Below are 72089 nucleotides of genomic sequence, written 5' to 3'. Positions count from 1 at the left end.
CCAGTACCTCACACGTGCGAGGCAAGCCCTCTACTACTGAACCACAATCCCAGCCCTCTCCTAAAAATCTTTTACTACCCCTCTAAAATCACTTACCCCACATTTGCCTTTCCCTTTTCCACTGTAGAGAGGGTATTTAAGATTCAACATCTAACTTTTTTCCTCCCTCCCTTCCTTCCTCCCTCCCTCCCTCCCTCTCCTCCTCTTCCTCCTCCTCCTCCTCCTTTTTGTGGTGCTGGGATTGAATCCAGGACTCACACAGCATGTGTCCTACCACTGAACCACGCCCCTAGCTAACCCCTCCTTTGAGTTTTATATTTTGCATGGCTCTCATGCACATGCGCATGTTAATAAATTTGTATACCTTTTTTCCGTTTAATCTGTCTTCTGTGAGGTTATTTCCTCAGGCTCAATCACAGAACTTTCAGAGGGAAAATTTAAACTTCCCTTCACCTTCATTATCACTGGATCCTTTTGAATGCTCACCTAGTCATGACCCTCACCAGATTGCTGTTTTCTTAAGTAATTTCTTCATTTAATTTTTGTATTGGTGGTTTGAATAGCATAGACTAAAGGATTAAAGAACTTACAAATGCAATTGCTTTTGGCTTTAAAGAGACAAGGCTGTGAGCAAATAAACTTCTTAATCGTTTTGAAGAGCTGGTTCTTACATAAGGCTATAACTGGTATTTGCATAAAGTATATAACCACATACAAAAGTTAATGCTTTTGTTTATTTGTTTTGGGTGGTCCTGGGGATATAAAGGCAAGTGTTCTACCACTGTTCTACACCCTCAGCCCTGATAAAGTTCCTTTTGAAACAAGTATATAGTACACTCAAGAACTTATACACAAACTTTGTAACAGCATTATTCATAATAGCAAAAAGTGGAAATGACCAAAATGTCCAGCAACTGATGAATGGATACACAAAGTGTGGCATATCCATACAAGGGAATATTTGACAATAAAAGGAAATTAAGAGTAGATACATGCAATGACATTATGGAACCATTTCGAAAACATTATGTTGAGTAAATGAAGCCAGTCACAAAAGGTCACATATTGTATGATTCCATTTACACGAAACATGCATAACAGGAAAATCCATAGAGACAGAGAATTGACTAGTGGAGGCCAGGGGCTGGCAGAGAGGAGGGGGGAGGGACCGCTAGGTGAGTAGATAGAGGTGATGGCTGGACAACATAACATAGTAAATATCACTGAGTTGTATGCTTTAAAATGGTTAATTTCATGAATTTTACTCCAATAAAAAAATACTGTGGATGAACTTTGAAAATATGCTCAGTGAAAGAATCCAGATACAAAAGACCACATAGTCTCTCTCTATAACAGGCAAATCTATAGAGGCAGAAAGGAGTTTGTGGTCACCTCCAGCTGGAAGGGTCAGGAGGAAATGGGGAGTGCTTGTTCCTTGGTAGAGATTGTCTTGTGAGGTCATGGAAATGTCCTGTTAAAGAGCACATTTCAAAAAATTTGGTTTCAAAGGTCATGTGAGTGTGTGCACACCCGTGTATGTGTGTGTGTGTGTGTGTGTGTTGCTGGGAATCAAATCCAGGGTTGTACACATGCTAGGCAAGGCTCTACCACTGAGTTACATTCCCAGCCCTAGTTTCAAAGATCAAATTGTTTTTATTAGTGATTCATAAACAGGGCAGCATTTAAAGATACAGGGGAGCTCTGATGAGCTAGGAAGAATTGGCGAGTTTTACTAGTAGAGTAATATAGAGGAGCTGGCACCATGGCCCTCACCTCTAATCCCAGCGATTTAGAAGCCTGAGGCAGGAAGATTGCAAGTTTATGACCAGCCTCAGAAATTTAGTGAGGCTCTAAACAATTTACTGAGACTCTGTCTCAAAATAAAAAATAAAAAGGGCTGGGGATGTGGCTCAGTGATAGAGCGCCCCTGGATTCAATTCCCAGCACTATTTAAAAAAAAATGAGGTGGAGGAAAGCAATGAAGGAATAGAGAAAACACCACGCCCAAAGACCCCCCAAACCATGCTTGCTTTCATGTGCTTATTACATTAAATTGAGGACTTTGGGGGAAGAGGGGTACAGGCTTTCTCTGAGCCCCCTTTATCTGCCAAAAGATACATCCTCCAAAAGGAACTCAGGTGCCATGAATCCTCTTCCCAGAAATCTCATCAACCAGGAAAGACTAACTCAATCACAGGAGAGAGACTGGAGGTTGACTCCATATCCATCATCCTCTGTGGGCTGCTCTGAGACAACTTTAATTACCTGAGAGATTTTTCTGCAGAACAAGACAACTGTTACTCACCATGCTTCCCTCTCCTCACCATCCCATAATTTTTGTCACCATCCCCATACATGAACATAAATAAACTCTAACCATCTGACCTTCTTTAAAAGTCTCACTTTTGGGGAAATATATATATATATATATATATATATATATATATATATATGAAATTTCATATATATATGAAATTAGATTTTTTTCTCCTGTTAATTTGTCTCATTCCATTTAATTTGTAGACCAAAGAACCTAGTAAGGAAGAAGCCTGGGGGTGTAACTCAGTGGTAGAGTATTTGTGTAATTTGCACAAAGCTCTGGGTTTAATCCCCAGCACAAAATAAATAAACAAACAAAAACCTAGAAAGGTAGAAGGACGCTTCTCCCCTCACTCCCCTACAGCAGGAACAATGAACAACTGGGTTGTGTCAAGAATATTTTCCTTATAGTAGTGTGAAAAAAATCTGTTGGCTCAATGGGATTTGGTAATCATCTCTCTCCTGCGTTTTTGGAAGGTCAGATTTCACAAATAAACAATTCAGGTTTTGGTTTGGTGGCAAGAAACATAAATGATACCATGTTGCACCTGCTGTCTTTTCTATCACAGTTCTAAAATTGATTGTAGTAAATGTTGCACAATGGAGAATATATTGAAAGCCATCAAATCAAACATTTTAAATGGGTGAATTATATGGTGTGGAAATTATGTCAATAAAGCTGTAATAATAGAAAGAATATGAAAACATTAAAGTTTTTTAAAAATTGATCTGGCCAGGCATGGTGGTGCAAGCCTGCAATCCCAGCGGCTCGAGAGACTAAGGCAGGAGGATCGTGAGTTCAAAGCCAACCTCAGCAATTTAGCCAGGCCCTATGCAATCCAGAGAGACTCTGTCTCTAAATATTTTGAAAAGGGCAGGGGATGTGACTCAGTGGTTACGTGCTCCTGGGTTCAATCCCCAGTACCAAATAAATACATAAATTGAACTGGGCTGGGGGTGAAGCGCTTACCTAGCATGTGCAAGGCCCTGGGTTTGATCTGCAGCACCACCACCACCACCACAACCAAAAAGTGTGTGTATATGCATAAAAAAACATCTGGACATAAAAAAAATCTTGGAAATATTAAAGGTGTTTATATTTTAATAGTGGAATTTCAGTCGGTTTTATTTTCTTTTTCATTACGACCAGCTGTGTTTTCTAATTTTTCTATAATCAGTATTGGTTACTTGGAGGCCTACTGCTAGCTCCTGTGGAGACTGCGCAGAATAGGAATGGACAGTCTCTCTTGCTAAGGGTGCAGCACTATACCAGGGGAAATGTCTGGCCACTGGGGTGCCAGCTGGAATTCTTCTATTTGCCCCTTCAGGTGGATACTTTTGTACCAGAACAATACGCACAGTGTTCATGATGGCTCCAAAGCTTGTGTAATAAGTATTTAGAATGGAATAAGATAAAAATAAAGAAAAATAAAAAAACAGTATAAATAAATAAAAATAAATTTTGAAACAATGATAGAAAAGTGCATGGCTCCCCCTCATTCCCCAGTATTGGGAATTGACCCAGGATTGTTCTACCTCTGAATTACATTTCCAGCCCTTTTTCATTCTTTTGATTTTTGAATCAGAGTCTTGTCCTGTTGCCCAGGTGGCCTTGAGCTTAGGGTCACACTGCCTTAGCTTCCCAGGTGGGATTACATGTGTGCAGCACCGTCCCTAGCCATGAGGTAGCCTTTTTTTATTATTATTAATTTTACTTTTTACACACATGGAGCACAACTTTTCATTTCTCTGGTTGTACATGAGGCAGAGTCCCACCATTTGTGCAGTCTTACCCATCTATAGGGGTAATAATGTCTATCTCATACTATCATCTTCTCCCCCCATTTTTATTTAGGTTCTGCTCCATTCAAAGTTCCGCCATTCTTCCCTTGCCCCCCAACCCGTTATGTATCAGTATCTATTTATCAGAGAAAACATTCGGCCTTTGGTTTTTTGGGATTGGCTTACATCGCTTAGCATGATATTCTCCAACTCTGTCCATTTACCTGAAATGTCATAATTTCATTCTTCTTTAAGCCTGAGTAGTATTTCATTGTGTATATATATCACAGTATCTTTATCCGTTCATAATATGGTCTTTTAAAGCATCCACTCTGCCAGATATAGTGGTGCATGCCTGTAATCCCAGTGACTCAGGAGGCTGATACAGGAGGATTACAAGTTTGAGGTCAGCCTCAGCAATTTAGCAAGAACCTGTCTCAAAATACAAAAATAAGAAAATGGGGATGTAGCTCAGTGGTACAGCACCCCTGAGTAGTAGTCCTCACTACCAAAACAAAAACAGAAACATCCATTCAGGGGCAGGTTACCCCCTTTTTTGACTCTGATGGGCCATAGCAGGGCACTGAACTCATTCTTCCTCCCTTTTCTTCCCTATTTACTCATTCTACCCAAATATGATCAAAGCCTACGGGGCTGGGCTAAAATTGCCCTCTCCCATGGCTTCTTTTGTAGTCGCTTCAGCACATAGGGCCATATTTTTCCTTTCCTGAACTTCTGTTGGTGGTTGGGTTGATTGTAGTTTACCTGCCTACTCCAGATGACTGGCAGTGGCCACTCAGAGCACAATGATGAGCAGGTTCTTGTCAGCATCTGACTTTATCGAGAGCATCATGATTGATTGCTGACGTCTGTCATGAGTGTGGGAACTAGGAATCACTTGCATTTTCCCTGCCAGGATTGGGCATTGACATTTCATGTACCCACCGTCACTTGAGTGAGATGACAAGACGTCTTATATGGCTTGTTCATCTTTTGGTTTGGTTGTTTTTGTCAACCAAGCAAGAAGCGCTGATCATGTTCTTCTTAATGATATATATTATTTCTTTCATGTTCCTTCATATTCTGGCATAAGCTAGGCATAGAAGTACTCAATAAATACTGTAAAAATGCCATACAAAAATTATAAACCGTAGGATGGCCTTGTGAAAATAGTACTTTCTATAGCATGATGGTTTCCAGAAATAGAAAATATCCCCAAAGGGACCTCTGGTTTATAGTCAGGGTAACAAAAATGGCAAGGAGTGGACGCAGTGGTAATAGGCACATTTTTACCTTTTGTATGTAAACAAAACCTGCTTATCTTCAAACTATACTCCCTGTATGTGGGCAGCAAGTGGAGGCATTTTTTTTAAACAGAGAAAGCTGCCTGTGGTGTAAGAATTAAATATCTGTTAGAAGAGTGAATGCGTGAATAAAAGAATTGAAAACATTTCTAACAGGACAAGATTCCACGGAAATCAAGCACCGCCTGGCTCTGGCAAGTATCCAGCAGACCAGTCTTTGTATGAAGACCAACTCCAGGCTGGTGCGGCGACCGAATCCATTGCCAGATCATCCCAGACGGAGCAAAAACCTTTCCCTGTCTGCCCAACTCTGTTGGCTTGCTCAAAACTCGATTTTATCTGGCATAAACCCAGCCTCATGCCTGCTTTCTGCAGTGGTTCTAATCTCAGCACAGCACACAAAAATGTTACCCTCAAACAGCCTGGGACAGAAAGTCTCCCTGGGTTGTTTGGCTGGAAAACCTGGAGGTATCCACTAGTGAAGTCCCTCCCACCCACTGAGATTTTGAAGAGGCAGGAAATGTGAGCAGAGTGTGTGCTAGGTTCTGGTATCTGCAGATTACAAAGCACTTTTACATACATTGTCCCATTTAGATGCTCTTCAGGAGGGGTAAGAGGAGGCCAGAGACTCACACCTCTCCTCTTCCTTGAAGTCATCTTGCTTTAGAGAAAGCCATTTTTGCCAAAGTTCCTAGAAAAAGTCTTTTCTCCCTGGCAGGAGACATTCTTCTCTCTTCCACAGGAAGGTAACCCAGTCTCCAGGTAGAGGAAAGCACGCTCCCTGGAGTGGGAAGGAGAACACACACACAAGACTGTGTTTTGCATCTTTTTTTTTTAATTTTAGGTACTGGGGATTGAACCCAAGGGAATTCTACCCAGTAGCTGTATTCACAGGCCCCGCTTTTTACATTTGATTTCTGAGACAGGGTCTTGCTAAGTTGCTGAGGCTGGTCTTGAACTTGCAATCCTCTTGTCTCAGTCTCCAGAGTCTGCTGGGGTTACAGGTTTGCGCCACCACGCCCGGCACAAAGGCTGTGTTTTGGAAGGAGTGACATTTTTAGGTAACAAGCCTCTTCTGGGAAAGCTGGGGACCCACATATTTTTAGATATGTTTCCTGAGGCTGGTGAGGAATTCAAAAGATAACCAAGCACCAGGCAGGTCCTGAGGGGAGGGGATTAAGGGGAAGAGTTGCCTATTTTGACTTTACTCCAAGTTACCAATCTGATACAGAGAAAACACACCACCATTTTTTTTTTTTTTTAAGTCATAACTTGGTTGTACCAACACACCTGAGGATGGTACAAATCCTCAAATCATGACAGGCTAGGGCACAGACTCACAGAGAACAGGAGGCCATGGTGATATATGTTAACCCAAAGCCAGTTCTTGGCTGTGTGATCATGAACACGTGGCTTAACCTCTCTGAGCTCAGTTTCCTCATCAACAAAATTAAATCTCAAACTAATTGATTTATGAATTTCTTTTAGCCCTAATCTCTCTTTCTTTCACACACGTACACACATGCACACAGTAATTAACCTCCATATTACTTGTTCCCTCATCTATAAAAATGAGATATTGACTCTACCTCTTGTGTGTATTGTGAGTGGTGAAAAAGATAATAAATTTAAATTGCCCAGCAGCCTGTGGTGTAAAGAAAGGGCGCCTTGCACATGTTGTTTTTAAAGCAGTGTTCTTGGGGCCAGCGATATCACCTTTGGTTAGGACATTGGACAATTAGAAATAGGTCATAAACTTTATGGTGGAATAAAGGGGGAATTTGGCATCAAAGGGATCGTGTCCTTATCTGTGGGCTTTGTTATTAAAGATGCGGGATGAAGGATAGTCCCTCCTGTTAAAAAAGAAGTCCTGGGGCTGGGGTTGTAGCTCAATGGTTGAAAGCTTGCCTAGCATGTGCGAGGCCCTGGGTTTGATGCTCAGCACCACATAGAAATAAATAAATAAAATAAAAGGTATTGTGTTCAACTACAACTAAAAAATAAATACTAAAAAATAAAAAATAAAAAAATAGTATGAACTCAGGAAATTATTAGTAGATTTATGGAAGTTGCCTATAAAAAAAAAGGATTTCGATCTTCCTTTAAAACTATGGTCTTGTTCCCTGGCTCTAGGGTAATCTTATTTAGACTGGAGATCTGCTTTTACATGTTGCCTGAGACCTGTTCTAAGTCACCTGGGCAGAATTGGCTACAGACCTGTGTGAACCAACCTGCATGCCCACAGGCTCTGCTGTTTCCACCAGCCAGCACCAGCTTCTTCCAGTGGGGGCCCCTGCAGGTGACTTCTCTTGTGTGTCATAATTAGCACATATTGCTTCTCCCTTGCCACACCCCAGGCAGTACAGAGCTCCAAGTTTAGCATTTCCCTTGTGTAATTTCGTTTCTTATGATGCTCCCTAAACAGTGAAAAAATTGTCACCTTGGGAAATTCGAGAAGCCCTTGATTCACCTCATGGATGAGCTGGAGGGTTGGAGGAGTTGAGCATTTTCCCTACTTCTCTTTACTTTATTCAAGGAGCTTAGTTAACTGATTGGAACATTGCATCCAAAGATGAGGCACAGAGACTTGATTTCCTTGTGGATGGACATTTTTGCTATTCCTCATTTCTTGGCCACCCAGAGCATCTTGGAGGGAAGGGAAAAACAATTTCCCCTTCACTCTTCTAAATTCTTGGCTAAGCACCTGTAACAAAAGACAGATTAACAAGAGAAAAACAAACAGAAGCTTGCTGACATACAACTCATATACCTATGGTAGACACCGAGGGAAATCAGTAACTCTCAAAGAGGTGATTTAGGATTTGGGCTTAACTACCATCTTCAGCTGTAGAAAGAGAGGATTAGGGAGGTAAATTATGGAAAGGGAACCAGAAAAAGTAAAGTCAGCATGCAGATGTGTATGTGTGTAGGTGTGTGTGTGTATGTGTATGTGTGTAGGTGTGTGTGTGTGTGTGTTATTGAAGGTAGAATCCATTATGGCTCTACCTCTGAGCTCCATCCCCACCCAGCTCCTCCCACTTATTAAAAAATTCGAGGCGTGGTGGTCTTTTTTGATCTCCCTTCACAGTGGTGCTAACTTAATACTTGTTGAATGAATGAATCAGTTGGATTCTAGTGGTAGAAAGGTAAGACAAAGAATTCAGAGTCCCATGTTGGAGTTCTATTTGATTTCTTTCATGTTTTTTTTTTTTTTCCCCAGAAACCATTTATCTGCCTGTTTTAGGATCTTTTATTTATTCTTATTCTCCTCTCTTATCCCCTTCCCTTTCCAATAGGTCTTCTACATTACTCTCTGGTTTAAACTTCCTTCTCAAACTCTTAGCAAATAATTTCCTTTGTCTTGCTACTAAGCTAGGAGTTGGCAAACTATGGGGGCGGGGGTGGACAGATGTACCTCATGGCCTAATTTTGTGTGGCCTAAGAGTTAAGAAGGGTTTTACATTTTTATATAGTTGAAAAAAAAATGGAAAGAATAACATTTCATAATTTGAGAAAATCATGTGGCATTCACATTTCAATGTTCATAAGATAAAATTTCCCTGAAACACATCTGTCTTAGTCCATTTTGTGCTGCTGTGACAGAATAATAGAGTCTGGGTAACTTATATAGAAGAGAAATTTATCACAGTTCTGGAGGCTGAAAAGTCCTATATTAAGGTGCCGGCATCCTCTCTTCTTGCTGCGTCATTCCATGGCAGAATAGAGAGGGCAAGAGAGGACAAGCAAGCAAGAGTGGGCAATTTTCTTTTATAACAACTTGTTCTTGCAATAACTAGCTCGCTCCTGAGATAACGTTAATCCATTCATGACTTAATCACCTCTTATTCGGCTCCACCTTCCAACTCTGTTGCTTTGGGAATGAAGTTTGGGTGAACAATTCCACAGCAACAGCCTTATCCAATTTGTTTGCTGTTGTCTGTGACTGTGTTTGTGAGACAATGACAATGTGGAGTAGCTGTGACAACTTACAGCCTAAAATATTTACTATCTAACCCTCTCTGTGAACTTTTGGTAAAACTTTTGTACGAAATACTCACGACTTGGTAGACCTTCTCATCTTCCCATCAGAATAAAATCTTTTTCTAATATTAAATCCTCGCTCCCCAATCCTTACCTGATTACCCCACCTGACCTGTCATTCTCTCCATATCTCTCAGTATTTGTTAATGTAGCTCAACACAGCTGCAGTTAACTTGCTTTTTGCAAACACAAAACCAAGCACCTCACCCATGTAGGCAAGTACTCTGCCACTGCTATATTCCCAGCTCCAACCCACAATTTTTGTTTTTTGGTTTTGTTTTGCAATTTTTATACTAGGGATTGAAACCAGGGTGCTTTACCACTGAACTATATCCCCAGGGCGCGCGCACAAACACACACACACACACACACACAGTACACCCTGCTTTTTGAGACAGGTCTTGCTTAGTTGCTTAGGGCCTCTCTTAGTTATTGATACTGTCCTCAAACTTATGATCCTTCTGCCCCAGCCTCTGGAATCACTGGGATTTTAGGCATGTGCCACTGCTCCCTGCTCCCATTTGCAATTATTATATTTTAAGATGTCTTGAATACCTGATTACTATTTTCTCTATTTCATTGTGAAGACTCAAAGGTTGGGAGTGGGCCTTCCATGTCCTCTATTTCTTTCCAAGAACAGAGCAGTTCTCATATTTTGGAGTCAGGCAGATTCACATTTCCACCACTCCCTAGCTGAGCAAGTGTTGTCAATTTCCTCAATTGCTTTATCTGCAAATGGTTTGTTATGAGGATTATGGAGTTAGTGATAGAGTACAAGCCCCAGGAGGTGTTCCACACAGCAGTAATTATCAGTGGAAAAGTTTTTTATTGGTAATACGAAGAAATTACCTATTGCTCTTAATGAAGCTCCTGGTAGTGCAATGAGAATTGAAAGAAGTGGTAAGTGAGTAGAAATGAAACTGCATGGTTCCACTGGAGCCCTGTAAAGATTAGCTGGAAAAGTTCAAGGGCTCAGATGAGAAGTTACACTAGTGAGGCTTTGAACAAATTGAATAAACACTTCTTGTTTAATTACTGAACTGAGCACTGTCGAGGTCAAGCCTTGTGTGGATGTGAAAGAAAGAAGGCCACATCTATTCTGGAGATTTTTATCTAAACTTGCAGAAAAAAAGCAATACAGACATGGACTGTGCTCTTACTTGTCCATAATGTTTCCTCTCTCTCAGGATGGATGATTCAGAATCAGCAATTCACATAAAAATACTGCACATGGAAAGTATTACTGTTATTCTGTGGGGAAATAAGTTTCTAAGTGCAGCAATCTGAAATTAATAACTTTCTCTGTGGAAACTCTCTTGACAACATCTAGAGATGAAGCCAGGGTGCAATTTTTACAGCCTTGGATTATCTTCTCTGTCTGCTTCGCTTGTACCAGGCATGGATCCCGGGTATAAGAAATTCAGTTTTCCCCTTCATTTTACAGTTTGCTTGCCAACTGGAGGCCTTATACAGTGGTGATTTAATTTCTCAATTCTCCAGTTTTTCCACCCATTGAACCAAGGCAAAAAAATATCAACTTACTTATTATTGCAAACTTTGGGGAATTCAGAGAAAAAAGAGGGGGGGGAGCACACCCAAGGTCTTTATTGTTACTGCAAAAGATTTTAATTTGAGGACATCAGAAAAGGAGCAGGAAAGGGAAATTGGAAGTTAGAAATCAACTTTCTTTTGCTTTTGGGAGAAAATATTCCCATGAGAAAGCCTATTATTTATACTGTGGTAAAGACTTGGGTCCACATGCAAGAAGTTTATAGATACCGAGGAAGAAAGTAATTTAGGAAAGAAATAGATGGAAGGGCAGCAATTCCTTTTCCAAAAAAAGCCACAGCACTGCAGACATGCATAAAGATGGCAGTTGTTGCTCCAATAGCCATATGTAGCAAGACAGACATATTCTTTTTTATTCCTTCTTGTATATAAATTTAGACAATCTGGACAAAGAAGCCTGGATTTCTATTTTCTACTGATTTTTTTTTTTTTTTTTAATTTCAAGTTAGTCTTTCCCCCCTTATATAAGACCAGGGGAAGGACGTTATCTTTGTTCAATTCACTGTACCTTATTACATTTAAATGTTGTTTCTCTGGGTTAAAAAAACAAAAATAAAAAAGGAGTGAGGAGCCTCTGAGATAAGGAGACCTCACACACACACACACACACATACATGTAAGGCTAACACTTGGAAATAGGGACAAATAGGTAGGAGTCTGGATGCTAACAGTAACTTCCAAGTAAAGAAGGTTAAGTGTCTAGAACTTTTAATGATTGTGATTTGCTGCTACATAAACCTCAGGGCGATCCAAATCACAGTTATGTTTTATGTGGTTAACTAAACTTTAAAATTAGAAGTTAAGATAATCATGTTAATATCAACTCTAGACTTGCAACTTGGAAAGGCAATCAAGAAGAAATGGGAAGTGCAACAAGCTTCAAAGACTGAGGGTGGGTTTTGTTTTTGATATTCCCCTCTGTGTTGGACATGTGGTTAGAAGCAATTCCAGATGGCTGGATGTGATAAGAGGAAACAGACCCTGAATGCCTGCATAACTGTAGTGTACTAGATGTTGTGGACCATTAAAGATTGGAAATAAAAATATTCTTTCTTCACAAAGCTTATAATTTAGTTGCTTGATTATGGCTAAGAGAGTTGGCTTAATGGGCTTGCATTCCAACTTTATCCTTTACTAGCTCTGTGTCACTGGGTAAAAATATTTAATCTCTTCAGGCATAGTTTTCTCATCTGTGCACCACTGATAATTTATCTCCTATTTGGCAGCTATGCCAGACTCCTTTCAGTTCTCCCACGATGCAAGCTCTCTCCTTACCGGCCTTGCACATGTTCCTGTTCCTTGGAAAACTCCTAGCAAGGCTAAATCCTTCAAGTTCTGACTTTCATGTTCTGAGATCTTTGTTTCAGAAAATATGATTTCTGTATCCACAGGTAAAGGACTGCATAGACATTAGGCTGCCCTTATAAATAACCCCCTCTCAAGTAGGGTTTAGGATCTGCAAACTTTTTCTGTAAAAGCAGATGGTAAGTATTTTAGGATTTGCAGGGCTATACCAATCAAAAGAGAGCTGCAGTGTTCCAATAAAATTTTATTTATGGACAGTGACATTTTAATTTCATGTACTTTCATCAGGGTCACAATGACTTGATTTGGCGACCGCCCTGTGGCTGGCTGCCCCCGGACCTAAGGGGATAAATAGGAGTGGATAAGAAATGCTGCTGCCCGATACCGGGCACCGGACCACCGCTGGGTAAGACGGTCAGCCTCGGCTGGGGCCAACGGCCTCTAGGACCGGGCTGTGGCCTCTCCGCCCCCGGTGGCGAGGAGGCAGCGGCGGCGCAGGGCGAGGCCCGGCCGGGCAGGGCGGCGCGAGTCGGGGGCGGGGCGGCGGCGCCGCGTCGTCGTCTTGGTCCCCGCCTCCTCCCCAGGGGCCGCGGCGGAGCCTTGGCGGCGGCGGCGCTCACAACCTGAGCAGAGCGTCTCTGCGGGAGCGGCGACCATCGAGACCCACGCGAGGCGCGTCCCCCTTGGCCTCGCAGCGCTCCCAGGCCGCAGCGCCCGCGCCCCTTCAGCTCGCTCGCTTGCCTTCCTTCCCTGCGGCCGGCTGCGCCATGGCGTTGGCGTTGGCGGCGCTGGCGGCGGTGGAGCCGGCCTGCGGCAGCCGATACCAGCAGGTGAGCAGCACCCGAGTCCAGCCCCAGATCCTGGACCCCAGACCCCGGATCCCAGATGTGGGATCCGGGACCCCGGTCCGGCCCTACCCGCCGGTTGCTTCAGGCCTCTCCCGGCCATGGTCTACTCGACGCCGGGGCTTGGCAGGCCGCGCTGGGCCTGGGGCGGGTCCGCGGGCCCTGGTCTCGGTTCGAGGCCGCCGCGGGCCGGGGCGGAACCTGGCGGTGAAAAACCCGACGCCTGTCTTGTCGCCCGCATTTTCCCGGGCGGGCGGATCTCGGAGTCAGAACTCGCGACTTTGAGGAGGCATCGATCTGGGGACATTTTCCCCCTTTTCACCTTTTGGTTTGATGTCATTGGAAAAAAAAAAAAAAAGAAAGGGGTGGGGGAAGACGTGAAGTGGAAAGGGAAACGGGGTGAAGAGAAAGATAAAATCGCTGGTGCTGCCGCCGACTGCTCCCTGCAGCGAGATGCGATTACTCAGGGTTTCAGAGCCTCGTCTGTTGGTCGAAACCCATCCCCCTCGCCTCGGTTTTAAGACAAAAGTAAAAAACGCAGCGAGAGACAGCCCCGCAGTTTGCAGCAGATTTGGCAGAGGCGATGTTTTACTGGGGTGATGCCCCCAATGTAGAGCTACAGTGGAGCCACAGGGCGTGTGCCTGGGTGTATTTTAAACGCTTGGAAGTGACGTTTAAAGAAATTTAATAGCATAGCTAGGGAGGACGTGTATAAGAGATGATTGGATTATTATCTCGCGGGTGTGATTTGTAAATTGAGGCCCCAGGGAAAAGAGCTGCTAGTCTTACACACGGTCTGCACTGGCTTTCTCTCGGAAATTTAGAGACCTTCTACGAGGTATGAATCTAACACCTCGTAATTTTGGGAATTGAGCCAGGTAGTGACTGATGTTGATTGGAACCCCAAATAATTCCTCGTGTTTTGTCTCGGTTCAAACGCTTTCGGTTATAATTCGCATACGATGTTCTGGTTCTATGAAATAGAAGATTCTTTCTTAGGTGATTTGCAATTTTATGTTTTAGAACTAAGGAAAACAGGCGAGATTAAAACGTGTAGATTAACATTGGTGCAGCCAGTTACTGTTCTGTTTTGCTGTCTTCAACCCAGTGTTGTAATCCGCCTCCCCCCATCCGCCCCCTCCCCCCTCCCCGCTGCCGCCTTCCTCCCCCGCCTCCAGCTCGGACTCCTGAAATGACTGGTTAAGAATTTAGCCTCTTGGTTCCATAAACACACCCCAGATTGTGGCAGTGCAGTCTAATTCTCGAATCTCTTAACAGCCTGGGGTGTAGCACATGTTTTTCTGTATGACCTTGGACAAGACTCTGAGATCTTACCTGCTTTAATAAAATTCGAATCACAGATGTCACTTAACTGTCACCAAGGTGTTTGCAAATCACTTGTACCATGTAGGGTCATCTGATTCATTTTTTTTCCATCCTGTCTTGGCTAAGGCAAACAAGCAAAAGAGCTGTTTTCTTTGTACTGCCATCTTCTGAGCTATTGGTTAATGCTGATGTACTGCTAGAATAGAGAATTTGTTGGAGTGTCACAATTATGGATTCTGTGGTGAAGTATTTAATAGCTTTCAAATCTGCAGAATTGAGCTATGTCAGGGGTAGGCTATCTTTATTTCATTCTTTTGAAAATAATTATTTTCAAGAAATAATCTTTTAAAAAAATGAAAACATAATCTAGAAAATTTATAAAAAATGAAAGCCAAAAATACCTCCCCAAACACTAATCTATCACTCATAGATAACCAGAGCTATTACTTTACTGTGTATTTTTGTGGACTTATAGTCATGTAAATATACACAAGTATAGATCAGAATACATGTGTGCAGATAAGGAAAGCTAATATTGATTTACTCTGCACTAAGTGGTTTACATCCATTTTTTCATTTAATTCTTACAAAATCCTTATGAGTCAGGGGTTGTTTTAATTGTATAGATAAAAAAGTCTCAGGGAGGCTTAGTAACTTTTTCAAGGTCACAAAGCTGCTAAATTATGATTACAAGAATAAACACATACCTACTTAAAACACAGGGCTTGTTGGGTGTGGCAGTGCATGCCTATAATCTCAGTCTATAATCCTGCTACTTGGAAGACTTGAGACTGGAGGATAGGAAGTTCAAGGCCAGTTTAAGCAATTTAGGAAGACTCTGTCTCAAAAAAGAGAAAGGGGCTAGGTATGGTGGTGCTTGCCTGTAATCCCAGTGATGCGAGAGATTGAGTCAGGATGATTGAAAGTTTGAGGCCTGCCTCAGTAACTTAGTGACACCCTGTCTCAAAATAAAAACTAGAAAGTACCGGGGATGTAGCTCAACAGTAAAGCATCCCAGGGTTCAATCCCAGTATCATAAAATAAATATATAAAACTAAAAAACAAAACAGACTATGATTCAATGATAGGCACAGGAATTAGCAGATAATTGTATACATATGTACTCTTTTATATCTATACGTATATATACAAGCACATCCTCTTATGTTAATGTTTAATTCTGTTCACTTCTGATAATATTTGTGCTCATTTTTGCATGTGTCCATGTTTATCATGTTTTCAGGCATATACATTTATAAATTTGCATGTGTCTACAAAGAATATATTAAAATGGATTCATATTTTAGTACTATTTGGTAATGTGCCTTTTCACATAATTGCATAGTATGAATACATTCCTGCATCAAATATTTTATTTTTTTTTGGTACTGGGAATTTAACCCAGAAGCACTTAACCACTGAGCCACATCCCTAGCCCTTTTTTATATTTTATGTAGAGACAAGGTCTCACTGAATTGCTTAGGGCCTTGCTAAATTGCTCAGGCTGGCTTTGAACTCTTGATCCTCCTGTCTCAGTCTTTTGAGCTGTTGGGATTACAGGTTTGCACCATTGTGTCTGGCTGCTGTATTAAATGTTTTTAATGTCTGCATGACATGTAATTATATGCTGACCATAATGTAATCAATTGCCCGTTGGTAGCCACTGAGAATTTATAAATTTTTTCATCCACTGAAGCTTCCATACATATATCTTCAACTATTTCCTATGTAAATTTCTAGGTGTCACGATGCTTGATCAAAGAATATACATACTTAAAAAGGCTTTTGAATTATAGAATGTTGGTGAATTGTCCCAGCAACTTGATAGGAACATGCCCTGGGTTGTCACAGAGGTGTTCTCACTTCTATTTAATCAAAATGAGGTGGTCTCAAGCAAAGTAAATGTAACAGGAAATGATGTGATATTCGTAATCGCAAACTGTTTTATTTGCCTTTATGGTGTTTGTTTGTTTGCCGGGCTGGGAATCAAATTCTGGTCTCACGCAAGCTAGGCTAGGCAAAGTGTTCTACCATTGAGCTACACTGCTAGCCTCTTTATGTTTGTTTTAGGATCAGTCTCCCCCCCCCCCCTCGATACTTGAATTGAATCCAGTGCTTTATATATGGTAGACAGGCACTCTTTCACTGAGCTACATCCTCAGACCTCCTTTGTCTTTTTTTTTTTTAAATCAGTATTTTAATATGTGCACAACTGGAATTTAGCATAGTGACAGACCATAAAGAAACGCTCGGCTTATAGGTTTCCTGTGACATAATTTATTTTATTTTTTTTTCCTTTTTATATTTTGAAACTGCAGCTATGCGTCCAACCATGTGAATGCATTATTTTGAAAAGTTCTAAGTAGACCCATACCTAGTGTTGAGAAACTTGCTGTGTGTAGCTTTCTGAGATTGTTAACTCCTGTTCATCTATTCCAAACCCTCTGTTTTACAATAGTAGGTCTTTGCTTATGTCGTGAATTTTACTCTTCATGCCAGATGTTTTGAGAATCCAGTGGGTGATGATGATACTGTCATATAGGTTGAAAAATTGTTCGATTTCATACTTAACTCATGGCCTACTAGTGAACATGTGCATTGAGAGCATCACCGGTAAGTTTATATTGTAGTCTGATAAGAATGTTGAGCAGCTTCGGGAATGACACCTTTTGAGGTAAGTTCTCTTTAAGATTTTGGAGGAACAGCTTGATAGGTCAGGAAATGAGTCATACATGTGCACATACACATATATTTTTTGGCACCTGAGATTGAACTCAGGGGCAATTAACCACTGAGCCACATCCCCAGCCCCTTTTAAAATATTTTATTTAGAGATAGGGTCTTGCTGAGTTGCTTAGGGCCTTGCTCAGTTGCTGGGGCTGGTTTTGAGCTCATGATCCTCTTGCTTCAGCTTTCCAAGCTTCTGGGATTATAGGCATGCACCACTGTACCCAGGGAGTCTCATATTTTAACAGGTTGAATCATTTGCATTAAAGTATTAGATGAAGTCATGATCTTGGAGGATGGACTGAATAGTGCCCACATGATTTGTTTTATTTTTTATTTTTTTAGTTTTATAAGTCATAATTGTATCATGGAATACCCTATACAATGTTTTATCAAGATTTTTAAGGTTACTTCTATATAAGTGGCCTACAATTGTCAGTGATCAAAGAAAACTTTTTCAAAAAACTTTTGTAAAATATTTTTTTGCAAAAGATTGAGAAGATGAATAAATTGTTTCTTTGAAAACTTTAAAAAATTGTGGTAAAATACATGCAAAATATACTGTTAATTTATTTTTCTTGATGCTATTGATTGAACCCAGGGCCTCATACATGCTCAGCACGTGCTCTACCCTGAACCATAAGTATATAGTTCAGTGGCATAAAGTACCTTCACATTTGTGCAACCAGTCTCTATCTTTACAGAACTGAAAATCTGTACTCATTAAACAATAACTTTCCATTATTTCTGCCCTAGCTCCTTTCAACTACCATTCTACTCTAGGTATCTCTTATAAATACAATCAATATTTGTACTTTTGTTGAGTGGCTTATTTCATTTACCATAATGTCTTAAAGTTTCATCCATATTGTAGCAGGTGTCAGAATTTCTTCTTTAAAGCTGAATGATTTCCTGTTGTATGTGTATACTAAATTTGCTTTTATCTAGTCATCTGTTGATGGACCTGGGTTTGCCTTCACCTTTTGGCTGTTATGCATAATGCTGCTATGAACATGGGTGTACTCTGAGTTTATGTTTTTAATTCTTTTGAGTTTATACCCAGTAGTGCAATTCCTGGGTGATATGATAATTCTATTTAAATCTTTTGAGGAATTGCCATACTGTTTTTCATAGCGCTGCACCATTTTACATTCCCATCAATGGTGCACAAGGGTTGCAGTTTCTGCATATCCTTGGCAACTCTTGTTCCTGTTCTGTTTTTTTTTTTTTTTTTGATAGTGATCATTTAATGGGTGTGAAGTAGTATCCCCTTGCAGTACTGATTTCCATTTCCCTAATGATTAGTGATGTTGAACATGTTTTCATTGCATTGACCATTGTATATCTTCTCTGAAGAAATGTCTATTCAAGTCCTTAGCTCAGTTTTGAATTGGGTTTTTGTTTTGTTAAGTTGTAGGGATAGAGTTATTTCTTAATGATATTTATATTTTCAACTTTTTACTATCAGGATTTCAGACATACAAAAATAGATTAGGGGGAGGGGAATAGAAAAGACAGTAGAATTAATTTATCATAACTTTTCTAGCCTTGTATTGTAAATATGACCAGGGTAACACCACATCATGTACAATCACAAGAGTGGGATCCTAAATAGAATAAGTTATAGTCTATGTTATGTATATTCTGCCAAAATACATTCTACTGTCATGTGTAACTAAAAATAAAAAGAAGTTAAAAAACAAAGTGTAGTAAACATTATGAACCCATCACCCCAAGTTCAGTAATTATCATGACAGTCAATCTTGTTTCATTTATGCTGTTCCTTGTATTTTGAAGCAAATCCTAGAAATAATATCATTTTATTTATAAATATTTCTGGGTTAACGATCTAAAAATAACAAGTGGTATGATACTTAAAGCAGATATTACCACTGATGAATATATCATGAAAGCTCTTTTGTAATGTTAGGAATATGGAAGCAGGATTTGTCAACGTTAGGAGCTGCAGATCTGTAACTGTCGTTTGTATTTGATTTGACTCACTCTTGGTAAACCTTGTTCCTCATGTTTTTTTGTAGCAGTGGTGGATTCTTATCGATCCATCTTTATTTTCTTGCCTGATCTCACTGATGACTCTTTGTTAGAGGAAATTTGTTTGGCTTACTCATTTTGTCTGTCCCTTGGAAACAGGGCAGGATTTCCTGCTTTGGGCTGAAACCAAGATCCAAGTGAGCTGCTCTAGGGAATCCTGCTTTTAAGGATGTGCCACCCACTTATTCTCTACATAACTCCAAATTACTTTATCCTAGACATCAATTATTGTACATTATAGTAAATTATATTATTTAAAAATCCTATCATGAGGACGACTTTGAATTTTTTATGGAAAAAAAAAGGACTTGAAGAGATTCAAGTTACATCCTCTGATTTATTTGTTCTTAGGGCTTCAAAATAAATGCTTTGATTCCTTAATTTATTTTTATGTTACTTTTGAATAAGTACAACTGCTTAGCAGAACCATATTCTTGTAATGGTGAACAGTGCCCATTTAGATAAAGATTCTTATCTTACAGATTTATGTTGAAAATCATGTTGATAGTCCTTTTTTCTCAAGTTACTGTTGCTGATAACCTAAGCAGTTGGTAAACATCATATTAAATTTATTGGGCTTTACGAACTTTCCATTTGTAATTACTTGGAGGAACTGACTAGGTGGAAGTATAGTATGTATTGTTAACTTCACCAAGTATAGTAATACAAAGCCAAGTATTGTCAGACACCATTTAACATATTCTGCTGTTACAATTAGGCTCTTATTGTTCTGAATAACATAGTTTTATATTAAAAGTCCAAAGTTTAACAATATTTGTAATGAAGCATTATCTTAGTGCTTATAGCAGTTCCCTTCACATGTATAATTTTAATAGTAATATTAATTTCTTATCTCCCTTGGCAATTTAGCATATTCTTTTGACAATTTTTCTACTTTGCCTTTAATGTATGAGAATGATCAAGTAGTAGTTACCATAAGTAGAGGCTTGAATGCAATTTGGAGGTGATTCTGAAGATTGCACAGTTTATGAATAGAAATAGAAGTGTTTAGGGACGCCTCTAATTCCAGTGGCTCAGGAGGCTGAGGCAGGAGGATTGTGAGTTCACAGCCAGCTTCAGCAACTTGGTAAAGGTGCTAAGCAACTCAGTGAGACCCAGTCTCTAAATAGAATACAAAAAGGTCTGGGGACTGCTCAGTGGTTGAATGCCCCTGAGTTTAATCCCTTATACTCGCCCCCCCCCCGCCCCCCCCAAAAAAAGTGTTCAGGGATTGGATTTCTTTAATAATGATTTTACTTAACATTCAGTGTTTAAATGTGACATTTAAAGTTAAACATGTCACCAGAGTGGGTTATGCTTTTAATCCTAGCTACTTGGAAGAATGAGGCAGGAGGATTGTAAGTTTGAACCCAGCCTGTAATCAAAAGAGAAAATTTTTAAAAAGGGCTGGGGATGTAGCTCGGTGGTAGGTCTCCCTGTGTTCAATCCCAAGAACTGCAAATAATAGTAATAATAAAAATAAGAAATTAAAACTTGTCAATTTATACAATAATACATAGATAAATTCTTCAAGTGCTAGATTCAAGCAGTAAATTTCTAAAGGAAAATTTGATTTTCCTTTTTCTTCCAGTCCCTCTCCAGAAGTATTAACTTCTCAAGTTTGGTATGTATTCTTTAGACTTTCTTACCTTTCCTTTGCTGTTGAAAAATTTGTATTTTTTTATTCATGTGTACGCGTGCAAATGTGAGCGTGTATGCACACGTGTTGGATATTGGACCCAGGGCTTTGTGTGTGCTAAACATTCATTTTACCATTGAGTTACATTCCTACCCCTTTTTCTTTTGTTTTTGTCTTTCTTTCTTTCTTTCTTTCTTTCTTTCTTTCTTTCTTTCTTTCTTTCTTTCTTTTTTTTCTTTTTGGTGGCACTGAGACTTGAACCTGGGGCCTCACATATACTCTTGACACTGAACTGCAGCATCCTTAGTCTTTTCATTTAATTTTGAGACAAAGTCTTGTGAAGTTGCTGAGGTTGTTCTTTGAACATTGTAATTTTCCTGCTTTAGCTCCCTGAATACCTGGAATTACAGCTGTGCATTATCACGAGCAGTTCTTGTTAGTATTTTTTTTTTCTTTTTTAGTTGTAGATGGACACAATAACTTTATTTTGATTTTTTTTTATTTTTATGTGGGGCTGAGGATCGACCCCAGTGCCTCAAGCATGCTAGGCAAGTGTTCTACTACTGATCTATAACTGCAGCCCCTCCATTTCATACTTTTAAGTGTGCTTTTTAGAACATTTTTATGTTTATGGAAACACTAAGAAGACAATACTCAGTTTCCATATACCTACACCTACTTTGTTCTGTTAATATTTTACATTAGTATGATAAAACTTTTATAATTAATGATAAAATATTGATAACACTATTTGCAGTACCAGGGGTTGAACCCAGGAGCCATCTACCATTGAACTACATTCCCCCCCCCACCCCTTTTTATTTTGAAACAAAGTGGCACCAAGTTGCACAGGCTACCCTTGAATTTGTAGTCCTTCTGTCTCAGCCCTTTGAGTAGCTGGGATCACAGATGTGCACCACTGTGCCTAGCTCAGATTTTCTAAGTTTTGTTCCCCAGCCCCCCACCCCAGGATCCCCTCTCATATACTACATTACATGTAGTCCTCATGATTCTTATCTGTGGTAGCCCAACTTCCCTTGTTTTTGATAATCTAGACAGTTTAAATTAGTACAGGTTAGATATTTATAGAGTATTCCTAAATTTAGATTCTTTTAATGTGTTTTTCTTAGTGTTAGACTGGAGTTGTGGATTTTGAGGAGTAAGACCACAGAGGTAAAGTGCCATTCTCATTACATTCTATCAAGAATACCTGCTGTTATTGTTTAGATTTTAGGTGTCCCCCAAAAGCTCATATGTGAGACAGTGCAAGAAGGTTTAAAGGTGAAAGGATTGGATTGTGAGAACCTTAACTCAATCAGTGAATTAATTCCCTGACAGGGATTAATTGAGTGATGAATGCAGGATGGGAGGGTATAGCTGGAGGTGAGTCACACTGGGGGTGCTTTTGGAGTATATATTTGGTGAGCTGAGCTTTGTCTGTCTCTGCTTGCTGATCATCCTATGAGCCCCTTCTCTCCACCACACTCTTCTGCCATGATGTTTTGCCTCACCTTGAGCCCTGAAGAATGGAGCTAGTGGAGCTAGCTTTCTGTGGCCTGAGACCTCTGAAACCATGAGCCCCAGATAAACTTTTCCTTCTCTAAAATTATACTCGTCAGTCTTTTTAGTCTCAGCAGCAAAACGCTGACTAAAACACATGCTATCAATATGACTTATTGTTGTCATAATGTTTGGCAGGTTTCTTTCTCATAAAAATACTTTTTTACCCTCTTCCCATACTATACAGTTTGTGAGGAAGTCAATATGCAACATCCCATACATAAGGAGTGGGGGCTTAACACAAAAGACAGGGTATTTGCATAAATAATGCAGAATTTATCTGTATGAGATGTCTTTTCTCTATTAATTTCTAAATTTTGGTTTATATCTGAATAGATTTATAAAAATTTATATCTGTATGTTCTCAAATACTTATAATTATTTGGGGTCATAATTCAATAGCAATTTATTTTGTCACCAAAATTATTCCAGCTTTGGCTAGTGGGAACTCTTGAGGTAGTGCCTGTGCCCCCTTGACCATCATTGTGCTTTTGTTTCTTTCTTTCCTTCTTTTTTTTTTTTTTCTTTTTAAAGCACTCATTTGCTTTTTGGTACCAGACTCATCTTATGTATTTCCTCAATTCCTAGAATTGGGCATTTCTCCAGGGAAAATTCCTTTTATTGGAGAATAATACTAGAAGCCATATCTACATTCATTTCTATTGGGCTGTTGTTTCTTCCAGGCCTTGTAAGCTGACAAAGCAAGGAAATATATGTGTATATATTACCCTGTGGTTATATCCATCTATAAATATTTTTTTGCTTTTTTTATTGTTAAAAAAATTAAGTATGTTAAGTATGCACACTACCATTTAACTATACCCTCAGCCCTATAAATATTTCTGTATGTTACAATCTGTCTATATGAAGCTAAACATAAGTTCATACTAATATCTCTACTCTAATCCATTATCACATGAATCAATCTAGCCTATTTCCCTTATCTGTAAACTCCCTTTCCAACAGTGATACATTTTTTGTGGTGCCAGGGATTGAACCAAGGACCTCATGCCTACTAGCAGTATACCACTGAGCTACAACCCCAGCCCTACCCTTCTAAAATTTTGATGAAATTTTGTGGACTAGGGAATGAGCAATAGTAGTCTTAGTATTTTGAAGCTTTGGTTTTAGGCACTTTATGTTATAGGATTCAGACTTTTGTATTTTTGCCTTAATAAGCAAATCTTCCTTTCTTCCTTCTCTTTCCCTTCTTCTGTTTCCTTTTCACCTTCTTCTTCCTCTTCCCTATCTGTATCTTTTTCCCTTTTGGTGCTGGGCTTTGAACCCAGCCTTGTACCTGCTAATAAGCACATGCTCTACCAGGGAGCTACACTCCTAGCTCCTTTTTCCCCTTAAGTTTCCATTTGCCAGTGTGGTTGTTTGCTCCTCATTGCTTTTTTCTCCCTGGTTGGTCTTTTATGAACCCTTTGTGTTAGAAGCTTTCTGTGGTAATCCTTTGACTGCACGTTAACAGAGTGCTCCACCAGGAAAGCAGTTTGGAACGTTAGTATGTTTGATGGAGCTTCTCACTGTGGCCTGTACCTTATGTAGTGTGACCCACTAGGCTGTTCTTTGTGTCATTGTCTTTGGGTCTTTTCTCATGGATTGGTCAGTTTCCTCAAGAATAGGTCTGGCTGCTAGGAGTTTGGGAGTGACTAGAAAAAGAAGGCAGGGAGCTCTCAACATTTAGTGTAGAAATCTCTCACTCTTTTCCATATGTTAGCCTTTCCCTTAAACTCCAGTGTCTTAGGTCAAGAGCTCTCAGCTTTATGTCTCCTGAGAATAAATCTGTATTCTTCTAATGGAAATCCTGAGAGCTGTATATGTTTAATTGCTCCTCCAAACTTCCTGTTTTTAAAGCCCATTTTCACTCCTACTTAACTGCTGCCACAGATTTCTGACCTTATTTGGGTGCAAACAGGCTGTTTTTCTGCTCTCTTGTTCTAGGATTCTGCTTTCTTGGGTCTCATGAGTCAATTACCACTTGTCATCCAACTTTTGGCTTTCAGGATTTTATTGCTTCCTCTCCTCTTGCTTATCTTTGTAGATATTTGCCTTTAAATGAACAACATTTTACTAATGTCTACATTTAAGAGGGCTTTGGAAGGATTAGTGGCAAATGTGTGTGTTTAACCTTTATTATTATTAGTGGCAAATGTGTGTGCAACTACTTCTTTGTCTTTTTTATTCACTAAACTGAAGGGTTGATGAGGTAAAAAACATCAGCCACATTCACCTTGGCCAAACCAACATCAGTCAAGGCCTGGCACTTTTTTTTTTTTTTTGGCCTCGATAATCTTTATTCAATTACTATAGCAACTTCTGAACTGGTCTTAGCTCCATATTTTTTTTTTTCCTTTTAAAATTTTTTTCTACGTACTTGTACAGTAGGATTAATCTAGTAATAAGCATGGAAAAATGAAATGTTCTTTGATAATAGGGGTTGTAGAAATGTCTGCATCCATTTCTTTGCTCTTAGTGTTCTTGCCAGAGAAGAGGACCTCATGTGCAGGCCTGTGTCCATGTGGACCTTTTTTCACCCATGATTTCTACCTGAGTATACTATTATACCAGGCTAATAAGCAAGCATAACTTCTCAGCTTTAGGACTAGCTCTGGTAGCACATGCTGCAGTCAGTGTTTGTATTTGGGTCCTAGGCATGGCTCTGATTGTCTTTTCAGTGTATTCCACTGTCTTTTTAATATAGAATATTCTATGTGTTGGACTATTCTATTTGTGCCAATTGGTTATTTTAATAAGGAAAAACATTTTAGGAATTTTAGTGTGATCAAATATCATTTTTTCTTTAATTAAACCACAAAGTCTATTTGAACACAGTATGCTATGCTAAGTGTTATAGGTTGAATACTAAATGTTATATGTTTTGTATTTTTAAGAGATAAGGATTGGAGATGTCTGTTTCTCCTCTTTCATTCATTCATTTTTCCTTTCTATCTATCTTTCTTTCTTTCTTTCTTTTTTTTTAATACCAGGGATCAAAGCCAGAGACACTTATCCACTGAGCCATATCCCTAGCCTTTTTATTTTTTTATTTGGAGTCAGGGTCTCACTTAGTTACTTAGGGCCTCGCTAATTTGCTAAAGCTGGTTTTGAACTTGAGATCCTCCTGCCTCAGCCTCCTGAGCTGCTGCCAATCCCAATCTAGCTGTCACTTTTCTGAGTAGGTTTTTGGTAGAACTGTATCTCCATGCCTCTTTTGGTTAATATGTGCTAGTAATGTATTTATGATGTGCTACTCACTGTGTAATGTGGGGTGAATACACCAATAAACCATGCTAAGATTCCAGTCGGCAGAAGGCTCATAGTTTCAGTCACTGATCCACTGATAATCTCCTTTTCTGCCCTCTGAATTGTTTGTGAAATACAGAAACACACTTTATGAATGTGGAACATAAACTTTTACAAACTGAGCATGCATATTTAATTAGTACTTAGGTCAAGAAAGAACATTACCACCCCTCCAAGGGCTCCTTTCAATGCTTTTCTGGTTATCCACTTCTCCAGGGTAACCACTAACTGGTGTGTTAGGTTTGTCTGTGTGTGTCTGTGTGTGTGTTTTAATCTTTTTTATAAATATAAACATTTATACTTTGACTAGTTTGATCAACATTATGTTTGTATGTAGTTACAATTTATTAATTTACAGCATTGGATACTATTCCATTCTGTGGAGTTAAAACAATTTAGTTACCCATTCTACTATTGACAGGCACTTGAGTGATTTCCAGTTTTATGAATAGTGTTTCTTTGAACATCTTGTATGATTTTTTTAAACTTTCTTTTGTGGGTACATGTGGTATAGGGTATTGAACCCAGGGCTCCATGTATGCTAGGCAAGTGCTCTGCCATTGAGCTACATCCTTATCCCTTTTTATTTTTTATTTTGAGGGAGGATCTCACTGAGCTACTCAGACTAACCAGCGATCCTCCTGCATCAGCCTTCCAAGTAGCTTGGATAACAGGTGTGCACCATCCTATTTGACTATGCTTGTATAAAATCTTGATGTGGGCTAGAAATGTCCTTTAGTCAAGCCCAGGATCATTTTAGCTCTGTTTTGAATCTATAAGTAGAAACAAATAATTTTTAATATTGTTCTTAAAATCTAAAAGAATTCTTGAATTCTTGAATACCAATTATAGTTCATGCTTTATTGTGAAAATTTATTTTTCCAATAAAAGGGTTGGAAATGGGTTGCTCATGTATCATTTTAAATGGTGACTAATTAGGAGCTTGGTTTGCTTTTATGTTTCTGTTTTAGAGTTTAATGTATCTTAGTTGAAGATTTTATAGAGTTTTAAAAAATAGATTGTATTTACTACCTTCAAATTTACCTTATAGACTAGATTTTACATAGCAACTATTTTTAATATTATTTACTTTGTAAACAAAAGATGTACAGTTTCTGCTATCTTGTCAAATTCAGGGGAACAAACCAGTGATGAGTCTCCATTTCAACCTTTCTTGCTTTAGGACTTTTAATTTTTTTTTTTTTTCCAAGTAGCCCTTGAGGTCTGAAGTAAGCCTGATTTTTAAAATTTTTTTTTTTTTAATATTTTTTTTAAGAGAGAGAGAATTTTGATATTTATTTTTTAGTTTTCGGCAGACACAACATCTTTGTTTGTATGTGGTGCTGAGGATTGAACCCAGGCCGCATGCATGCCAGGCGAGTGCGCTACCGCTTGAGCCACATCCCCAGCCCTTTTTTTTTTTTTTTTTAATGGAACCAATTAGAAAAGGATGGACTCAAGGACACAGTCTGGTTATTAGCTTGAATGCTATTAAAAGGTGCTATGTTCAGTGGCAGAGAGGTCTGCTATTTCCTATTTAAAACATTCGGGCAAGTGTCTCTTTATTTCCTCAATTTTTGTAAAATCATGACCCACTGAGGTCAAACCATTAACCTGGAAGGCTCTTGATTGCAGATTTTACTGAAGCTGGGTGCCAGGAAACATTGGGGACCATTTCCTTGAAGGTATTTTGGTGGAGCTATCAGTGGTAGAAATATTTGGATGTAAAGTACAGATCCCAAAGGTTGGCAGGTTAACAAATTTCTAATGCTGCTCAAACATCTCACAGTGCTAATACCATAGCCATAGTTGGCTAATTTATTATCCTCATGGATGTGGAGTCATTTCTCCAAATGCCTTGGCTAAGGAAAGTTGAGGTTGGAGGAGATGCATGCCTACTATGTTGTTATGTTCTTTTCTTTCTTGTTAATTTGAACCTAAAATAAGGAATAGAAAGTTAAGGAAGACAATCAGAATGATGATCATAGTTCACAGGATTTGCTTTCTCATCTCTAAGGACTTATATAAATACTGAGAATATTTTCTCTCCTGCTAAACCAAGTGTTCATCAGTTGTATTTATATTAACAATGACAACCACAAAAATCTTTAAATAGAAAGCTTTACAAACTAATGGGTTTCTAAGAGGATTTACTGCAATATTATTTTTTTTCATATGTTGTGTTGATTTTAAAATCATTCCAATTACTTGATTTTCCTCTGTTTGGGTGAATTTTAATATTTAATTATTTTCATTTTGGCATTAAGAAAATTCATATTTATTTTTTCTTTCTAACATGAGTGACACTATTAGGGATTGTCTAATTTCAGTGTATTTTTTTTCCCCCTAGTACAGGAATTGAACCCAGGGTACTCACTGAGCTACATCCACAGCCCTTTTTATCTTTTATTTTGAGACAGGCTGCCCTTAAACTTGTTATCCTTCTGCCTTAGCCACTGGGATGTTATGGGATCAAAATCCTTTCCTTTTTGTTGTGGGGCATAGTCATTAACTTAGCAAGATGTCATAATTTGGAGTAGTTAATTTTGGGTTTTGTTTTAAGTAAAATTTATATAATATAGTTTTCCTTTTTCAAAATTAAGAAATACTCTTACCCGGTTTTGGGGGGCATAAAATTCACATACCATAAAAGTATTCTACCATTTAGCTACATCCCCAACCCTGAAATATTCTTTTGTTTTTTAATATATATATATATATTTTTAGTTGCATATGGTTTATTTGGTGCAGATGATTGAACTTAGTGAGACCCTGACTCAAAATAAAAAATAAAACAGGCTGGGAATGTAGCTCAGTGGTAAAGCGCCCCTGGATTTATCCTCAATACCACCGAAAGAGAAGCATAAAGTTAGCCAGATTTGGCATTGCATGCATATAATCCCAGCTACTCAGGAGGCTGAGGCAGATCACAATTTTAAAGCCAGCCTGGGTGATTTAGGGAGATCTTGTCTCAAAGTAAAATAGAAAGGACATGTAGCTCAGTAGTAAAGAGTACTTGTCTACTATGTGGGAAGATCTGGGTTCAATCTCTGGTTCCAATAAATAAACAACAAAAAAAAGCATGTACAGTTCAGTTTAGTAATTTTTGTTATATCCACAAGGTTGTACAGTTATTACAGCTGTCTAATTTAAAAACTTTTTTCTTTTTTTATCAGGGTCTCACTATGTTGCATAGAACTCTCAATTCTTCCACCTCAGGCTCCTCAGAAACTGAGATTATAGGTGTGGGCCACAGCACCCAGCTCTCAAAACATTTTTTATCACCCCAACTGGGTGTTGTAATTACAAATATCTGTAATCCCAGTGACTAGGAAAGCTAAGGCAGGAGGATCAGAAGTTTGAGGCCAGCTTCAGCAATTTAGCAAGACTCTGTTTCAAAATTAAAAAAAAAAAAAAAAATTAAAGAGCTGGGATGACCCCCAAAGAAACTCAGATCTATTAGCAGTTAGATGCTTTCTTTCTATTCCACTTTGTCAGAACTTGGCAACATCTGATCTTTCTCTATGGATTTTTGCATTTTTTGAAAATGTTATATAAATGGAAGAGTACAGCATATGGTCTTTTTTATTAGTGACTTCTTTCTCTTAGTACAGTGTTTTCAAGGTTCATTTATGTATTGGGTTCATAGCATGTATTAGTATTTTGTACTTTTTTAGGCTAAAAAATGAAATATACCACATATTATTTATCCTTTGATGTTTTGGCTACTATAAATAATGCTGCTGTAAATTTTCATGTGCAAGATTTTGTGTGAACATGTTTTCATTTCTCTTGAGTGTGTGTGTGTGTGTGTGTGTGTGTGTGTGTATGCACCTAGGAGTAGATTTGCTGGGGCTTATTGTAACTCTGTTTTAACTTTTTTGAGAAACTGCCAAACTTTTCTATAGCAGCTGCACTATTTACATCTCACCAGCAGTGTATTAAGGTTCCACTTTTTCCATATAGGCAGCAACATCCTTATAGTCTTTATTTGAGCTGTCTTGTAAAATGATAAGGTTTTGACTTGAATTTCACTGATTACTTAATGATTTTGAGCATTTTGTGTCTATTGACCATTTGTATATTCTCTTTGGAGAAATATCCATTCTGATTCTTTGTCCATTTTTAAATAGGGTTGCCTTTTTATTGCTGAGTGTAACTTACTTTATCAAAATTAAATAAAATATAATCCCCTAATTTATAGCAATTTAGTAGAAAATGGGCTGGAACTCAGTGGTAGAGCACTTGCTGGGCACATGCAAGGCCCTGGGTTCCATCCAGAGTGGGGAAAAGCATTTAACAGAGACTGTTTTTGAATGGGAAGAATTTGGGGATGTTAGGGTGACACAATTTATAGTTACATTATATACAATTAAGAATTTATAGTCTTCACAAACATTGTGGCTCTTTTTGAATAACAGTAAAATTGCATACTCAGTTGTTTATCTAAAGGAATGTGCTTGTTACTTCCTGGTAATTATACCGTCTCCTTTGGTAGGATTTAGAGTATACAGAAGTAGTGGGTTGGTAATGAAAGGTTTAAAAATTACATTTTAAGGTGAAAGTTTTACAAATTGTAGAATTTAAAATGGTAATTAACTTTTAAAACTAGAGTTTAGGCATTGACCCAGGATTTTATGAGATTTATTTAAGTTGGCAACTTAAAGAAGGGACTTGAAATTGCAAGAATTATTTATTTACTTATTTTGTAGTACTGAGGATTGAAGCGTTGTACCACTGAGCCATTAGGGATTGATCATTGATAGCTGAGTGAACTGCAGAGAGGCGGGACTTCAACTGAAGGAAATAGTTCAGTGGTAGTGTACCCTGAAAGGTTTATCTTTTCCCTGTACCACCCATCCCCCTTCCTGGTCGCCATGACCTCAGCAGCTTTTCTCTGCCACACCCTTTGCTGTGCTATTTCTGTGTTGGAGCCAGCCAACCATGAACTGAACCTGTGAAACCATGAGCCAAAAGAAATGTTTTCTCCTCTAAGTTGTTCTTGTCAGATGTTTTGGTCACAGCAATGAAAAACTGACTAACGTGTTGGTACCTATCTTGGAGGATATTATTTATGGGGTTGTTTGTTTGATTTTCAGTAGTGGGATTTGAACCCAGGGCCCTGCACATGCAAAGCAGGTACTCTACCACCAAGCTACATCCCCAGCTCTTTTTATTTTATTTTTTATTTTGAGACAGAGTCTTCTTATGTTGCCCATGCTGGCCTCAAACTTGAGATCTTCCTGCCTCAGCCTACTGAGTTGCTGGGATTACAGGTATGCGCTACTGTGCCCAGCTTTTATTTAGTAGAATTTTTTTGTTGTTGTTTTCCCATTCTTAGTAAATATAGAGAATTGAAGAATGACTTTTTAGTCCCTATAGGTACTGACATTTGATGCGGTTATAAATTGTTGCCCCTTATTGAGCACTAATCCTAGGCTTGGCTCTGCTGTTGCTCAAAAACAGCTTGTTTCTAAACTGAAGATTATCTTTAAAACTTCTTAGGGGAAGGTGGTAGTGAAACCTTCTTGCTGGGGTGGGAACTCAAGTACAAATTAAAGCCTGTGGTATAGATGTCTTTAAACTTGTTAAATTCAGGTTTGTTTCTTTTAGAACTAGAACTACACACTGGAGATTTTTTTTTTTCTTTTGAGAAAGGATCTCACTATATTAATCAAAATTGCCTCTATCTCTTGGGCTCAAATGATTCTCTAGCCTCAGCCTCCTGAGTTGTTGGGAATACAGGCATGTACTACTGTACCCTGCTCTTGGGGGGTCTTTAAAAGGTCATATTTATTTCTAATAGCAGTAGTAGTTGGATGCAGAGGAAATGAGAAGGGTGAGAATCCTTTATTTTATTTGCAGGCTTAATCTTGAGTAGCATTTGTTGGTAAATAAATATTTTTTAAAATTTAGAGTAAAGTTGGGCATGGTAGTGTATCCTGTAATCCCAGAGACTGTGGCTGAGGCAAGAGCATCCCAAGTTCAAGGCCAACCTGGGCAACTTAATGAAACTCTTTTTTTTTTTTTATTGGTTGTTCAAAACATTACAAAGCTCTTGACATATCATATTTCATACATTAGATTCAAGTGGTTATGAACTCCCATTTTTACCCCGTATACAGATTGCAGCATCACATCATTTACACATCCACGTTTTTACATATTGCCATACTAGTGACTGTTGTATTCTACTATCTTTCCTATCATCTACTATCCCCCTCTCCTCCCCTCCCATCTTCTCTCTCTACCCCATGAAACTTCCTCTTAAAATAAAAATAAAAAGGGTTGAGAATGAAGCTCAGTGTTAGAGTGCACCTGGGTTCAACCTCAGTACTGTGTGGGTTTGGGTATGGGGGGTGGGATTTGAAGGTGATCAAGGCCAAGAGGTACAACTATAGATTATGATATATCTAAAGTGGGAACATAGAAAAGAAAGTAAAGTAATAATGTAGAGTGCAGTAAAATGAAAGGTCACCTGAATTTTAAGATGATTATTGTTCTTATTTCAGTGATAGAGTCAAAGGTAATTACAGACAATTTTGTATTAAACTCAGTATTTTCTATTATGTGTAAGCAGTTGAATAATTCTGTTTGGAAAAAGAAGTGCCATAATCATAGTAGAGGGGCTGAGGTTTAGCTTAGTGGTAAAGCTAAGTGTTTGGCTTAGTGCATAGCATGCTCTAGGCCATGGATCAATTTCAAGCCCCAGAATCACAATAAATAATTAATGAAATTAATTAATTAATTAAAAGTAGAGTTAAGTAAAATTGGTCAAATTTTAACAAAAATATGATGAAAAGAATCCAGTCCCCAACAGCTAGTATCACAGTTATCCCGTAGCACTTTGCACTGAGAACAGAAATTCCTATTGCTTTTAGACCTGCCTCTTAGAGGATCACCTACAATTCAGCTTCTGTGACAGTTAAGATGGACTGGGGTAGGCTCCTACTGATCTAATTGATATGAGACTGTGAGCCTTTCCAACTGCAACCCAAAGTGACAATGATATTCTTAATTCTCAGAGCTATGAAGAGAGGCTGAAGAGATCCTTGACCTCTGGAAGTGTTCCCAGACACAGAAAAAGAAAATCTTAAAAAATAAATTTTTGAGTTGTGTTTAGGTGGTGCACACATGTAATTCTAGTTGCTTGAGAGGTTGAGGCATGTGGATGGCAAGTTCAAGTCCAACCTTAGCAAATTAGCAAGACTGTTTCAAAAATTAAAAGGGCTCGGGGTATAGCTTAGAGCTAGAGTGGCCTTGGGTTCAATCTTCCAGTAGCATTAAAAAAAAAAAGGAACCAGGTAAATAATTCATTGCCCGCTCTCATTTTACTATACACATTCCCTCTCCTTTATTAGTGAGTACCTGACCTGTGGTTCCCAAAGTGTAAAAATGTGTATGTTTAAGATTTTAGGGGATGGGCGCTGTGGCGCACACCTCATCCCAGTAGCTTGGGAGGCTAAGGCACGAGGATCCTGAGTTCAAAGCCAGCCTCAGCGAAAGTGAGGCCCCTAAGTAACTCAGCAAGACCCTGTCTCTAAATAAAATACAAAATAGGGCTGGGGATGTAGCTCAGTGGTTGAGTGCCCCTGAATTCAATTTCCGGTATAAAAATAAAAACAAACCAATTTTGTTGTCCAGCAAGTTATCATTGAACATAATAGGGATAACTAAGTATCTTTTTTAAAAAGGTCATTGCTCCCCACCCCCACACACATTATAGTTTTATTTTTAAAAACAAGCCTAATTTTAGCACCAACATTATAGAAGTAATCCAGAGTGGGAAGGTGAGGTGAGATCTTGGGATCACCCCAGTGGTATAGAGCCTCCACTATATCATAGAGTCATAAAGTTTTATTTTTTGTGCTGGGGATTATTGAACCCAGGGGTGCTCTTCCACTGGCTACATCTACACCAGTCCACCGCCCCCTCCCCGAGTCCTTTTAACTTTTTATTTTGAGATAGGCTCTCACTAAGGTGTTGAGGGTCTTGCCAAAGTTGCTAAAGCTGGCCTTGAACTTGGAATCCTTCTCCCTCAGTCTCCCAAGTCATTGGAATTACAGGCATATGCTACTATACCCAGCTTGTTTTTCCTTTTTTAAAAGATGGAAATATAATTACATGATTTTAAAGTAATGATTTTTAATGGAGCAATCTTTCTTTTTTTCTCACCAAAGAGAAAATTGGGGTTTCTGAGAATGTTGGAATTTCTTCGATCTGTTATCTGTTACTGTGATGGCCAATGATCAAATTTCACATTACCAGGTTGCTAGGAGACTGGCAGCATATCTTATAGACACAGGCATGTAAAACCTCTTTAGTCTTTGAACATCTGTATTTCTTAGAATTGCCATGTTTCCTTTCTGAAACCTAAATTATACAGAGGAAACATGATTACTTTGACCAAGATCAGGAAATATAAAACAGGTCAGAAATCAGACAAGTCTTAAATAAGGGACATTCCTGGCTGCCTTACAGTAAGGTAACATTTTTGGAAAGCTGTTTTTGCCTCTGTTCTTGTGGCTGGTATTTTTGTTGCTGAGTTTTGTGACCTTCCCTTGGTATAAGAGTGGTTATTGGGGGAGCTGAGAATTCCCTTTTGAGGGCTTCAGATTATATTAAAGTCACTAATACAGATAAATCATGGTTCAGGAACTTCATCAAATAATCACTGATTTGGCATCCCAAGAATGTTTGACTTTCCTATAGCTATTTTGCTCTTACACTTTCATTTATAAGAAAAAATTATCTTAGGTTATAACACAATTATTTGGAGAGTGTCTTCGATTTAGATTACTAGGACTCAAAAAATAAGCCCAGATGATATATGCTGATGAGAACAAAGTATGATAATTCATTTGAAGTTGAATGCTTTGCAATAGTAATTGGAAAAGTTTGTTGGGAATCTGGTTTTTAATAGCATGGGGCGTAGAGATTGAGATGGCTAATTGGAATTTAATGGATTAGGGAGCTCTGTTTCATGTTATGACACCTTAGGTCTTGTTCTGTCTCAATCTGTGATAGAGTTAGTAACAGAATTGATTCGAAGTGGTGTGTGTTTTCTAAGTATCTCAGTTGACTCTATACATTATGATACTGAAGCCAGGGCCAGACCCCTAAAATGGTTACATCAATGAATATTTGTTAGTACTTTACAGATTGGCTCCCAGTTCCAGCAAATTCATCTTTTAAATAAATATGAGCTGCAAATCACACTAGAAAAATTAAGAGAAGTCTTTTTTCTATGATGGTAACTTGGGTAGACTGTCCATACCAGCAGAGGCAGGCAGACACTTTCAGTATGTTATTTAAAATAACTGAAGAAGGGCTGGGGTATTTACTTAGTGGTAGAATATGTGCTTGGCATGCCCAAGGCCCAGAGTTCGAACCTCCACACTAAAAATATAAATAACATTAAAATAACGTACCAGAAGATTTGGCTATTAAGAAAGTTGCTAAGATGGAGAAAAGGGAGATGTCTAAACAGAGGTTAGAATTTTATGTTTTTTGGGCTGGAGATGTGGCTCAAGCGGTAGCACGCTCGCCTGGTATGCGTGCGGCCCGGGTTCGATCCTCAGCACCACATACAAAGATGTTGTGTCTGCCGAGAACTAAAAAATAAATATTAAAATTCTCTCTTAAAAAAAAAAAGAATCTTATGTTTTTGTAACTATCTCAGTTATTTAAGATTTGATTTCTATGTGTAAACTGAATAAAATGATAAATGTTGGTTTTCCTTGATTTGTGTTTGTCCTAACAAATTATTTTTCTAAGTATAAAATTATATAAGTGACAAATGTTCATCAGAAAAATAGAGCATACATATAAACAACAAAAAGGAAAAAATGCTATACTTCCATTGCTTAGAGATAATAGTGTTGAATTGTAGATGTCCAGCATTCTAGATTGCATTATGAATCAGTCTTCTGTGTGTGTGTAGTACTGAGGATTGAACCCAGGGCCTTGCACATATTAAGCAAGTACTCTTAAGCTATACCCACAGACCTTTAGCATTTCTTTTTTAATTTTTTTTATTTTGAGACAGTGTCTCACTGAATTGCCCAAACTGGCCTCAAACTTGAGATTCCCCTGCCTCAGCCTCTCAAAGCTGAGATTACAGGCATGTACCACATACCTGGTTTATATCTGTCTTTTAAAAAATAAATTATTTGATGTATCCTCTTTGATAAATTTAGCTTTTTTCTTTTCTTTTTTTTTTCATGCAACGGTTTGAATATCTGTCTTAGTTGTCAAATCTTTATTTTTATTTTTCATGACTGCCTAATAGTCCTTTGTGAAAAGTACTATAGTAAATTCTCTAAGATTGGAATTTAGATTGCTTCAATTTTTTTGCTGCAATAACGTTTTTATCTAACATTTTCTCTTTGATTAATTCCATAAAATAATTTCCTGGGAGTAGAATATATTTTTTAAAGGATTTGCACATTTAAGGCTTTGAAAAAACACCACCAGCTTTCCAGAAAGGCTATTCCCATCTTCAGGTTCTCTTCTCTCTAATTATTTTTATATGTGCATTAATATCTGAAATTTTTATAGTTGCAGAATGAAGAAGAGCCTGGGGAACCTGAACAGGCTGCAGGTGATGCTCCACCGCCTTATAGCAGCATCTCTGCAGAGAGTGCAGGTAGGTAATGGGGCAAGGTGGTTACTGAATTCTTAAATAAAATACACTTAGACCTTGTCTAGTATATGTTTATTGCTATTTGCCTTTGCATCAGCTTTTCTTAAGTTATCCTTGGCTTTATTTTTAGTTTGTAGTCAAAGATGAAAAAAATTCACTTTACTAAACTGAAAAACAGATAAAAGCCCATTTCATTGTGGCTTTTGTATAGAGCTTAATTTTATTCCAGCTGACTCTTAAAATTTAAAACAGTAGAAAATGAGGAATTGGGTGATCACTTTCAGTTTTAGGATTGAATTCTTCATTAGCTTTACTGGTACTTATAGCCAGTAATACCAGTAATACAGTAATATACTGTATTAAATGTATTTTATGCTAGTAAATCCTTAATGAAGAAAACTAGAAATCTTCCAACCCTTTCATTTCATTTTGTTTCTCATAGCTTAAACTTTCTTTGCTTAGTCTTCTCATGCCAGATTATCTGTTATGTATGTGTGGACAAGTTGGGGAAGGAGAAAGAAAATGTCAGTAATTGACATCTTTTGGTAACTAGTTTCTGAATACCAGTTCTGCTCTAATTTCTTAAAGTTGACCAGTTTTGATAGAAACTCTTCCATATTCTCTAAAACAGAACTATGGTGGAGTGGCATACACATGACCCATGTGCCACGACTGAACTCAGCCCTCTTCCAAGATAGATACTATAGGTGAATTGGGACATCATTCAACCTGCGGAGCTCAGACACAGCCTCATTTCAATACAGCAGTTTAGGCAGTTATTGTCAGTTGATATAAGATTGATAATCTCTGTGTCTCTGAGGTTGCCATTATAGTTACACGAAACAGGTTAGTCAGTATTTCTCTATTCTGTCTTCAGTCTCTGAACTCTTTGTAGTTCTGTTGCCTTGTACTAGTTATGATTCTTTCATTTGTAAATACCTGGAAACCAATCCTGCTAATATAAGGTTTTGGAAAATTTCTAGATTATCTTCTAGAACCAAGTTAAGCCTGGAACATTAAGACTTGGAAAAGAAATCATAATGCCATCATCCTTTTTTCCCTCTAGAACATAAATTCTGGTCTTCCATTAAATGCACCCAGTAAAAATCACAGCTCATTAAATTAATAAGAATTTTTCATTAATGATAAAAGTCCGTTATGTTTAGCTAGCCCAAATCATCAGAAAGTGATTTTTTTTTTTTTCCTGAATAGTATCTGAGTTTCTGTCTTCTGTGTTGTAAAACTTTAGACCATTTTAGATAGAACTCTCTCAAACACTTCTCGGTCTTACTTACATCTTATATTCTTTGTTTAAATTTTTCTATATGGTTTAGGGATTACAGTTAGAAACAGTCTCTGGTAGATGTCCTAGTATTGTGATGGCTTCATTGAGGTGTTTTTTTTATTATAGAGGGAGATTCATTATATAAAATAGTGGGGTTCATTGTAAGATATTAATACAGGTACTTCATTGAAATTTATAGAACTTTGTGATTAAAGAATAGGTTCTCCATATTTGTCTCCCCCCCACCATTGTTAGATGATATGCCTTGTTGCCACCAGCTTGAGGTCCTTTCACCTCTTTCTCATGTGTTTGTTTATCTGACTGTGGGCCTGAACAGTAAATAACAAAGCTTCTTAAGACTGGGTATACTGGGGCTGGGGATGTGGCTCAAGTGGTAGCGCGCTCGCCTGGCATGCGTGTGGCCCGGGTTCGATCCTCAGCACCACGTACAAACAAAGATGTTGTGTCCGCCGAGAACTAAAATAAATAAATATTAAAAAATTCTCTCTCTCTCTAAAAAAAAAAGACTGGGTATAAAGTCAAGGTAGACTGTTTCTTGAATACAGGCCTGATGAACTCTCTCTTAAATATATAGTCTTTGGGGTTTGTGGTATTTCATCTTAATACTCGGGCCTTGAAGCTAAGCATGGTAGTGCACACCTGAAATCCCAGCAACTCAGTGGGCTGAGGCAGAAGGACCACAAGTTTTGAGGCCAGCCTCAGTAACTTATCAAGGCCCTAAACAACTTAGTGAGACCTTGTCTCAAAATTTAAATAAAATAAAGGACTGGAGATGTGGCTCAGTGATGAAGTGCCCCTGGCTTCATCCCAACTACCAAAAAAGAGAGGGGTGTGACGGGGAGGGAGCGAGCTAGCTTAATATTCTGGCCTTGAAAATAAAGAGAAGGAAGGAAGCAGGGAGGGAGGAACTTACTTCGTACATCTCTAGATCTTTTTAGTTCCTATTAAATGAAGTGTCAAGAAAATGTGTTTATTTGTAGATTGTGAATTATATAAGAATATCAATTTTTTAATGATTTTTGAGCAAGAGTTTTCCTTTTTGAAAAAAGGAGACCGTTAACATAGCCTTTCTCTCCTTGTTGAAGGGGCCTTTCTTTTTTTGAGATGAATGTTGACTATTCATATCTATTAGTCCATTTATAAAAAAATGGTTAAAGACTAGAGGGCATATGTACTTGTTGATGGGGGAAAAGCACAAGTCATTATTAGGTATACTCACTTAACCTTTTGTTACTTTATTTTGTAGTATATGGATTAGAGTATTTAATAGGTATTAGACAATGTTTGTTTTGAATATACTAAATAAACATGGAAAGATTGCCATTAAGCTTTTCATAAAAACTTAACATTATAGGAGATACCCATATTGGTGGATTACAATTTTTTTAAAAAATCATTTGAAATAGAGAAATAAAAATGTTCTTTAAGTGGGCTGGGGCTATAGCTTAGTGGTAGATCACTTGCCTACCACGTGTGAGGCACAGGTTTGATCCTTAGCAACACATATAAATAAATAAAAGATTTTAAAAAATTGTTCTTTAAGGGCTGGGATTGTGGCTCAGGAAGAGCGCTTGCCTAGCATGCGTGAGGCACTGGGTTTGATCCTTAGCACCACATAATAAAATAAAGGTATTGTGTCCACCTACACCTAAAAAATAAATGTTTAAAAAAATGTTATTTGATTGTTTTCACTTCAGGTAGTAAGTAGGTATCAGTTATTAATGTATTCAAAATGACTATGCCAGGGGCTGGGATTGTGACTTAGTGGCAGAGCGCTTGTCTTGCATGTATGAGGCACTGGGTTCGATCCTCAGCACCATGTAAAAACAAATAAATAAAATAAAGGTATTGTGTCCATTTATAATTTTAAAAAATATTTTTTAAAAAATGACTATGCCAGCAGATTAAAGTATAGGTTTTTTTAATGTCTTCATATAACTAGGTTAAAAGAAAAATAAATTATATATGGAGTATTTATAATAAATGATGTACATACATGTGTTTTTTATATTTTTATATTTTGTTATGTGTGCATATACATGAATAGTTATTTTAATGTGGAAAAATGAGGTTTTTTTTTTTTTTATAATAAAGGTCAGGAAATTGGACCTTTTTCTTTTCTTTTTTTCTTTTTTTTTTTTAAGAGAGAGGTGAGAGAGAGACAGAGAGAATTTTTAATATTTATTTTTTAGTTTTTGGCAGACACAACATCTTTGTTATTGTATGTGGTACTGAGGATCGAACCCGGGCCGCAAGCATGCCAGGGGAGCGCACTACCGATTGAGCCACATCCCCAGCCCCTAAGTAAACTCTTTAAACTGGATTACATGGCAGTTTCAATTTTTTTTTTTTTTTTTTTTTGGTACTGGGTATTAAGCCCAGGGTACTGAGCTATATCCCTAGTCTTTTCTGTTTCTTATTTTGAGACAGGGTCTTGTTAGGTTGCTGAGGCTGGCCTTGAACTTGCTATCCTCCTACCTCAGCCTCCCTAGTTGCTGGGATTACAGACATGTGCCACCACAACCAGCCTACATTTTCTTTTTAAAGTTTTATTATTTTGCTTTTCACATTAAGATCTGTATTCCATCTGCATTTGATTTTTCTTTATAGTATAAAGTAATGTGCAAGATTAATTTTGTTCTAGTTTGGACATCTATTTGGCTCCAGCACTGTTATTGAAAAGACCATCTTTGTCCACTCTTCTGTAGTATTACCATTATTCTAATTCAGGTGACCATATTTGTGTAGATCTCTTTATGCCTCACTATTGTGTTCTTTGATTTATTTATCCTTGTGTATCCTGCTGTTTTATAAATTTGATGTCTGATTATGGGTCCTTCAGCTTTAAAAAATTTTTTTTTTAAATTTTTGTGTTACTGGGGATTGAACCCAGGATCTTGTGCATGCTTAGCAAGTGTTCTGAGCCACAGTGTCAGCCCTGTGCACCCATTCAATTATTATTATTATTATTTTTTAATGCCAACTCCTTTAATGTTTTACTTTGGAGATAGGGTTTGCTAAGTTGCCCAGACCAGCCTTGAACTTGATGATCCTCCTGCCTCAGCCTCCAGAGTAGCTTGGCTTACAGGTTTGAGCCACTGTACTGGGTTCCTTCAGTTTTTTAGCTTTTCATAATTGCTTTGACTATTCTTGACCTTTTATATTTCCATGTGAATATATTTTTTTAAATTTATTTTTTATTTTTTTAGGTAGATACAATATCTTTATTTTTAATTTTTTTTATGTGATGTTGGGGATTGAATCCAGTGCTCCACGCATGCCAGGCGAGCATGCTACTGCTTGAGCCACATCCCCAGCCTCCATGTATATTTTAGAATCAGGTTGTCAGTTTTCAAAAATGAACAAAACAAAAGCTCTGCTAGAATTTTAGTTCATATTACACTGTATTTGTGGATCAGTTTGAAGAGAATTAACATCTTTATATATAATGTTGTCTTCGAGTTTATGAACTTGATTTATTTATTAAAGGCCTTTAACTTCTTTCCATATTTTGTAGGTTTCATTGTAGAAGGTCCTGCACACTTTTTATTCCATTTATTTTTAGGTGTTTGATATCTATTGGTGTTATTGTAAATGATCCTTTATGATTTCATTTTCCATTTGTTGCTGGTATATACAAATATGATTCATGGTTTATATTAACTGTATATCCAGAGACTTTGCTAAATTTTCATATTTTAATAGTTTATAGATAATTTTGGATATTCTACATATGCAGTAATGTCATTTGGATTTGACAGGTTTGTTTTTTTTTTTAATTTTTAAATCTTTTTTTTTCTTTTTCTTGTCATATTGTACCAGCCTAGGACTTTTAAGAAATGTTTAGTTAGAAGAGGTAATAGTGCATATTTTTGTTTCATTCTCTATAATCTTAGGAAAGAAAACTTTTAATAATTTATCATTAACTATAATGTTTACACTTTTTTTTTTTTTGGTAGAGAATGTGACCAGATTAATGAAGTTTTTTTTTTTTTTTCCTTGTTTTACTAAGTGTTTTATGGGTGTGAATTTTATCAAATACCTTTTATGCCTATGTCATGATAGTAGAATATTTTTCCTTTTTTATTAATGATGTGCATTATGTTGATTGACCATTTTAGTAATAGATTACAGTAAAAATTTTGGAAGTTAATTATAATTAAATTAAAAATGTTTAAAACTTGATGAGAATGGGAATATTTTTTCAAATTTTTAAATTTTTTGGAAGAATTATGTAGAATTTTAAACCACTTACAGCTATATATTTTCTGCTTGTATTGGATCTTTCATAAGAGAGGTCAATGAGAATGGAGGTGCAGTGTTAAAAAGAGGAAATGAAAATTTTAATAGAGATAAGTAATTGTTCTGTTACTGAATTAGTTAGCTTAATTAAGCATACCAAAGGAAATAATATGTGGTAAAAAATCATGTGAAAGAGTTAAAGTACCAAAATAAGAAATGAATTTTAAGCTTTGGCTTTTTTTTCTTTCCAGTTGATTTACGCGTTGTTAATAGGAGGAAACCACAATACAGATTTACATATACACATGTGAAGTATTTTTTGCTGAACTGTTTTCCTTATTCTACTATTAAACTTACGTGCCTTTTGAGAACCTACACGATGGCATTCTCAAATAGTGTTTGAAAAGCAGTTGGAAATAAGGGTTCAAAGTGAGTCTAGATTTCAAATAACTGAGAATTGAATAAATTTAAAAATCATCCATAGTCTCTTACGTTCCTTTTTTTTTTTTTTTTTTTGGTACTGGGGATTAAACCCAGGGGCACTCTACCACTGAGCCATATCCCCAGCCCTTTTTAATATTTTATTTAAAGATAGGGTCTTGCTAAGTTTCTTAGAATCTCACTAAATTGCTGAGGCTGGCTTTGAACTCTCCATCCTCCAGCCTCCTGAGCTGCTGGGATTACAGGTGTGCATCACTGCACCCAGCTCTTACATTCATTTCTAAAAGTCTTGGGGGTTTTTTTTGTTTGTTTGTTTGTTTTTTTTTGCAATACTGGAGATTGAACCCAGGGCCTCAGGCTTACTGGTCAAGCGCTCTACCACCCAGCTTACATGTATGTCTTGGTTCAGTTATTCTATATGTATCTTAGGAAAAGAATGGATTTTATTTGCCACAATTTATGGAAATTCTTTTATTCCTTTAGTTCAGCGACTCATCAGACAATGGTGACTTTTTTTTTCCTGCAGCCTATTTTGACTACAAAGACGAATCTGGGTTTCCAAAGCCCCCATCTTATAATGTGGCTACAACGCTGCCCAGTTATGATGAGGCTGAAAGAACCAAGGCTGAAGCTACCATCCCTTTGGTCCCTGGAAGAGTAAGTATAGTTTGCCATTCTGATACATGATGGACTGTTTTATGGGAATTGTTATTTTCATTATCCAATTTTGTTATTCCTTGGGATAGTATTGATTAGTAAAAGTACGGCTAATTTTAAACAAGTACGTTTTCTTTTGGGATAATAAATATTTCTTCCTGAAAAGTAATAAGTTATAGAAGTATGAATGAGCAGATAATCGATCACTACAAAAGTCAGCTTATTTTTTCTGTCTCTAAAACTGCTGCCACAGCTTTCTTAAGTCTCTTAGGGTGATTGAAACATCTTGGAGCAGGGACTGATTTAGAAAACACTTCAACGGCCTTGATTCTGTACAATTAATAGATTGGTGTTAGGTAGGTAGTTGCTAGGGAGGTCTATAGAAAGAACAAATATGTGCAAGTTCATAGAATTGAACTTCCTCTAGCAGTCCAGATAGTACCATTTGTGGGGGTATAATGAGTTCAGATCTCATCTAGCCTGATGTTGATTCATGAGAATGAGATAAGCCAGCAGAGATTTTGGGGTACTCTTAGCTCTTGATGTTTTTGTAAGCAGTATACATATAGTTTCATAAACATTCATGCAGGTCAAGAACATGCATGTAGAACCTTGAGCCTTATATTGGAAAGTTGGGGCAATCAGGGTTTTGGGGTCTAGGCCTGGCAAGAAACTGGAGGGAGTGGTAAAATAAGAAGAGAAGTCCTGCTAGTGCACACTTTTAACACTAGCTACTTGGGAAGCTGAGGCAGGAGGACTGTAAGTTAGAGGCCAGCCTCAACAACTTAGCAAAACTCTGGCTGGGGGTGGGGGTGGGGTGGGGTGGACACCCGGAACAGCTGGAGGTTGAAGCTCAGTGGTAGAGCACCCAGTGTGTTCAATCTCTAGTAGTGGGGGAGGGGCAGAGAAAGAAGTTCCCCTGACTTTAGGATAGTGGGCTGTTTATAGGCTGTGCCTACTATAAGGAGTGGAGCTCCTAAAACCACTGCTTGAAAGAAATAGTTTATAAGCCCAGTAAAAGCTGATCCTACATGATAACATGCATTCAGATCTTGTTGGTACTAAGGAAAAACTTAAGAACCCTTGTGGAGTTTATTGTCTAAACACAAAACAGTCCTGACCTGCCGTATTTACTGGAAGCAAAAAATGTGCTTGGTACTGTGCTTGATGCTTTTATATATTTTGTATATTGTTTTCAACCCTCAAATAACCTCTCAAAGTAGATAGTATATTATCTTCATTGTATTGATGTAAAAATTTAGGTCCAAAGAGATGAACTAACTTGCCTGAAGTCATTGGCTAATAAGTAGCAGAAGTGAAAGTCAACCCTAGGTATTCTAGACTCTAGACTCGAGTCCCTTCCTAGTATGTTCAGTGTACTCTACAAACCTGTTGGAATAGATGGTAACTAGAGCACTCTGGGGATGATTAATACCATTTGTGGGGGTATAATGCTAGACTGAGGCATTTAAAATTTGTATCTGGCTCATCTGGAGTCCACTTCAGAATTCTTTTATTTGAAAAGTATGCATAGTTAAGAGCTTTTTTCAGGGGTGGGGTATAATATTGGGGATTGAACCTAGGGCCTCACATATGCTAGGAAAGCACTCTATCACTCCATCCCCTTTTTGGAGACAGGATATCTCTCCCAGGCTGTCCTTGAACTTGGAATCCTCTTGCCTTATTCTTCCTAGTAGCTGGTATTATAGGCATGTACCTCTATACACAGCCTAAGAGTTTCTTAATGCTGTCTTATTCAGGAAACATGCATAGATCACTTTTTTGTATAAGGTGCTACATATTCTATAGTGGATGAGTAAAGAGCTTTGTATATATTAGGATACAGAGCTTAAAATCCAGCTAGTTAAAAGGTCCACAGATATTCATATCTATTCTGAGATGAGCAATGAGCATCAAGAACTGACTTTTTACTAGGTGATCATGGGGAAGGTTGGGATTTGTAGTAGGCCCAGAGTTTTGATGAATTAAGAGCATTCCAGAGGGAAAAAGCCCATAAAGCAGATGTAAATTTAACCCAGTATAAGGCAATTTTGTGGATGTAGTCATTGGTTTTTTTCATGAGCGAGGACCTTCTAAAGGGAAATAGAAAGATGTGACCAGAGCTCTCATTTGTATGATCCTTGGAATGCTAGACTGAGGCATTTAAATTTTGTATCTGGCTCATGTGGAGTCCTTTCAAATCAGGAGTATTGAAGGAATAGTGTAATATTTTGGAAACATTAATCTGGCAACTATTTGTGGGAGAAATCATGATAAAAAAGATCCCAAGGACAGGAAGAACATTTAGAAAGCATATACAGAATAAGTTACTTCATGTATTTTTGGTGTATAATTTTGAGTAGCTATGCAAAAAACAGTTTGTTTCTGCCAGTCTTGCACACCTGTAATTCCAGCTACTCAGGAGTCTTAGGCAGGAGGATCATGAGTTCTAAGTCAGCCTGGATTTAGTGAGATCCTGTCTCAAAATAAAATTTAAAAGGCTGGGGACGAGCTGGGTGCAATGATGCATAATCCCAGTGACACTGGAGGCTGGAGCAGGAGTAATGCAAGTTTGAGGCTAGTCCCAGCAATTTACTGACCCCCAGTTACTTTGTGAGACTGTTTCAAAATAAAAAGAGCTAAGGAAGTAACTCAGTGGTAAAAATGCCCCTGGGTTTAATTCCCAATACCCTTTCATTCTCCTTTAAAAAAAAAAAGACAAGATCTTATTCTGCTAATATTAATTTAGATATTTAATATTTTTGAAAATTTTGTTTTAAGCTAGGCATTGTGGTACATGTCTATAATCATAGTGACTAGGAAGCCTGAGGCAGGAGTATCTCAAATTCAAGGCCAATCTAGGCAACTAGGTGCAAGACCCTGTTTCAAAATAAAAAAATTAATAAGGATTGGGGGTGTAGCTTAGTGATAGAGTACCTCTGGGTTCAGTTCATGGCACCACCAAAAAAACAAAACACAACTGTAAAACAAAACATTCTTATAAAGATTTAAAATGAAAGAAGAATTGTGTTCAGTTAGAAAAAAACAGCTGCCACTGACACTTCCCTTTCTTTAGTTCCCCTCTCCAGGGTAACCACCAGTAACAGTTTGGTATAGATGTTCCTCTCCAGACCCTTTTCTGTGTAGGACGAGTTTTGATTTTTTTTTTTTTTTTTTTTTTAAATTTTAGTGCCTTTCTTGAGCTATGTAGAGCTTGTTACTTTCAGTTTTAAGTTATACTCAATTACCTTTAAATATCTCAGTACGTACCTACATCAGTTGAAAAGATAAGCCACATATGTTGATGTTGGTCAGGATCATGTTCCTTTTAAATCTGCAATATTGTGTTTTCAAGTTAGGATAGAAAAAATCCTGTATGCAAGTAAGACTGTAGGTGAATTTGTTTCAGACTTATATACCAACACAAACAAATGCTTATGGACAAATTGAGCAATGGGCAGCTCTAGAGACTCTTCATGTATCATGCTGTCTTCCTCCTATCCCCTTAGTATGGTCTTAGATTACTATTATAGTATAGGCCCTAAACAGGCCCTTGATTACTGATTTTCTAGAATTTAAGTCAAATGTGTAAACAATTTTTTAAGATAATTTTGAAAAAGAAAATAGTTCTTTGTGAACTTTAAAAAATATTTTTCCCCACTTTACTACTGAACTATATTCCCAGCCTTTTATATTTTTTATTTGAGACAGGGTTGCATTAAGTTGCTGAGGGTCTTATTAAATTGCTGAGGCTGACCTTGAACTTTCAAACTTTCTTCCTCAGCCTTCCAAATTGCTGGGATTACAGGTAGGCCTCACTGCGCCTGCCTGTGAACTTTTAAATTATTATTATTATTATTATTATTTACATTTGAATTAGATGGGATATAATTTCTCATTTTGAACTTTTAAATTATTGAAATGTATTGTTAAAAGACTTTCCACTGGGGCTTGGTGTGCAGCTAAGTGATATAGTGTGTCCTTAGCAGGCAGGAGGTCCTGGTTTTATTCCCAGCACCAGTGGGGGGAAAAAAGAATTTGGGTTATAAAATGAAAAATTTATTTAGAAAACCATGGAGATTAAAAAAAGAGATTTATTTCAACCCTAATTATATCTTTTACTTTATGATGCAAAATGAAATTATTCATTTACCTTTTTCTTTTCAATTAGGATGAAGATTTTGTGGGCCGGGATGATTTTGATGATGCTGACCAGCTGAGGATAGGAAATGATGGGATTTTCATGTTAACTTTTTTCAGTAAGTATATACACACAGCAGAGTCACTTCTTACAAACCAGGGTGCTTTGGATTAATATGTGGAAAATATAATTAAAGCAGTTATGGGAGGGCTGCATTTTTACATGAGCTAAGCTTCATTTTCCAAGTCCACAGAGTCTCTTTACATTATTCCTACTCACACCTAATCTGTAGAGTAGGAATTAAATGCCCTTGTCTGATAAATTGTCTTCTATAAGCATCTATTTTTTGATAAGTCAAAACCAGCCTAATTTTTTCCCTTTGATATTATTGTTCATTTATCTTTTCATGAGTCTCATTTAGAATGAGCAACTATGTTTTTTTCCTCTCTCTATTAAAAATAAAGAAAATGCATTGTTTTTAGAGGTAATGTTATCTAAACTGTTAGAATTCACAGCAGGATGAGTAACATGAATCAGATTATTTGGGGGCACCAATTTAATGGCCAAGATATTTATTTATTTATTTAAATATTTATTTATGTATCTTTAGATTTTTAGGTGGATACATTAGTTTGTTTTTATATGGTGCTGAGGATCAACCCAGTGCCTCATGCATACTAGGCGAGCACTCTACCACTGAGCCACCACCCCAGCCCCAGGCATTTATTTTATTTGCTGAAGTATATAACATACAGTGAAGTGCACAGGTCATGAGTATACAGTTTTGGTGACTATTAAGGCATTTTGGGCATGAATAGAAATAAACATAATAGTATAAAATGATATTCAAAGAGGATTTTTTTTTATTGCTTTTAGGGGAAGACAAGAGGATGGTTGTTTGGGAGAGGTGGGGTAAGGGTTGTGAAGGACAGGCTCTTTTATCCTTGGGAAAGTCACCGAAGCAGAGGCAGATGTAAAGGGCATTTCTGCTTCTTCTCCAATAAGACCTGGCTGGCATTTTTTTTTCCCCCTTCTGCTTTTTCAGTGGCATTCCTCTTCAACTGGATTGGGTTTTTCCTGTCTTTTTGCCTGACCACCTCAGCTGCAGGAAGGTATGGGGCCATCTCAGGATTTGGTCTCTCTCTAATTAAGTGGATCCTGATTGTCAGGGTAAGTTGTACAACAGGAAAGATAGATCCTCCAGAGAGACAATAATCAGAATGATTTTGAATGTTTGACTTTTTTCATTTGCATTTTCGAAGTTATCTCAACATTTAAAATTATACTAATCTTTGTTTCTGGTTTTATAATGTAGTTGAACCAGAATCAGTTGCAAGTGGTTCCTGCATCCAATTTTTGTAGTTAAATCTAATGAATATTGGTTTATTCTACAGGTTGTTCACTGGCTGCTTTCTTCGTTTTTATTTATTTATTTTTCATGGTGCTGAAGATTGAATGTAGGCTTCATGCATGCTAGGCAAGCACTTTACCACTGAGCTACACCCCAGCTCTGCCTTCTTGTTTTTAATACTTAAGATAATGTGTATGTACAATCCAAAATCAGTTATTTGTATAATAAAAAGGATATCACTTCTTTGGTGTTTCATCAAAAACAGGCATTCCTCTCATTAATTCTTCTGAATTGTTAATCTTAATTTCTTCTTCTTTTCTTCTCTCTGTTTGTTTTCCTTCCTTCTGGTATTGGTTAGGCCAAAATATTTGTGGAAACAACAATATTTAACAAACATTGCTCCATTAGGGATCAAATTAGAGAGATGTGTGTTCCTTCAGTGATTTGGGAGTTGCCAGTTAAAATCATACGAAGTTATTTAAAGTTATAAAACATCCCAACTTTTAAAATATTCTCTGATTTCTGTTAAGTTTATTATTGCTATTGTCTTCCTTATAGAGCAAATCAATTTACTCATTGTAAATTGGCATACTTAAATACTCAGTTCTTCAAAGCAGTTCCATTTTATTTATTCTGGAACACTTTTAACATTTTTAGGTTTCCAGAATCCTTTAAGAATCTGATAAAAACCAGGAGCTTTCCCCCTAGGCAGCTAATGTACATTCATCTAAAACTTGGGCTTTAAGTTAAGAACTTAGGCCACAAAGAAGTTTTCATTCCTTCTCTAAAACTTGTTATACTTTATTAAGAAATAAAATACAATATCATAGGCCTTCCTTATTTTCAGTTTTGCTTTCCATGGTTTCAGTTTCCTGTGATCAATCCAAGTTGAAAATATTAAATGGAAAATTTTAGAAATAAACAATTTGTTCATTCTGAATTGCATGCCATCCTGAACAGTGTGATGAAATGAAACATCCCACTCAAAACCTGAAGGATTGTTCTGCTAGTATACTCATGGGGAATAAACTTCCCACTGTAGTCACTTAGTAGCCATCTCAGTTATCAAATTATCAGGTTATCAAAACTCTTGGGTTCAGGTCATCCTTATTTTACTTAATAATGGCCCCAAAGTATAATTCATAATTTGGATATGTCAAAAAGAAGCCATAAAGTGCTTTCTTTTTGTGAAAAGGTCAGTTCTTGATAATAAATGGTCAAGAATCATAGACTGGGGTTCCTCTTCCTTTCTCCCGTCCTCCCTTCTTCCTCTTACTCTTCTTCCTTTTTCTTCCTTTCTTTTTGGCAGTACTGAGGATTGAACCCAGGGCCTTTTAATGTTAGGCAAGTTCTCTACCACTGAGCTACATCCCCAACACTTTTTTATTTTATTTTTGAGACAGGATCTCACTAAGTTGCCCAGCCTGGCCTCAGACTTGCAATCTTCCTATCTCTGGGATTACAGGAGTATACCCCCACACCTAGCTGTTTACTGAAGTTTCTAAGATTTATAATACAATATGATATTTTTGAGAGCAAAACCATGCTCACATAACTTTTTTCACAGTATATTGTTAAAATTGTTTTAATATTAGTTATTGTTAATCTCTTCCTGTGCCTAATTTATAAATTAAACCTTATTGGAGGTAGGTACCTATAGGAAAAAAACATTTTATATGTAGGGTTTGGCACTATCTACAGTTTCAAGCATCCACTGGGGGGTCTTGAAAGTCATTCTGTATGGACGGGTGGGGAACTGCTATATATGAATTCTCAAACTACAGTAAATTCTTTGATATCAAAACCTCCAAACAAAACAAATAGAATTAGTTACTAATCTTTCTTTGAAACTAAATTTTTGACTGATTTTTAACTGATTCAAATGATCAGTTTAAATCAGTTAGGATGCTTTTTGAATGTAAATAACTGAAAACCCAGCTCCAAGTGGCTTAGAAAATTAGAAAAACAATGGAGAAAGTTTATTTTCCATGAAAACGAGTCCTGACATGGAGGTTAGTTAAATCAATAGTTCATGAACATCATGAGGGAGAGCTGATATTTAGCATGTTGCTATCATTCTCACTAAAGATGGCAGTTTCAGATACTACATTGAAACACAACGGCACTCAGCAGGAGAAAGGGAGTTACAGGTGGTTTCTCCATTTGTAATGGAGTCATGTCCTGATAAACCTATTGTAAGTTGAAAATATTATTAAGTCAAAAATGCATTTGATAACACCTAACCTACCAAATGTAGAGTAGCATCAGAGTATACAGTAGAGTGCCAGTTTCCCCTCATGATTACATGGCTGACTGAGAGCTGTGGTTCACTGCTGCTGCCCAGCAGAGAACGTTGCATGTGACTAGTGCAGGAAAAGAGCAGTACTTTGAAGTACTGCTGAATTCTTATTGCTTTCACACATCTTAAAATTGAAAATTTTTAAGTTGAAAAATCTTGTTGGCCTATCTGTATTTTTTGTTGTTGGTAGTTTTTTCCCCATTCTTCTGTAAGAGCAAGGAAGCGTTCTCAGAAATCCTGAATTTCTGTTGGCCAGAATGACACCCTGTGTTCATTTCTAAACCAGTTACTAGCAAAAGCATAGGATTAACCAAGGTGAAGGCAAGGCTGGAGGAGTAGGAACAAAACTGGGCCTTGTAGAAAAGAGGCAATATTAGGAAAACAATTAGTTTTAGCACTGCATAAATCAAGTAAAACTCTCATTGAAGCATGTTTTAAGAAATACACAGCAAATACTGTGTTGGGGGGAGTATTTTTAAAAAATCAAATTTTTATATACTTTAAAAACAAGGGAGGTGGTCGGGCCAGGGGGTTCACGCCTGTAATCCCAGCAGCTTGGGAGGTTCGCAAGTTCAAAACCAGCCCCTCAGAGAAAGTGAGGCACTAAGCAACTCAGTGAAAATAGGGTTGGGGATGTGGCTTAGTGGTCCACTGCCCCTGAGTTCAATCCCTGGTTCTGTTAAACTGATACCAAGACCCTCAAATAACTCTCAGACCACACATTGCCATTCCAATTAAGCCTTTATTGCTGGCCAGTAGCAGACACTCTACTCTTTAAAAGGAAGATGGTCAGAGTAACGTGCCCACCTTCAGTTGGCCTCATATTTAAGCCAAAAAAACCACAAAAGGGATGTTTGGAGGTTTAGCCAATGTAAGCAAGCAAGTACAGAAGCTGAATTGGGCAGTCAACGAGACAATGCAATGGGTACATTGGTATTTCCCACAGGACTTTCCAGATTGGCATAGCAGCAAGCAAGCAGAAAGGAAGTGGGTCAAAATGACCTTAGTTGAGTACAAGAGAATGGTTACTAACGTCTAGACAATCAATCTGTGACAAGGGACATTGCCCAAGAAAGATGGAAAGCAAAGAGAACAATTTTATATTGTATAAGAATTGCTAGGTAACTATTAATGGGTACAGAGGTGGGACTTTCCCACAGGAGAAGCATTTCTTACATGATATGGAGTCTCAGGATAAAATGGAGTCTGTTTGGTCATTGCACATCCTGGCCCATAATAGTACCAAACAAAAAACAAAAACAAGGAGGCCATAAAACTAAAGTTATAAAAGGACTGCTTTTCAAGAAAGGAAATAGATTTGCATTTGTCAGATCATTTCAAATCAGTAACTCATTAACATACTTCAACTTGCCTTTTTTTGTGTGGGGGAGTGCTAGGGATTGAACCCAGGGCTTTGTGTACGCAAGGCAAACACTCTTCCAACTGAGCTACATCCCCTCAACTTGCACTTTCTAAACTTTTATAAGGGCTAAATGTCAGCAGTGGTTTAACAAATGCCTTGTATATTATGCGCCATTAAATTACTGTGTAAAATTGTATTTGTTAAGCTGATATAAAGTGTTTTCCTTATTTTTTAGTTTTCCACCTATTTCCCTGGATACTTTGATGGTCAGTACTGGCTCTGGTGGGTGTTCTTGGTTTTAGGTAAGCACTTCTAATATAAAAAAAGGAGAGAAAATTGTATGTTAAATTTTACAAGTAAAATTACTTTTAGTAAACCATCATCTCACTTATTACATAGCAATATAATAATTATCCATTTAAAGTATAATTTTGAAAATGTTTCTTTCTTAAAGATTAGGCTATTGTCACCATCAGAGTAATGTGCATGTTAATGATGAGTCTGTAGTGGTTTTTCTTAACCCATTTATGGATACTCCTTCCCCATTTGATCAGTAGGGCATTAATCATGAGAAGACTGGATAACATGGAGTTTCCTCCCTGTTATTGCCACAAATTGTTCACAAACTCAGCCTCAAATTGCTCATAGGTGTATTAAACTCCCGAGTGTATGTAGTTCATTTTTGGTTAGATCTCAGTAGACAACAGAAATGGATAGCCTTATTAGACATAATTTCTGAAATGACTGTTATTGATTTTCTAGAATTCTTTAGTTTACCATTTAAGAATTATTTTATAGTGGGGAGGAAACTTAAAAAAAAAAAAAATCCAGGTAGTTCAGACTATTAGTTTTTGTTGTTGTTGGTGGTGGTGGTGTGTGTGTGTGTGTGTGTGTGTGTGTGTGTGTGTGTTTATGTGTATAGTGCTGGGGATTAAACCCAGGGCCTTGTGCATGTAAGGCAAGCACTCCACCCACAGAGCTACATCCTCAGCCCAGACTATCAGTTTTAAGATTTTATTTTTTTTACTCTAAATATTTCCTTTAGAAGTAAAAAGAAAAAAGACAAAGCAAACAAATAGACAAGCCCACTGGGGTGAATTGTTTTAATGTGGCTTCTTCATTATTCATAAATAAAATGTATGTGATAAAGAGAGGCCATCATCACTGTTGTTACATCTTAGAAGCAAGAGCTGGGCTGTTTGCAACTGTTTGATGTGATTGCCATGTTCCCCATTGGTGACACCATTTTCTCCTACCTCCTGGTTTGGGCCCTCTTGTTGCCTCTGTATTAAAGATTCTTGGTGGTATTCTGCTCATGGACCTGGCACAACCTAGTGACCATACCCAATAGGTGCTTAATAGGTTTAATAGATTCAGGACCTGCTTTGCTTAGTTTGACAGAGTCATGTGTTGCTGATCCTAAATTTTATATAGAAAATACAAGTTATTTATCACTTTATTCCCTGTCCTTTTCTGCAAGCAGCATCATTCACTGTGCTGTTGGTCATTGGAATTCCAGTAATTGAAAAGAGAAAGTGATTTTTCCCCCCTCCATTGATTACTGAGAAGTTTAATAATAAAAATTACCAACAAGACAATAACTTAGGGAGAATAATTCTTTGATTTGCTTATTCTCTAAATTGTATTTTCAAAAGAAAGCCTGACTACCCCTCTTTCCTGAAGCCTAAAGTTAAATCAAATCCTGAATGAACCAAAGCAGAGTTATTAAGTATGTGTGCAGACTGGTTGATTGCAGCATAAATTATTTAAAGAAATTTAATGGATAGATTTTCTTTTTATATAAAAGTTTCATGGAAGATGGATTTATGGTACTTTATCATTGATCATTCCTGCTGTGTACTGTTTTCTTATATGCAAAACATGTTAAGACATTGGTTATACTTATATGCTTTTGCACCCGATGTTTTGGTCATTTTTGGAACTTTTCTTGAGAAGGACTTGTTTTATGGAGTTTCTTCAGCAAGGGACTTGACATGGGTCTCAGACCAGAAGCTCATGAACTACATCTAGCCTGTGGTTGTGGTTTGTTTCAACTCTTTGTTTTGTTTGTTTATTTTTGCAATACTGGGAAATAAACCCAGGGGGCACTCTACCATTGAGATATATCCCCAGCTCTTTTTAAAATTTTTTTATTTTGAGACAGGGACTCACTGAGTTACTCAGGCTGGCCTTGAACTTGCAGTCTTTCTGCCTCAGCCTCCTGAGTTGCTGGGATTATGATACTATGTCCAGCTATACCACAGTTTTTTTTTTTTTTCCTTGTAGTTGTCAACATTTAAAAATCAAAATTTTTCATAGAAATCATCCATGAGTTTTTTGTTTGTTTTATTTTACTTTTCTTAAAAGTTGGAGTATCCAGCAAAACTGGTCTATATTCTCATCCCACACAGCACCCTTTGGTTGGATCTGAGCGGATTCGTAGCTATCCCTTCCATACACAGGTCACATGCTCTCCCTTTTAGAAGGACTCTGCCTCCCCCCTCCCCCATCCCAGCATTTGGAAGGGTAACCCTTAATTTACTGTTGTGTGCTTTTTTAAAAAAAATATTTTTTTAGATGTTGGACCTTTATTCATTTATATGCAGTGTTGAGAATCAAACCCAGTACCTCATACATGCTAGGCAACTCCAACCCTACTGTGTGCTTTTGATGCCAAACAGAATAGTATTCACTGAGCCCAGTCACAACAACTCTTGCTTATTGCCCAAATCATTTCTCATGAGTACAAAGTTTTCCACCTCTGAGTATACTTAAACATGTGTCCAAAAGAAAGTGATGGACTAAAAAAGAGGGAGGGGGGAACAGATGAAAGAGTAGTGACTGCTAATGGGCACAGGGTTTGGGGGAGTAAGAAACATGTTTTAAAATTAGATTATGGTTATGGTTATTACAAGTCAGTAAGTAAACTGGAGCCCAGCTTACTGTATACACTAAACTTTATGTATCTTTCAATAGCAGTGTTTAAAATGTACTCAAAACTCAGGGATCATCTCCGAAGGAGAGTCAGGAGTGTGTGGTTTCCATTGGAGGGGTAGCATCACCTCCCCACAAACCATTTCAAGAAGTGCAGATTTCTGTAAATGAGTAGACTCTGGTATAGTCATTAAAACAAACAAACAAACAAAAACAGCATTAATGAGAGTAGAGAAAGAAGAGCTTAATAGCAGAGAATATGAGAAATGCTATAATAGCTGGAGGCATCCTGACATCTAGTGGACAGCTTTATGTACGTACTGTCATAACAACAAAAAAAATCTCAAGAAAGTTTAGAGTATTTTTTACCTGAGAAAAACTCTGTTCTAACTTCTCCCCGTTTTGGAACTTATTATCTTGGATTACTTTCTTTCTTTCTTTTTTTTTTTTTTTTTAAACTCAGTAGATAGTGAGGCCTTCACATATAAATATCTGGCCTCATCTTTTCTTTTTCCTTTTTAGATTAGATTCTCAATATGCAAAATAGACTCTTGGCTCATGAGATTATGCCTTCTTATTGAGGAACGGATAATTTGGTATAAAAAATCTTTTGGAGATTCTGGAAATTGCTCATGCTTTAATATCCTTTAGCAGAAAAATGACAAAGAATTGCTATCAAGAAGGATATTTCTGAGGTGGAGACTTAACATGGAAATTATAAATTCACTTGACTTTTCTTTTTTAAATTAGGCTTTCTCCTGTTTCTCAGAGGATTTATCAATTATGCTAAAGTCCGGAAGATGCCAGAAACTTTCTCAAATCTCCCCAGGACCAGAGTTCTCTTTATTTATTAAAGGTATGAGGGCGGGGCGGGGTGGGGTGGGTGTGGGGGTGGTGTGGGGGAGGTTGTGTTCTTATCCCAGTGTAATCACACTGCATTGAAGATTTCTATTCAGTTTTAGAGTAAGTGTTTGTGGTAGGGGGTAAATAGAAGGTAAGGAAGGCACAGTCCCTGTCTTTTTGTAGTTTCTACTTTATTAAGGGGTGGTCTACACAAAAACATTGATAAGGGCAAGTGAGCAAACTGCTATAGGAGAAAACATCATCTCATGCTTTAATTATACCAAGGAAGGAACGGTCTTAATGCTGTCATCAGGAAGCTTCATTGCTTGATTGAATCCCACATCCTCTTAGTGTTGTTCCAGTTCCAGAGGACAGCATTCAGAAGGAACCCTTCATGCCTAATTACTCTTCTCTGATCATGTAGAGTCCCTAAGGCCAGAGTGAGGAGGAGAGACTATAAGAGTACTTTAGGAATTTCATTTGCCTGGGCTACTAATAAGCTCAACAAGGCTTTTCTTTCTCTTTCTCTCTCTCTCTCCACTGGGGATTAGACCCAGGGGTGTTTTATCACTGAGCTATGTCCCCAGTCCTTACAACTTCCCTGGTGCCTTCTTTCACATCATACCCATGTATTATCACTCTTGTGGTGAGGAGAGTCAAACCCACAGAAGGAAGGGGAGAAAGGACCTTTCTCCTTGCTTAGAACAGGAGGACTAAGCCCTGCCAAAGCCCTTTGATTCACACATAGTTTTCCCAAGAGGCTGACTCCATCTTACAGCGGTAGATAAAAATAGCTACCTAAAGGAAGAGATAGGGAACCTTGGGAAAAGAATATGCCAGATAAAGCTCTCTGGTAAGACAATCTAGGCCCTCGTGACTCTATTCCTTGGGCTTTTGAGAGCTGTGGATGATAAGAGTGGAATGTTGAGTACCACTCAGAGGTCAGTACACAAGGTTTACAACAACATGCGTGTAGCAGTAGTGACAAATGTTAAATGACAGAGTTTTAGCAAGTGGAAATTTGGATAGCGTGGGAACGAATTTCAGAGTCACTTAAGGCAGAGTACAGAGCAGAAATAGAGGCAGGGACCCAGAGGCTTGGGAGGCTGAGGCAGGAGGATCGAGAGTTCAAAGCCAGCCTCCGTTGAAAAGCAAGGCATTAAGCAACTCAGTGAGACCCTGTCTCTAAAAAAAATACACAATAGGGATGGGGATGTGGTTCAGTGATCCAGTGCCCCTGAGTTCAATCCCCAGTGCCACATGCCCCCCCCCAAAAAAAAGAAAAGAAATAGAAGCAAGGAAATACAAATGACAGCAGCACAATGGGAACCTAAAGGAGTATAAAAAGTTGAGACTAGAAAACAGGTTCAATCAGTGTTCTTAACGATCTTGAGAATTAAGCCCATTTTTGGTGGAAGCATCAAGTTCATAGAGCTGCCCTTTAACCCACTGACATGTTAACTGGGTGCAAGCTAAGCCCATGAGAACATGAGTTTGTATTTGCTGTCTGGTATCATAGTTTATATAGGTAATGATGTACTAAGAGTGGGTTTCTCAGTTTTGAAGGCTTATGGTGGTCTCAGGTATATGGTGTATGCTTCAAGAAAATTAAGTACTGTATTTAATTTGCCAGGTTATGAGGCAGTGTTAAAAGCTTTTAAGCAAGAGAATAATATGATTATACCTTCTTGAATATAACAAAAATTTTTTTCAAGCGTGATATAATCTTACCATTATAAAGTTTTCCATGTGTCAGATAATGTATTAAACATTTTACATGTAGAATTAAATATAGGTAAGTAACAGATGGCTTAAACTGTGTTAAAGTTATTTCTCAAGGGATTATGTACTTTGTGTTTATTTTTTTAAAGGGAGAATCTTAATATTACATGTTTAAAAATGTGTAGCACGTTATGAATTTGATTATGGTCATAAAATCTGGACATGGATTAACACTGGCTTGGGCCCTAAGGCCTGTGGTGTGTCTTTGTGTCTAGGACATTCTAACTTTAAGAGGCCTATCAGACGTTCTGTGCTGTTTTATTCAATTACTGTTGTCATCTTTCATTTACATATCTGATTATAATATACAGTTAGCCTTGGTTAATTCTCACATAGCAAAGATCAAAAGTTAATGCTTTTTCCAGGGTTCTTTACAAACAGGGCTGAAATCACCACAAATTTCCCCTAAAACATTGCTGTGCAAAAGATCCAGAGGGGCTAGATTTCTCTCTTCTTTTAAATAATGAATTCTGTAGGCAGCAGTGAATTTCTCAGTGGACTGACATCACCCCTCTGTTCTCTACATTCTTCAGCTGGATAAAAATTTGAATCTTTAATAGGGGCATGCATTTAATCTTGCTTTTTATCTATAACAAATAGCATAGAAAGCCTGAAATAGTCAGATTTCCTAGGTTGTTAGGGACTTTAATGAAAATTTTTTTATTTTCTAAAAATTTGAAATGTTTTATGAGTGTTCTGAATTTAAAACAATACATCTAGCTAGGCATGGTGAACACATCTGTAATCCCAGCAACTCCAGAGGCTGAGGAAGTTAAGATAGGAGGATAGCAAGTTCGAGGCCAGCCTCAGAAATTTAATGAGGCCCTATCTCAAAATTTTAAAAAGTAAAAAGAGCTGGGGAGGGGCTGAGGATATAGCTCATTTGGTAGAGTGCTTGTCTCACATGCACAAGGCCCTGGGTTCAATCCCCAGCACCGTTAAAAAAAGAGCTGGGGATATAGCCCCTTGGGGCTGTAAAATAAATAATTAAATAATAAATGAATGAATGAATAAAAATAAAAGTCTTTAGGTATGATATGAAGCAGGCAGTCCTTGATAATAATGCTGTGAGAACTGTTGAGGAGCTTGTTTGAAATCAGGACTGTTGACAGTGCTTCAGCTCTGGGGAAATAGGTCAGTGGTACAGCACACTTGCCTAGCATATACAAGGCCCAGCACTGTAAGAAAAAAAATTTATGTATAGTAAATTCATATCCCCCAGTAGAGGGCATGATAGCATTTGTTTACTTTTTCTGCCCAGCATTGACATCCTAGTTGATTTGAAAATCATTCTTAACATACTTAGAGGATTCAAAACTTCAAAGTAAGAGTTTTAGGGACTTAAAGTAGCGTTTAGAATTCTAATGATATTCTTATTAATTCTCAGGATCTCCAGAGGGAGCCTGAAAAGCCATAACATACCATGGGATTGAATGTCCTTTGTCCATTGAAGGGGATAAGAACTTTCCATTCAAATCCAAATGCATATAGCTTTCTTTCTCTAGTTCAGAGTAAATTTAGTTAGAAGATGTACTGGAAACCCATCAAGTGAGAAAGCTTTTCTTTTATCGACTCCTGCTTTCTTTGATGGTACTATCACTTGTTAAAAGCTAACCAAGAGTGAAGTCCGAGCTGCGGTGGTGCAGAATCATGGCTGGACAAGTATTTAGAAAGTTTCTTCCACTTTTTGACAGAGTATTGGTTGAAAGGAGTGCAGCCGAAACTGTGACCAAAGAAGGCATTATGCTTCCAGAAAAATTTCAAGGAAAAGTTTTGCAAGCACCAGTAGTAGCTGTGGGATCAGGCTCTAAAGGAAAGGGTGGAGAGATTCATCCAGTTAGCGTGAAGGTTGGAGGTAAAGTTCTCCCAAAGTATGGAGGCACCGAAGTAATTCTAGATGACAAGGATTTCTTATTTAGAGATGGAGACATTCTTGGAAAGTAGGTAGACTGAAACGAATCTCTGTTGAAATGGCGTCCTATGAAGCTGCCTACTCCACTCAAGCTCTGAAATCTTTCATCATGTAAATAATTTCCATGTCTCTTTTATAATAAACCGATAATCTAATAGCATCCACTATCTCAAAAATTTAGTTTCCCTGTACTTGTGTAAACATTTCCAAATAAAATGTGTAAATGGAAAAAAAAAAAAGCTAACTATAGCCAGGCGCTATGGCACATGCTATAATCCCAGTGACTGGGGAAGCTGAGATAGGAGGATCACAAGTTCAAAGACAGCTTCAGCCATTTAGTGAGGCTTTAAGCAATTTAGTGAGAACCTGTCTCAAAATATAAAGGGCTGGGGATGTGGCTCAGTAGTTAAGCACCTGTAGCTTCAATCCCTGGAATCCCCACCCCTCAAGAAAAAAAGAAAAAAAAAAAAGCTAACTATAGGTTTTCTTTTTGTCAGAAAGACCACAGAAAGGAAATTTAAATTTTAAAAATAACCATAGCAGAAAAATAACACACCTTCCACGCTGTATTAAGATTCAGCATTTTACTAGAGGAGAGTAGAGTAGTGACTTTTCAGTTTTGGCTTCCCAAAATAAAAAGCCAACCTGGAAATGATCCCCCAAAGACCAAAGCAGATGTTACAAAAGCCTATTGACACTCATATAGTCCTGTCAAGTACCCCATTAGAGCCCATGGAGGCTCTGGAAGGCCGGCAGGGAAGGTACATTAATTACCTCAGTTTAACTGGTTTCCCACTTGATAACAAAAACCAGAAGAAACTGCTAAAGGTGGACACAGTGTCATCTACTGTGTGACTGAGAGGAAGCAAATGTTCCTTATTATTGTTCAAAAAGAAGCATATCTTCTAGAAACATCTTTACTTGATATGGTAAAAAATAAAAATTACTCTCACTTATTTACTCTGTTCAGGGGCTGGGGATGTAGCTCAGTGGTAGAGCTCTTACCTAGGATGCAGAGACCTCCATGAGTTTGATCCCTAGCACTGTTTAAAAAATAAAAAATAAAAGTACTATGTTCACTGAAAAGTACATTTTTATGGACCACTACCTTCTCTGATCTGCCAGGTAAATGAGGCATATGCTACAGTAACTATAAGGTAGTAACTTAGTTGATTATATCTAACACTGTTTGTGTTGTACCAAAAGCACTTGTACATGTGAAGTATAATGTATTTAGAAGTCTTTTGAAATAGAAGGAAAATTGTCTTTAAGCCCTGGCATTAATGAGCTAGGGCCCTTTTGTAAGTGATTCCTTTATCTTGGTAAACTATACCTGAGGGAACAAATATTTTAATTTTTTCTATATGATAGCACACACTTCACCTCTTCCAGTTCCTTTAATACCTCTCATTTTATTAAAGGAATTTCTTCTCAAGGTAAAGTTAATGGACTCTTGTTTTGAGTGGCAAGACAGTACAAATGGTGTTTACAGTAGATATTCTATTTTTAAAAATTCACAAACATACGTAAGAACTGGTTTGGTTGTCTTCCTTCTTCAGTTAAATGATATATAGGCTTTTGGATCCCTTTTGTTTCCAAAGTGGTCAGATCATAATTTAGTATAATAATATCCACAGTCTTCAAGATCTGTTTGTCCTTCAGCTCATGTAGCCACCAGTGTTTATGTGATACTGCTAGTCAAGTGGATGTGAACATGCCTCTGGGTCTTAGACAGCAGTGCCTTTTAGAAGAATCTTTCATTTGGAGTTTGTACGGTCATTGAGATTACCTAAGGTAACCTATCTAGGTCCTCTTTAGGGATGTTTTTGTTTATTTTGGTGTGTGGTGTTGGGGATAAGTTTAAGTACTTGAACTTGCTAGGAAGGTAGTATTCTACCACTGAGCCACAGCCCCAAAACTTTATTAATTTTTTAAGACAGCGTCTCACTAAATTGCCCAAACTGGCCTTGAGCTTGTGATCCTCTTGCCTTGGCCTTCCCAGTAGCTGATTATAGGCATGAGCCACTGCTCCCAGCCTCTTGGGGATTTTAAGTGATTGTTGAGTGTCAGGCTTTATCTTTGCATGAGTTAAAGTGGTTTAACAGTTAAGGCTATTGATGAAGTAGCATGAACTAACAAATGTTGCCTGTACTCTTATCATAATGTTCTTGCAAACTAGTGTTTTGACCTAAGAGGCATTGTTTCATTAGTTTTCATCATTAATCAAAATGAAAAAAACAGAAATCACTTTGGTTTGTAATGAATCTGGCCTTGTTACAAAAACCTCCATTTGGTAACAGTCTGCCAATTTTCTTTTTTCTTCTTGGTTTTTATAATTCCTTGTCTCTCTGATGTCTCTGTATATTCTGAGATCTTCAAATCTTTTATGTCTCTTAATCTAAATAACAGTTGCTCTTGTAGTCAGTATCATTGGTTTACTGAATATTAACTGAATTTGGAGTTTGGAAAAATGTTGATGGTTTTTAAAAGCTATGTTAATTTCCTCTAGTATTGTACCTTGTCTGCATTTGGACAGCCTTTTAAAGATGTATCCAATAATCTAAGCAAAATATTTTAAAAAGTGCCTGGGGTGGAGTTCCTGTGGCTTTTATAGTAACATGGAGAGAAAGGTAAACTAAAGGCCTGTGTATGAGCCCATCCAATTGTCAGTTGATCCCATTAAGTTGTCACTTGGTTCTGGGTACTAGAAGTGGTTTCTCAATAAATGTTTATTAAATTAATCAATGTTATCTCTTTAGTGTTTTGTCTTTTAGCATTAAAATAGGGAGTAACTGGTAGTTTTTCCCAAGTTATTTCCATGAGATCAGAACAATTTACTATGCCAGTATGGAATTGCCTCAAAGTATTAAATTAAAATGGGCATTTAACAAAATGTATGAACAGGATGGGGATATTGCTCAGTGGTAGAGTGCTTGCCCAGCATGAGCACGGCCCTGAGTTCAAACCCCAATACCACCAAAAAAGGTGAGAGGGGCACTATTGACTTTATTCTGATAGCCTATATTTCAATCATATATAACTTTCTTAAAATATTTCAGGATTACATATATTTATTATTTTCAGAGAAACCCCAGAATACTTCGGATTTTTATAAAATTTATTTTTAAAAAGTATTTATGGAAATTGTGAGTTTACAGTGTGTTTTTAAATTTTTGCCTTGGTCTGTTTAAATATAGCATGATATCATCAACATCCTCAATGGAAGTGAGATTGACAGAATTGTCTGGGTAAACAGTAGCTTCAGGTGTGTTAGGAAGATTACGTGAGCATGTGAATTCTGTTCTAAGTTTTAGTCATTCCTGACAGGGTTAAAGGTAGAATGAATTGTTACTTCATTCTGTTCTTTTGTTAGAACAGAAGAGAGAAACCCCTACCCTCAAAGGTTTTTAGAGAAAGCAGACCAGTTCTTTCTAGTTTTTGAGGCCTTGATAATGTTAAGGACTAAAAATTGAATGTTTATTGAATACCATGATGTCATTATATAGTAATCTGAAAACTATGTTAAAATGCACTTCTCGTGTCTCCAAACATCCTGCTTTCTTTTGTGACTACATCCTTCTCTCAGCCAAAATAGAGTTTCAATATTCAATATCCTTCTCTGGCAGATGTTTTCTGGCAAAGGCCTTCCTGCATTTATGAATTCTCTCTCAAGAAGCAAGAGAACACCTGCAGGAAGTGAATCAAGATGCAGAACACAGAGGAATAATCACCTGCTTTAAAAAATAAAGTACTGTTGAAAAGATCATTTCTCTCTATTTGTTCCTAGGTGTAAAATTTTAATAGTTAATGCAAAATTCTGTAATCATTGAATCATTAGTGGTTAATGTTTGAAAAAGCTCTTGCAATCAAGTCTGTGATGTATTAATAATGCCTTATGTATTGTTTGTAGTCATTTTAAATAGCATGGAGCCATGTCCCTTTAGTCAGTAGGGGGCAGTCTTGCTTTAGTCATCCTCCATCTCAAAGAAAATTTGGAATTAAAAGATTTTAGTGTAAGATATGTTTAAGGTTGGCTCTTTTAAAGGGGTTTTCTCAAAAGTTAAAATTTTTGTTATGACTGCATTTCTGCACATAATCCATATTTGCTGTTAAAATTAATCTAGAAATTTATTGTACTGTGTGTGAACACCTGGAAGCAAAATTATAGTACAAAAATACATTTAAGGTGTGGTCAAAAAAGTATGTTCTTAATTGATAAATAAATATTAATTTTATGGTCTGTATTTGAATTTTTGCAGTACCTTATTGTTATGTGGTGTGTACCTAAGGAATTCTAAAGGTGTTGTCACTGTATAAAATAGAAAGTGTAAGAAGAAATGCAACTTAATTACTAAAATGTAATTCTTGACACTGTATAATTAGAGTCCCAGAGGATTAGGTACTAAGAGCAAAGAAAGAATTAGCTTGGAACTTTTGAGATGATCCCTAACATACTGTACTACTTGCTTTTACAAAGTGTTAGCAGAAACTGATGCGTTATAAATGTAGAATGATGTGCTTTCTGCCCAAGTGGTAATTCACCTTGGTTTGCTATATTAAAACTGTAAATACAACAGAACATTAATAAATGTCTCTTGTGTAGCACCTTTTACTGTAGATTAGTGTTTAATTTTTTTGGCTTGCATTTGTTGATTGCTAAAACAAATTTTTCTAATCTTAATAGACTCATTCTGTAAATATTTTTAAAAAAAACTGGACATGGGTCAGTTTTCAGCACATGAAATCTCTTTCTTTCATATCCTACTCAGTATATTCCTAAAAATATATGTGAGCATTTTATGGACAAAAATGGGGAAAAAGTTCTAGAGATCATACATAAATTATTCTGGAATTTCTAATTATGTTTCATTCTTTAGATGTACTCTTAGGTTACTTACTTTCAACCAGTGTTTTTTCTGCATGTTCCCTGTATTTGCTTCTTTTCTCAGTTGAACACAGCCTGTGTTTTAAATCCTGTCTGCACTCAGTTAAGGCTAAAGCTTTCTCATTTCTCCTAGTCTCTACTCTTGTCTTAGTTGTATTAACATCAGCCATTTGAGTTTTGCATTTTCCACGTACTCAAATGAAATATTTAAGAGTCAGATTATTAACAAACCAACACTGGCACAGTAAAATAACTGTAAATTCATTCATCTGCCTCCCACGAACATCCAGAATCAGCATAGGAAGTCTGTTAGGGGTGTCAGTATATAATGCACAGAAATGTAGGTTGTTATGCCAGCCAAACAGGAAGATCAAGGGTCTCCTGGACTGACATTTCAGTGATTATTTCAGTCAGTTTTATTGATAACTACAAGTATTAGTATGGTACATTCTTTTTAAAAGTTATATTTTGCAATAGACAAGGGACTTTTATGAAAGCTGTGGATCTATTTTTAAATGTTTGAATCAGATTATACCAACATTAGAGTTTGAAACTTTTTATGGCCTATAATATTCTGAGGTCCAGAATAAAAAAATCTCTATCTGAATAACTGTGGACACACAAAACAGAACTATTCAAAATTATCTTGCAGAACAAAATAGAAGGGTCTTAAATCCCATTAACTCAAACACTGTAGACCGACTTTGTGTTTATTCTGTAGGTCCTTGCACCTTATTTGGTTTGGATATTCAGTGAACTGAAATGTTTGCAATTCCTATTTGTACATATTTGGTGGTCCATAATACTTTGTCATATGTAAACCTGCAGTTTGACATGCCTTGAAACACTTAGTCAAGAGGATGATTTTTTTTTATTCTTTTAAATATTGTTAAAATTTTATGTACCTTTGAGGTACATAAAATTATTACCACATGTTATCTAAAGTCCTTGCTATTCAGGGTAAAAATATTTATGCTATACTGTTATTATTTATTTTTCTCTCTATTTTCTTTCTTCCATAGGGTTCTCCTTTGTCATATGTTTTGTTGTTGAGAACAGGGTTTTATTGTGTTATTCAGGCTGGCCTTGAATTCATGGGCTCAAGTGATCTTCCTCCTTCGAATGATCCCTGTGTCTCAACCTCCCAAGTACCTCGGAGTACAGGTGTGTACTACTGAGCCTGGCATGGTTCATTAGTAAGAATGACCCTTTGGGATGAAGGATGGGTCTTTATAATAAAGATTTTTGGGGAAAAGATACAGAAGAACCACTGTTATTTGCTTAAAGTTTTGGAATAAACTGGCTCACCAGTGATGATGAAGGCCCTGTCTCTTGTTGCTATTTGAACCATGCATGTTTATGTTTAAAGGGTTCTCTGTAGTTTCTCTGTAGCCATTTTTTTTTCTTTTTTCTTCAGAAAGCTCTAGATTGTTTTGTATGGAAACAAAAAGATTATTAAAATGTGCTTGTTAAATTATAAAAATAAATATATTTACTAATTTTGTTTAGAATTTTTCTAAATAAACAATTTTTTTTTCGTTGTGGTACTGGAAATTGAACCCAGGGCCTTGTGCATGCTAGGCAAGTGTTACTGAGCTACAGCCTCAGTCAAGATATTTAGTGAATTAAAAGATAACATCCTTCCTTCCTTCCCTCCCTTCCTCCCTCCCTCCTTTTGCTTTCTTATTAAGACTAAGTATATGATTTGAGCTCTGGCCTATCATGAGTCAGTAGTAGCACACATGAAGTTTCTTTTGGCCTTAACTGTTTTCTTACACTCAGCTTAGCTATAAATTGTTTATATTTACTGGGGGGAATAAGGTAAGAAATAACTATTGACATGGAGTGTCAGGGCCAGTGGAAGTGATAATTCAATTTTCAATGATTGCCTAAAATGACAAGATACTGGGTGAGACTCAGCAAAAGTAGGCCCCCAGGAATGAAGCCCTGGACTCAGCTCTGGATCCACATTTACCCCTCTTCCCACTTTCACACCATCCTTCTTGAGGATTGGCATAGATTAAATAGAGACAAAATAAAAACACTTGGACCTGATTTTTGTAAATATCAATAATCACTTTTAAATTATGCCAAGATTAGATGTAGAACTGTACATTTATATAAAGTAGAAGAATATTGTTTATGACAAAATAATTCTGGTGTTTTTAACTGGTCCCTATCTTTCAGCTACAAGATTTTTATTTTTGTGGCTTTCTGAAGATGATTTGAGGAATGAAAAGGGATAACATGTCTATAGATTATATTAAAAATTATTTTGTAGCTCAGTGGTAAAGTGCTTACCTGGCCATATGTGAAGACCTGAGTTTAATCCCTGGCACCAAAAAAAGCCAGAATGTAGAATTTTGTTTTGTATATTTTTAAGCCTAAATACTATTTATAGTCTGTAGGGTAGATAAGAGAGCATTTATTAAGCCAGTATTAAAGAACTTTTATGGCTGATGGTACAGCTAGGGATAGAGTACTTGCCTAGCATGCATAAGGCTAGGGTTTAAATGCCAGCAAGCGCCCCCTGCTCCCCACCTAAAATTAAAAGTGCTCTTGGTTTAACTTTCTCTTTGGCATATACCTGTATACTTTTGCATATGTATATAGTTGTACTCATGTATATAACAAAAGGTGTTAACATGTGGCCTCTGGAAGACATAAAGAAATACACTGGGAAGTCCCCAGGAGTAGAGTTAGGTTTAAGTTGAGAATAAAAGGTTTTCAGGAATAAAAAGATAATTACAGAAATCGATCTTGTATCATCCCCATTCTAAAAAAATCCTTTTTTTCTAGCCCATTTTATCGCATCACCTACAACTTTATGACCTATAGAAAGAACTGCTTTCATGTAAATTATATGAATGAAGAGCTGTCTTCCTGAGGCCAGTTTCCCTGTCTATAAAATATGAAATATTCCATTATTAATGGTTTTCTTTGAGTCTTCCAAACATCAGTGCAGTAGATCTGGGGAAAAGGCAGCATACAAGTATATACTATTACTCCCCAGTTGTCTAGAAAGGTTCAGGTGTATACACAGCCTAGAAAACAAGAAAATGGGACAAAAACATAAAAGAAATCTCAAGTAGAGAAGGTGATTGCCTAACAAAGCATTATTACAAAAAGTAGAGTTGAGGATTCCTTGCCTCTGACTGAAACCCAGCCCAGGCCTCTGGAGTTCCTCCAGAATGCCAGCGAGCTGCCTCAGTCTCACCTTGCAGGGTGTGCATTCATGCCTTGACGAGGGCCACTTCCCCTCCCAAGCCAGCCACGTGAGCCAAGTAGAGAGGCTTGGAGCAGTTATTATGGTGACTAGCTTCAGTTACCCTTGATGAAACATCTCTTTTTATTTGGAGAATAGTCAGCAATGCCTAAAATGTTCCTTAAGGTTTTAGAAAGAATTTTGCCATCTGCTTCCTGGTTTCACATCTTTATTTTGACAGAACATTTCCTAGTCTATATTTGCCAGACACTGTGTTTAGATGTCATTGTGGTCATTTGGATGTTGCTTTTTTCTCAGATTATCAGCATTGATGATTTTTACATATAAACCTTATTTCTGGTTTGGGACTGCAGGTCAATTGAGCCACTAGTTAGAGCACAAACCTTTTATTACTAGCATAGTTTGGCCCTATGTGATTATTAGAAATAGTGAACACTGGTGTCCAGAAGAAGTAAAATTAGCAATCCATTTTTTCCCAGGTTTGAGTCAATGCCTTTCAAGCCTAGATCTGTGTACCCATGGTCATGTGCCTGACAAAAATAATATTTTCATTTGTTTGATTAGTTAAATTATATTTCATTTCTGGGGCTATATGTTATAAAATTGGGCTTAATCTGTACATAGGTCTCCAACCTATTTTTGGCCTTAGGCTCTTGTGATTGAGAAGTTCCTAGATTTAGGTATTAAAAAATATATACATATATATATTTTTTAAAGGTACTGGAGATTGAATTCAGGTGCACTCTACCACCTCAGCTACATCCCCTGCCCTTTTTTTATTTTATTTTGAGACAGGATTTTTGTAAGTTGCCCAGGCTGACCTCAAATGCATTAATGTTTTCTAATATCAGTGCCATTGAATTCTAAATGGTCATAGTTCCTGTAGCAGTTCCATAGTTCTTCCAGATCAGGATAGGGGTAATTGTTAAGCTCTTCTTTAACCTTCAGTTTCCATAGAAGGTTGAATAGAACAAACTTGCAGAATGTGTATACCTATATACACATTTTATAATGTGTATATAGGTATAAATTTTCAGTAATTTTTTAACAGAAAATTTTCATGACATTGATTGTTGGGTAAGATTAAGAATTATTGCTGGGTGCCTTGGTGCTGGTCTGTAATCCCAGTGACTCAGGAGGCTGAGACAGGAGGGTTACAAATTCAAAGCCAGCTGTAGCAACTTAATGAGCTCCTGTTGCAAAATAAAAAATGGGCTGAGGGGATGTAGCTCAAGAGGTAAAGCTTCTCTGGGTTCAATCCCCAGTACCAAGAAAAAAGAAATTATTTTGTTTGGGGGGATGGGAGTATAGAGGTCCTGGGTTTACTCCCTAGCACAGCACCACCAAAAAAAAAAAAAAAAAGTCATTTATGTAGGTCTTATCAAGCTCCTGGCTACAATATTTTTATTTCTTTTAAGGAAGGGCTATGGGAAGTATAAGTGTATCCAGCGCAATGGGGAAAGGCCATAGGGAAATTATTTATAAATGTTTGGCTAAGAGTGATTGTGGACTCTTGCTTGGAGGTCTTTAATAACAGGATAGATCATCCTGTGTTTGGAATGGTCTAAGGGCAAAGGAGAAGGAATGGATTAGCAGGCTCCTTAGAGACCCCAAGAGTTCTGGAGATGCGTACGTGGCCCGTGTCAGTGACAGATGGAAAAGTAAGTTCAACAGATGTCACGTCTGCTGTTCCCAGGCTGTGCTTCCTTTAATGTGGTGACCTTCTGGGAGCATTGTCCTAAATGGTCTGCAAAAAGGAAAGGAGTGTATCTAAGTTTCTGGTAAACCTAATTTGGGTGGTTTATTACGTCCTGCTGCTTTATTTTAAACACCTAGTGGTCCAGAAAAGTTGTGTTTTGCCCAGAATTCCAAAACAAGGAAACAAAACACTATTCTCTAGTTTCTGAAGCCATTTTCAAACTCTGCTGCTCCTGAAGGGATTTGTTTAGTTGGGATTCCCTGATGTTGCCTAAAGAATCCTTCCCTTGAGGGATGATGGGAAAAGATGAGGTGGGCAAGGAGGATGTCTGAGACCAAGCAGGACTTGTTGAGAAAGAGGACCAACAGAGGAGGGCATCACGTGGGTGCCCTTGGCTCCTGCCTTACTCCTTCAGACCCACAGAATGAAGTGGCCAGCTAACTGTGGGGACTGAAGAAATCCTCCTTTTTTCAGGTCACTTTACTTATGTCTCCAAGAAATGGTTGAATCACCCTCTTGAGAAGTTCTCTTTATAAAAAAGAAGGAAAAGAAAGACTCTGAAATTCCAAAGACTCTTTCTCTGCCATTGCTGTGCTTATATGAGCATGTGATGAACTGAACTCACCAGACTGTAGTTTAAACTTAAAAAACAAAACAAAACCCCAGAAAGACTAATGTGTTTATGGTGGTGTTTTTATACAAGTGACTCATTGCTAGAAGTATATCGACCATTTTAATATGCAATCTGATCTTTCAGGGGAGACATTTAAATTCTCAGTACAGACACTATACTTGGGACAAATAATTGTGTTTGTACCTTGGTGCTAATCTCAGTCATGTCCTCACTGGATGCTTGTTTCCAAATAATGGCTGATCTGTCCAAAAACAGTATAATAAAACTTGTCATTAAAAATATATCAAGTTTAATAGCAAGCCATGGATATTTTTACTGCCTTTTATTTATTGCTGGGTGTATTTTATTAGAAGGAAAGGTAAATAAATGTGTTTTGCAGAAAATATGTAGAGTAAGCACCAGTAGCAGTTATTATTTTTTTAAACTGGATTGTAGAGCATTTACACACTTAGTTTATTAGTGACCTTCCCATAAAAATGTTGAGGAACCCAGGGCCAAACAGAGGTCATAAGTTTATCCAAGCCTTCCCTCTGGACCACTTCTTTGGTGACATCACACTGCTGAAGAGAGGCCATGAAACATTCCCTTCATCTTCGGATTCCAAGTGGCCTTGGCTTGGCCCATCTATGGTATTTATTCTTTGCAGAAAGAATTATAGGTGAAATTTGCATAGTCAATTGTGTTAGCAGTGATCCAGTTCTACTTTCGAAAAATATACTTTATACATATTATAAATACTTGTACTCTGGCTTCTTGAATATAGTTGTTTGGGGGCCTTCATTTGATAAATATTATTATTATTATTTTAGCCAGTTAGGATGATCTTTTGCTGAATACAGAATACAAAGATTTGTACAAGCTGGCCACTGGCTACAAGGAGGTTCTAAACTAGAGAGAGAGTGGGCAGGACAGAGTACTTTCCTGTCTAGGAAATCTTGTCATGATGTATCTTTGCCTTATTTGCATAATGGTGGAAAAAGCTTTTTACACTTGTCATGCTATGATTACTTGCTTCTAATTTAGTTTTTGCTAGAAGGCTAGTAAAGATCTCCATAATACCAAATACCCTCAAAAGAGGGAAGGTCACTGCCATGGAGAAGCCACCCCAGAAAGGTCCTAGAAGGATGGAAGGGGCAACATCTCAGGGCTGTGAGGCTGGACCACAACTGCTAAGGGAAGATGTGAGTGGGAACCCGTCAGTGGAGCCTGAACGCTCACCTGACCCACCTCCTGCCAGTTATGGAATCTCGTGTCGTTCACTCGCCATGTGCAACCTTTGTTTCCAATCTGAGTGCCAGAATATTTTCACATAGGGCCGTTTTTAGTTCTAAATAGTATAAAGTAGGTAAAAGTGCCTGCACACAGAGGACAGCTTTTTGTAGCATTCTAGCCAACTACAGCATTAAATCCAAAGGTAGTCCATTAAAAGCTTGAACCTGCCAGGTGTGGTGGTGTACGCCTGTAATCCCAGCGCCTCCGGAGGCTGAGGCAGGAGGATCGTGAGTTCAAAGCCAGCCTCAGCAAAAGTGAGGCACTAAGCAACTCAGTGAGATCCTGTCTCTAAATAAAGTAAAAAATAGGGCTGGGGATGTGACTCAGTGGTGGAGAACCTCTGAGTTCAATCCCCTGTACCAAAAAAAAACAAAAAAACCTAGAACCTGTAATTCAAACCCAGGGCATTCATTTCCTTCTTGGGACCAGGAAGCTTTCCTAAGCCCTGCCTAGCCTCATTCTTTCCTAAAGGCTGTCATTAGACTGTCCCTGATGAAGAAGACCATTCTTTCCCTCCTAAATTTCTGCAGCCCTGATGAGAATACAAGTTACTCTTGCTTTCTGGTACTGCTGTCACATGTTGATGCAGGAACTCACATACATGTTCATTGATCTTTACAGATTACTATAAAAGGGCTTATTTCACGTTCTTTACTATCAAGCAACAACCCCCTCCAAT

At 37.5% G+C, this 72089-nt stretch overlaps 1 protein-coding gene and 1 pseudogene across 1 annotated transcript; both read left to right on the top strand.

Annotated features, from left to right (window-relative positions):
- Positions 1–12899: 12899 nt before the first annotated feature.
- Positions 12900–64311, top strand: Ndfip1 (Nedd4 family interacting protein 1). Its single transcript, XM_076856793.2, has 8 exons — positions 12900–13150; positions 36339–36426; positions 42939–43069; positions 47241–47328; positions 48256–48380; positions 52459–52525; positions 55908–56013; positions 63321–64311. The coding sequence occupies exons 1-7, from the start codon at positions 13088–13090 to the stop codon at positions 56009–56011; spliced, it is 666 nt and encodes a 221-aa protein (XP_076712908.1). The 5' UTR covers positions 12900–13087; the 3' UTR covers positions 56012–56013; positions 63321–64311.
- On the top strand, positions 59321–59875 carry LOC143399234 (10 kDa heat shock protein, mitochondrial pseudogene; annotated as a pseudogene).
- Positions 64312–72089: the final 7778 nt, after the last annotated feature.

The sequence above is a fragment of the Callospermophilus lateralis genome, chromosome 5 (genome assembly GCF_048772815.1).
Source record: "Callospermophilus lateralis isolate mCalLat2 chromosome 5, mCalLat2.hap1, whole genome shotgun sequence".
NCBI lineage: Eukaryota > Metazoa > Chordata > Mammalia > Rodentia > Sciuridae > Callospermophilus > Callospermophilus lateralis.
The sequence above is the reverse complement of the archived record's forward strand: the minus strand, read 5'-3'. Positions and strand labels throughout refer to the sequence as shown.

Bases quoted from the DNA above. Each gene is read 5' to 3' on its own strand.
- Ndfip1 (XM_076856793.2), top strand. From the start codon at position 13,088: ATGGCGTTGGCGTTGGCGGCGCTGGCGGCGGTGGAGCCGGCCTGCGGC. The intron at 13,151-36,338 runs GTGAGCAGCACC...AAATTTTTATAG, and splicing joins GCGGCAGCCGATACCAGCAG to TTGCAGAATGAAGAAGAGCC. The intron at 36,427-42,938 runs GTAGGTAATGGG...TTTTTCCTGCAG, and splicing joins CATCTCTGCAGAGAGTGCAG to CCTATTTTGACTACAAAGAC.